The sequence below is a fragment of the Ceratotherium simum genome, chromosome 21 (assembly GCF_057802395.1).
Source record: "Ceratotherium simum simum isolate JZ-2026a chromosome 21, ASM5780239v1, whole genome shotgun sequence".
Classification (NCBI taxonomy): Eukaryota; Metazoa; Chordata; class Mammalia; order Perissodactyla; family Rhinocerotidae; genus Ceratotherium; species Ceratotherium simum.
The window spans coordinates 32,948,652-33,020,740 of record NC_141920.1 but is presented as its reverse complement, the minus strand read 5'-3'; the positions used below and the strand labels follow the sequence as shown (position 1 = coordinate 33,020,740).

At 43.6% G+C, this 72,089-nt stretch overlaps 1 protein-coding gene and 1 long non-coding RNA gene across 6 annotated transcripts; one reads left to right on the top strand and one right to left on the bottom strand.

Annotated features, from left to right (window-relative positions):
* Window positions 1-42,915: 42,915 nt before the first annotated feature.
* Window positions 42,916-59,301, bottom strand: LOC147914278 (uncharacterized). The gene is made up of 6 exons (XR_015555641.1): window positions 58,641-59,301; window positions 55,374-55,503; window positions 54,291-54,363; window positions 50,283-50,360; window positions 48,293-50,016; window positions 42,916-45,082 (listed from the first exon to the last, which is right to left on the bottom strand). It is a non-coding gene; the product is annotated as an uncharacterized LOC147914278 (long non-coding RNA).
* Window positions 59,067-71,375, top strand: PROKR2 (prokineticin receptor 2). 5 transcript variants are annotated; one of them, XM_087445578.1, is made up of 3 exons: window positions 59,067-59,124; window positions 61,420-61,999; window positions 68,211-71,375. In XM_087445578.1, the coding sequence occupies exons 2-3, from the start codon at window positions 61,542-61,544 to the stop codon at window positions 68,905-68,907; spliced, it is 1,155 nt and encodes a 384-aa protein (XP_087301704.1). In that variant the 5' UTR covers window positions 59,067-59,124; window positions 61,420-61,541; the 3' UTR covers window positions 68,908-71,375. The 5 variants fall into 5 exon arrangements, with proteins under 5 accessions (XP_087301704.1, XP_014645580.1, XP_087301703.1 ...); XM_014790094.2 differs by having other exon boundaries at window positions 59,092-59,225; XM_087445577.1 differs by lacking the exon at window positions 59,067-59,124 and adding an exon at window positions 59,375-59,443.
* Window positions 71,376-72,089: the final 714 nt, after the last annotated feature.

Sequence of the window (72,089 nt, the reverse complement as noted above, 5' to 3'; positions counted from 1 at the left end):
CAGCTTTTGAGAAAAGAATATAGCTTTATTGTGAGATCAATGTGCAAGGAGGCAAGAGGCATAAGCTCTCAGATCTGACTCCTCAATCCAGGGCTTGGGGCAAAATTTACGGGATGAAGGGCAGGGCGGTCTGAAGTGTGGAGATAGATGATTAGAGGTGAGGAGGAGTGAGGTAATTGATGATCTGTGCAAGTGTAGTCAAGCTTCATGGCTCTTCATAGGACATATGTTCACAAAATGGTGGTGTTAGTATGATCTGAGGTGGAGTTTTCTGCCCCTAGATATCAAAAGGGTCACTTACGGGGCACTTGTGCAGGACCAGTTGATGGGTTGGTGGTCTCAATCAGCCTGAACTGGACAAGGAGTTGTTTCTCAGTTTCTGAAAAACTACTCTTAATTACTCTTTTGATAAGATGGGGTCGGTTGAACTGGTCCTAGAGGGCCCATGGTTACAACTGTACACTTCCAGTGTATACCTTATGTATGCTATTCTTCAAGAGAATTAAAACAAAAATTCCAGTGTAGTAGATGCTATTGTCTTTACCCCTTTTATAAACGAGAAGACCGAGGCCTGGAGCTTGCTTGTGATCACATAGCTGAACATGGTACCCCCGGAATTGGAAGCCAGCTGGTCTGACGCTGGACTCCAGGCTCTTACCCAGGCCTCATGCTGCCCCTCGGGGAGGGCTGTGGCTGAGAGAGAAGAAAAAGAATTACCTGTCCTCCCTCACTGCTGCATCAGAAGACAGCCTATAGTGAAGAAGGCCTCCTTTGCCTGCTCATTGTTGACGGCTTGTTCTCTGAAGAAATAAGTTTCAACCCAGGAACCTGAGAAAACGGCACTGGCTTTGCCCAGGTGAAGCTGCCAAACCAGTGAGCCTGGAAAGATGAGAAGGACATCATGAGGAATGCAGGCAGTGCAGGGAGCCAGTCAAGAGGATGGAAGGGGACTCAGGGTAGAGATGTGATAGCTCACCAGGAAGCACGTAATACACTAGCCAGGAGCGGCCCCCAGGGAGGGCAGCAGATATCAGGTGACTGGAATCCCCACACTGAAGCCTTCGACTTACCAGATCCTTCCCCCTCCTTTCTGCAAGATGAATTTTGGTAAAATGAGACAAATGACAGATTAAGTGACCTAGAGAGTGTTTAGGCAGACATCCACACTGACGACTCTACCCCTTCCCCACCAGATCAGAAAAACCCCCACAAGGGAAGGAAATACCAGCAAACAAAACTTCCAAGGCACACGCTGAGACGACTGAGAGCTCAGTGTGGCTTCTTCTACCTCTCTGGCTGCCTCTTCAGATACAGATCGTACATTCCTAGTATGATCTTTATCTTCACCACCATCTTTAGTCTTTATCACCATGTCATCTTCACCACCAACCAACAGCAATGACATTGGATCCCTGCTATGTGCCAGCAATTTCACTCATGTTAAAACAAACAAACAACGACAAAAAAAACCCCTGAAAGCTGAGTATTTCCTTAACAATGTGGTTAGGGGCTGAAGTACAAGCAGACAGCAGTTACAGCACTGCGAGGTACGTTCTTATAGCGTCCATGATGCCATCTGAGCAGGGACGCGCCTGGTAGACAAAGAAGGCTCTGAAGCCACAATACACTGGACTCCTATGTAGGAGCTTCACCTCTTCTGCTGATCCAGAGATAAAGATTCAAGTACAAATAGTTCTTTTGGGAGGTGAGCCCAGGAAGTGCTGGTAAGGGAGTGGGGAAGTGAGACAGAGGAGGGAAAAGAGCCAGCACAGGGAGCGTGAAGATGTCCGCTGTGGGCTACTGGAGCTCAGTCCTGCTGGGGGCCTCTGAGAGACTGCACAACCCGTCATTGTTGTCCATCATTTCACTGAGGACCAATTGTCACCACTTGTGACCGGCCCTGCCCACGTGCCGAGCATGCTCTAGTAGGTGGAGAGCCAGGGGTTTGCAGGAGGAAGCCTGTGGAGCAAAGCAATGGCGAGAGCTGATGGGCTGTGGACAGCCACTGACAGCCTTGGCTGCATCCTTAAACCCTGAAGGCGACCTAGACAGGTTTAGCATAATGCATCAGCCACCTGAGTCTTGTTTAATGATCTAGACATGATGTGACTCCCTCTGCTACTTCCTGTTCTGGGTGGGCCCAACTCTCCAGGTGAGACAAGCACCAGCGAGCCGGCCCAGCAGGAGCTAACTGGAGTGCTCTGAACCCCACTTGCTCAGGGCACCAGGGTAGCGACAGGTCTGCGTTCCTGATTTCCAAAATTTTCTTTAAAGCACAGGGCTAGACTAGATCAGTCTCTACAAAGTAGATTCAGATGTATGAATTTCTTCTAAGAACAAATTCAACTAGAAAAGCAAAAAGTCAGCATTCCTTTGAGCATGCTGAGCAAGGCAACCCTTTTGTACATAACACATATTCTTCCTGTTAGTTTTATGTCCTTTCCTGAAGTATACCCCTCCCCATTCCTTCCTAGACCTTCCTCAGGTGAGAGTTCACTGTTTACTTCATTTGCATGTTATTTGCCTCCTCACCATAACATTGCCATAAAGGAGAGAGGGCTTATGGTCAAAGCAACTGGGTCGGACAGCTGCAACCAAGATCTGCCTCAAAAAATATTCTGATTAACCTGAAAATTTAAAGAACAGGAACACCGCTCAGTGCTAAGATTAAGGTTGTCCCTCAACTCGGGGGGAGAAATAAACTGTGGTATACCCATACTATGGGGTACTGATACACTGCAGCAGCGATGAACCACAGATGTTTCTGCTACATGAAAGGAGCCAGGCTACAACAGTTATATACTGTGTGGTTCCATTTATGTTGCATTCTTGAAAAGGCAAAACTATAGGGACAGAGAACAGATCAATGATTGCCAGAGGCTAAAGGTAGAGGGAGGTTTGACTACAAATAGGGCCAGCTTCAGGATGGAGTAGCCTGAGGGCTGTGTACCCAGAAAAGCCCTGGGTTTAGTTTAATGTTCTGTTGTTACTGTCTTGAAACTTTTAAACATTTTATCTTTGAACTTGCCTTTTGTAAGCGAAGTCTGATGGATCAATGGAGTATGCCCCTGAGCAGACAAGATACATACAATACTCTTACCCACCGCTGTCCCTTGCTGCCCCATTCGGGTAGAATGTTCACGACACCTCATGAGCACAGAACTTCGGATCCCCAACATTACGGGAGTACCGTGAGAACCAAGGCAAGTACAAGGAAAGCCTGTTACAGAACCTGCCGGCTCCATAAGGTGTTGGCAGGAAGTGTGCGTATCAAGAAGCAAAATAAAAACTATCAAGTTAGTTTCGCACAGCTTCCTGTCATTCTAGTCTAGTAAGAACGAAATACATGTGCATGTACGAGCTACAAAACACTAATTGTATAATTTCACTGATGCCGCATACCAGTTTGCTCTTATATTTATTTGCATTTCAAACGAGCGTTACAGGGTGTAAAAATGAATGATAAAATTTATGCTAATAATGTAAAATTTTAATTTTTTTTTACTTAGAACCTTAAATAGCAAATTAAAAAACACCATGGCAAGTCAAAAGAAACTGCAGAAGAAATAAAAAAGTCTTGTACCTTACTATCTTTACTGGCCCTTTTTTGCTGTGTTTTGAACAGGGCCCTGAAAATTCTAGAGCTAGCCCTGGCTACAAAGGAGCAGCACTGGGGAAGTTGGGGATGTGATGGAATCACTTAATATCTTGACTGTGGTGGTGATTATACTCACATGAAAAAAGGTAAGTTTTACCTTATGTAAAGTATACCTTAAATTTTTTTTTTTTTTGGTGAGGAAGATTGGCCCTGATCTAACATCTGCCAATCCTCCTCTTTTTTTTTTTTTTTTTTTTTGCTGAGGAAGACTGGCCCTGGGCCAACATCCACGCCCATCTTCCTCTACTTTATATATGAGACGCCGCCACAGCATGGCTTCCCAAGCAGTGCGTTGGTGCGTGCCCAGGATCCAAATTGGCGAACCCCGGGCTGCCGCAGCGGAGTGCGTGCACTTAACCGCTTGCGCCACCAGGCTGGCCCCTACCTTAATTTTTAAAATGGGCTGATTGTGTATGCCTTTTATGGCTTTTACTGATAACTAAAGTTAAATCCAGCAAGCCTGCTTTTGAGTCTGAAATCTGTAGAAAGTGCTGTCCAATACTATAAAATAATGAGTTCTGAATGACCTCTCATTCCTTAAACTTTCAGAGAATCATGCTAACCAAAATCTCCTGCCTTCTCAGAATCTCTGCCCGGCTTTGCTAGTTTTCCCTCAGACAGAGTTGGCTGGTAAAGACCACCTTCTCCCAACAGCAGAGCATCCCTGGGACAGGGGACACAGGTGGAAGCTCGTTGAAGTGGGGACAGGCTGCTCGAAGCCTGACATTGGGAAGCCTCATGGGACATGGCTCCTCCTGCAAGGGAGGCCAGTGTTCTCTTGAGACCATGTTGAGGGCCTCTCAAGGGGCCCACCTGCTCTCCCAAGAGCTCCCTCCAGGCTCAACTCTGGCCCCCACGTCTCCCGTTACACACATTTGAACCTGAAGAGTGGGGCTCAATCTGTTCGTTGCCCTGCAGGGCGGAGTAGAGACTGAAGGCTAGAGCCTCCTGCCTCAGTTTCCCACTGTCCTCAAGCCCAGAGTTGCATCTCTTTCCAGGCACCTTTAAAGACTCTCAACTGGCTAGTGAATCTCTCCAACACGATGAATTCTTGGTAACGTTTGTCCAAAGAGTAGATGAATAACCATGAACAACCTCAGACACAGAGGCTCTCAACAGTTAAGTCTTCACCGCATTTCCTTCCTTCTACACTGGAGGATCCCGGGCTCTCAAGAACAGAAGCAATTTGCCAAACATCAAACACTTGCCAAAGAGTGAGCCCAGAATTTGAACCAAGGCCTGAGTGACACCCTAACCCCAGTGCACACACATGCCCACCCTAGCAGTAGCTGAGGCCGCAGCACATCATCCATATGTTCATTGGTCCCTTCTTCATTTTCCCTCTGCAAGTTTCACCCAACTGATAAAAGACTCAGAATGTCTGGGAGAAAGTCCCAGCTCTATGAAGAGAGAGAGGCACTTAACTTGGAAAGTCTTGGAGTTGAACAATTACCGTCATGGGAGGGCTGGGCTGGCATCATCTGCTTGGCTGTTTGGCTCCCGCAGAAGCAAGTGCAGCTCGATGTGGGCTCTGAGGAAACCCAGGTATGCCTGAGGTCTCGGGCACCTTGCTTGGAGAGTGAGCTCCCTGTAGGTGGGCTACACAGATGGGAGGGGAGGGATAGGGAGGAAGCAGAAGGCCGCCCATGAATTCCAGGTGGATGTACAGGCCACACGTTTCTTTTCCTTTAAAGAGCTTCCCTATTCCGACCCTGCCCAGTTCCCACCAACTGTGGGCATATTTCTTTCCACTGGATGCCATGGTTGAGAACTCAGACTCCTGTGTCTTCCGGTTTGGGGAAAATGTTTTTGCCCATGATATTCATGAGCAACTGGAAGATAAAAAAGCAAAATGGAAAAGCCAAATCAAATGCCAGTTTGGGCCAGAAGAGTTGACTCTCTCCCTCCCCTCCATGCCTCTGCTCAGGGTGTCCTACCTCGAAGGCAACCCTCCAAAGCCAGGCTTCCTGAAGCCAGTGGAGCTCTTTGGCCATGGGGAGAAGGGTACAGAGCTTCCACACCAGGAAGGTAGCCAGTCTACCACATGGGTGTGGAGCACTCACTTGGTGTGGGCCCTGGGTACTCAGAGAAGAGATGGGCCCAGCAGCTGAGTGGTGGCTTGGAATGTCCAATAGATATTAGGAAACAGGTTAGAAAGCCAGGCTGGGGCCAGGTAATGAATGCCAGGATACTTCCTAAAAATGAGTGTTCTCCATCCAACTCCAGCCATCTTGTATGAATAAACATAACAGTATGGTTCAGGATCTGGGTTATCCTGGGCTGGGAGCTTTATATACACCCTCGTTTAGGTCTCTATTGGTGCTCCACCCACATACCTCCTCAGATCCCTTCTAGGGTATCTGAGCACCCCTCCCCTAGCTTCAGGTGCTTTTGCTTCCCATTGCTTGCACTTCTTTGACAGACTGCCCTAAGGCTATGGTAGCTACTTTGCCTCAAGCTCAGAGAGCTGGAAGTTCCTGGAAGTTTATGAACCCCTGAGGTGGCTCTTGACCAGTGACTGACAAGAGCAGAAAGTATGAATGAATGCCCAAACTCCTTACCTCAGGGTGGGGGGACGGGGGGTGGGGACGTGGGGGTGGGGAATGAGGTGTCAACACTGAAGCTGGGGCTTGGCTTAAATCCCACTCTTGCTTGGTGCCTTCCACTTCCCTGTCCTGCACCCCCTCCTTCCATTCTGGCCTCTGCAGGAGAACTTCCTCAATGAATTACCTGCATGGGAACCTTCATCTCAAGGTCTGCTTCTGGGGACCAGCACTCTGAGAAACTGAGAAATCAAGAAAACCCATCTAAAGTGTCATTATCCCCATTTTTCTGATTTAACAAACTTTTCTTCCTTGTCTGATGCATACGCAATAGCCTGGGATGGAAGATGTGTGAGACCACGCTGCTGCATTCTAGGAGCTCTGGTGGGGAGACCATTCATAGGTGATTTTGAAAGAAGACTAATTAATTAAATTAATTAGTGCTAGAAGAACCATCCAAAATGCTATAGAGGAACAGAGGTGAAGAGATGGATTCTGGCTGGTGTGATGGGGACCTGAAGGCTGCTCAAAGGAGAGAGGGCTGGAGTTGAGACTTTGCAAATAAGCAAGGTTCTGCAGGTGGAGAAGGTGGGGAGGTCCCTCGGGCCTAAGGAGGAGGGGTGACCAATGGGAATGTATTTGGACCTCAGTGATTGGAGTGATGGGCACTGGGGAGCGCAGTAAGAGGTGTGAGTGCAGCGAGGGAGTCTGGAACACACCAAAAATGCTGAAGAAAAGAGAAAGAAGACGGCAGGCCTGTCCCAAGAAGCCATGTCTGGATAATACAACCGTTAAGAGTATGAATTTACAGGGGCCAGCCCGGTGGCACAAGCGGTTAAGTGTGCGGGCTCCACTGTGGCAGCCTGGGGTTCACAGGTTCGGATCCTGGGCGTGCACTGACGCACCGCTTGGCAAGCCATGCTGTGGCGGCTTCTCATATAAAGTAGAGGAAGGTGGGCACGGATGTTAGCCTAGGGCCAGTCTTCCTCAGCAAAAAAAGAGGAGGATTGGCAGATGTTAGCACAGGGCAGATCTCCTCACCAAAAAACAAAACAAAAAAAAGAACATGAATTTATGACTTGCAAGACTCAGTGACTTTGACCATTAGAAATAGTGACCTATTTTATTCAAATTCTAATGGGAGGAGACTAAAAAATAGTAAATATAAAAAAATAAGTGAATTATATAGTACTTTAGAATGTCATAGATGCTTTAAAAATAGATCAGGAGGGGGTCAGAGTGCCATTTAGGGAGTGGGATTGCAATTTTAAATGGTGCGGTCAGGATGGCCCTTACTGAAAAGGCAAATGTATTTGGAGGAATGTATTTGTATTTGCTTGAGCAAAGACTTGAAGGAGGTGAGGAAGTTGGTCACGTGGATATCTGGGGTAAGGGTTTTCCAGGTGTAGGGAACTGCTAGTTCAAAGGCCCTAGAGCAGAGTGTGGCATAAATAAGGAGCCACAGGGAGGCCAGAGCAGCCAGGAGCAGAGTGAGCAAGAGAGAGAGAAGTTGGGGAGGTAATAGGCCACTGAAGGACTTTGGGTCTTACTCTGAGTGAAAGGGGGGACTTTGAAGGGTTTTTAGAAAAGTGACATTTATGTTTTGACAGAATCACTTTGGATGCTGTGCTGAAGATGCTGTGCTGAAGTAGAAGCAAGGAGACCAGCTCTGAGGCTAATACCATAATCCAAGTGAGGGATGATGATGGCTCTGAGCAGAGTGGTAGCTGTGGAGGTGATGGGAGGTGGTCAATTCTGCATATATTTTAAATGAGGACCCAAAAGGATTTACTTACCAATAGGAAGTGGAATGTAAAAGAAAGTCATTAGTAGGCTCCAATTTGGGGGACCTGAGGAATGGGAAGGATGGAGTTGGAAAGGATTATAGGGGAAGCAGGCTTTTGGGGGGAAGATCAGGAGTTCGGTTTGGGACATTCTGAACTTATGTTACCGTACCAGGTCCATTTTTGCCTGCCACCGGGAAAGCCAATCACCGAGACGAAGAGATTGCAGAGAGAGAGGGTTTAATCACAAGGCAGCCAAGTGAGGAAAACGGGAGAACAAGTCTCAAATCCACCTCCTTGAAAATAGGGACTCAAGGGTATTCATGGGGAAGGCGACAAGGTGGTCTGAAATGATTGGAGGTAAGGAGAGGTGAGGTAATTGATGATCTGCGCAAGCGTAGTCAGCCTCCATGCCTCTTCATAAGACACATGTTCACAGAATGGCGGCATTAGCATGCCCTGAGGGTGGAGTTCCAACCTCTTGCCGTTAAAAGGGCCCAGTTGATGAGTTGGTGGTCTCAGTCCAGCCTGAAGTGGACAAGGGGTTCAGTTCCTGAAAAAAAATAGCTCAAACACCCATTACCATGGTAACCCAGGCTCCAGGGAGATGTTATCTGTAGGAACCTAGTGGGAGTCAGGTAGCATATTGCCCAAACAGCACAGTTAACAATGAATAAGTTTATCATGCAGATGTAAGTCCTTGCCTTCCATTCTGATAAGTTTCTAGGTAAGGCCATTCCCCCCTTCTTCCTGGTCCAGCGAAGAAGATACCTTTACAGATGGAGATTTTCTTTACAAATGTAAATGTCTCTCATAAAGGGTAACCAGAACTAAGAATGCGCTTAGCACGACCCACCCAGGTACCCAGAGATATCTATAGTAGTGGCCTTTTCTGGGGGCCGGCCTCCCATCCCAAACTCCTTTGGTCAGTTAGTGGGGGTGGGGACCAAAATGTCATTCAGGCAGAGACATATTTTGAGTTTGCAAATTCCAACCCCCCATAGTTACTAGCTGCTTAATCATCAATGGCTGTTTGCTGGTTTCATTGAGATACCCATGAAACATCCAAATGGAGATGTCAAGTTGGCAGCTGGGTATTTCAGTTGAGAGAGAGTTCTGTCTGGAGATAAGCAAATGGAGATGCTAGAGCCATGTCTTGAGGGAGGAAAAGGGATGTGTCTAGCTTACAAGTGGAGGATTCAGGGTTGCTGGCCAGTTCATCTGTAGTAACAAGAGGGAAGAGAGAGTATGAGCACAGGTTGGGGGAGGGGGACCTGCTGGTGGAAATCTGTGGATTATGTCCGACTGCTTCAGTTTTCTCAGTGAGTAGGAAGCAGGTGGTGAGCTGGGAGTGAGGACGGGGTGGAGGTGATGGAGGTTTGACAATGCTATAAGTATTTTCTTCCCGTCTCACTCTTGTATTTTAACTCTTTTTGATGTCTTCTCCTATGCAGAAGTTTTTCATTTTTATGAAGTCACTTCTGTTAATAATTTCCTTTATGGTTTCAGGATTTTAGCCTTATTTAGGAAGTCCTTCCCCAAACAAAGATTATAAAATGATTCTCCTATATTTTCTTCTGGTACTCTTTAAAGATCATCTAGATTTAATTCCTGTAATTTAATTTTGTGCATAAGATATGGTAGAAACCTAACTCTTTTTTCTTTACCTGTGTGAAAGCACTTTTCCATAACTCGGTTCTCAAATAAGAGATACTTTGTGAGTGGGGCTCAGGGGTCAGTTACATTTTAATGCAGGATTCTGACAGATGAAATTGGTTTGTTTTCTTCCTAGTTTAATGAACAATCTCACTTCACAGTGAATATAGGACCAGATTCTTGGGATGTGCTGCTGTGTGTGTGGGGGTGGGGTGGGGGGTTGTGACCAGTCAGTTTGCAAGCGAACTGCTGTGCTGCCCAGGTGAGGGGCCCCATTACTACAACCTCTGTGTCTATCCCTCACATTTAAAAATTCAGCTTATTTCACCACCCAGAGAATGTGTTTGCTGTTCTTTGTAGGAAGGATGGCTCCTGTTCCAGTTTGTGAATGGACCCCACAAGCATATTTATTCAGACTCAGCCAAGAGCTTTAAAGAACAGCCCCTGGGAAGGACAACAGGCTGAAGCCAAGGCCTGGGTGGGAATGCAGCCCCCAGCCTCTCATGCTATACCTACCCTTCATCAATGGGGACCCCCCCATATCCTCCACCCCTCTTTGCTTGACCTCCCACCCCCAACTTGCTCTGACGTAGATGGAAAGTTCCTTGCTACACTTCGGCACCTAAGAGAGAAGAAGTGTGCCTCCCAGGTGTGTAAATGCACTTTGCATCTATAAAGTCTGCCTCTTCTTCCCTTGTTTTCTGTACATCTTAATGTCCCGATTAGACTGAAATCACCAAGGACAGATTAGTCCATCTCTTTCTTTAGTATTTCTCCAAACCATTCCTTCTCCACTCCTGTGGGCTGAGTGTCTAGCATAGAGCAGGTAAGAAGAAAAACAAGTTTTACCTACTCCACATCTACCCCCGCCAACATTTCTCCCGTAACTAAATTATTGGTGAGGAATGAGCACCTCAGATTTCACTGCATTCATGACATCAAATCCCTATGGAGCAAATTGGTACAACCTTTCTGAAAGGCAATTTGGTGGCAGGTATCAAAAGCCTTGCAAAAGTGCAAGTTTTGGCTCAGCAAGTCTTCTTTTATGAATTTATCCTAAGAAAATAATTATGAGATTATATGAGTTACACAAGAAATGCAGATACAGGGATTTCCTCTATAGTGAAAAAAGAAAATGGAACTAGCATTGAAAACCTACATCCAGTGACGTCAGCAACATAGTGGAGTGAGCTATTTCCTTTGTCTCTCCCCCATCAAACTACAACTAAAAGGACATTTATTGATCAGCAGAGGATACCTGCACAGCACAACAGGATGCCTGAGAGACCTGCGCAGCTATCCATCTGAAGGTGGGCGGACTACCCCTCAAGGATGTGGTGGAGATAGGTGAGCACCCTCTGCACCCCAGGCAGCCCAGTTCATGCATGCAACTGCTTTCCTGGCTGGAGCAATCATAGCACCCCTGCGGCCCCAAGGGCAGGAGCATGCCTCAGCGCCACTGTGGAAACAGGTGACAGCAGCCCTGAGCCCTAGTGTGATCACTTTCCCATCTGGTGGGAGAGTCCTCAGGGCCACGCAGCCCACAGAGAGCAGCACAGGCTTGGACCCAGTGGGGAAGCCCCACCCACCAAGCACAAAAGCTGGTACAACCTAGGAGTAGAGGGTGGCTGAGCTGCCGCCCAGGCGAACAAGCTCCTGGCTGCCCTGAATGCCTATAGTACTGCTCCAGCCCTGAAGAGGGGAAGCATGTCTCAGCAGGACTGTGGGAGCAGGCAGCAGTAACCCTGAGCCCCCATGTAATCTCTCTCTCATCCAGTGGGAGACTCTACAGTCCCACTGTGGTCCCAGGGAGTGGCTTTGGCTCATTCCCAGAGGGGAGGTCCTGCCCACCAAGCACAACAGCTGATGCGACCTAGGAGCAGATGGCAACGTGATCTGAATGAACTCCCAGCTGCTGTGAATGCTGATAGTACCACTGCAGCCCCAAAACAGGGAGCACAACTTGGCAGGACTGTGGCAGCAGGGAGCTGCAGCCCTAAGCCCGCTGCATGACTACTTTCCCATTTGCTGGGAGACCCCACAGGCCTGCTGTGATCCCAAGGAGTGGCCCAGGCCCAGACAGGCACAACTGAGAGGGATCACAGCAGCAGGCTCAGATTACACAGCTCCTGCCCCTCCCGCCCCAAGTGGCGGCAGGTGGAATCTGCATCCAGCAACTATCACCATGCACTAGCACAAATCCACACCATCAAATGGTATAAAGAAACATATTAATACTCCAGACCAGAAGGAACAAGACAAACACGCAGAAATCAACCCTGAAGGCATGGAAATCTGCAATCCAAATGACAGAGAATTCAAGACAGCCATCATAAGAAAACTCAACAAATTACAAGAGAATTCTGAAAGACAGTTCAATGAAATCAGGAACCAAATTACTGAACAGAGGGAATTCTTCACAAAAGAGATACAAACTGTAAAGAAAAACCAATCAGAATCGTTGGAGATCAAAAACACAATGGATGAGATAAAGAAAAATCCGGAGTCCTTAAACAACAGAGCTGACAATATGGAGGATAGAATTAGCAATCTAGAGGATAGGAATACAGAAATGCTTCAGATGGAGGAGGAGAGAGAATTTAGACTAAAAAGAAATGAAGAAATTCTCCAAGAAATATCTGACTCAATTAGGAAATGCAACATAAGGATTATAGGTATTCCAGAGGGAGAAGAGAGGGAAAAAGGAGCAGAGAGCTTTTTCAAAGAAATAATAACTGAGAATTTCCCAAACCTGGGGAAGGAGCTGGAATTCCATGTAAAAGAAGGCAACAGAACTCCTAATTAGGTCAATGTAAAAAGACCTTCCCCAGGGCATATATTAGTAAAGCTGGCAAAAGTCAATGACAAAGAGAAAATAGTAAAGGCAGCAAGATAAAAGAAAACAACCTATAAAGGAACCCCTATCGGGCTTTCAGCGGATTTTTCAGCAGAAACCCTACAGGCTAGGCATGAGTGGAATGATATATTCAAAATTTTGAAAGACAAAAACTTTCAGCCAAGAGTACTATATCCACTGAAAATATCCTTCAGATATGATGGAAAAATAAAAACTTTCCCAGATAAACAAAAGCTGAGGGAGTTCATTGCCACAAGACCACCCCCCTACAAGATTTGATCAAGAAGACACTCATACCTGAAAACAAAAGAAGAAAGTGTTTAAAAAGCCTTGAGCAAGGAGATAAATAGGCAGACAAAATCAGAAAATTGCAACTCTCTATCAGAACAGATTAGCAAACAGTTAATTATAACTCTAAAGATAAAGGGAAGGAAAACACCGAAAATAAATATCACTTCATTTTAAGCATAAATTCACAATACATAACGGAATAAGTTATGACAAAAACAACTTAGAAAGGGAAGAGGAAAGGGATGAAACCTGCTGAAACTAGGGGAACAAGAAGCTATCAGGGAACGGACTATCTCATCTATGAGATCTTTTATACAAACCTCACGGTAACCACTAAACAAAAAATCAGAACAAAGACACAAATGATAAATAAAGAGAAAACCAAGAAAACCATCACAGAGAACCAAAAAATTGAATTGGCAGTCCGAAATACATGGGACGAGAAACAAGGGAAATACATAACAACTGAAAAACAAGAAATAAAATGGCAGCATTAAGCCCTCATATGGCAATAATCACTCTAAATGTAAATGGATTGAATTCCCCAATCAAAAGACAAAGAGTGGCTGGTTGGATTAAAAAACAAGACAGAACAATTTGCTGCCTCTGGGAAAGACATCTCAGCTCTAAAGACAAACACAGGCTTGGAGTGAAGGAATGGAAGACAATACTCCAAGCTAACAGCAAACAAGAGAAACAAGGTGTTGCCATACTTATATCAGACAAAGTAGACTTCAAGATAAAACAGATAATGAGAGACAAAGAAGGACAATATATAATGATAAAAGGGACATTCCACCAAGAATACATGTCACATAAATATATATGCGCCCAACACAGGAGCACCAAAGTACAGAAAGCAACTATTAACAAACGTAAAAGGAGATATTAACAACAACACAATAATAGTAGGGGACCCTAACACCCCACTTACATCAATGGCTAGATCATCCAGACAGAAAGTCAATAAGGAAATAGTGGACTTAAATGAAAAACTAGACCAAATGGACTTAATAGATATATACAGAACACTCCATCCAAACACAGCAAAATACACATTCTTCTCAAGCACACATGGAACATTCTCAAGGATAGACCATATGTTGGGAAACAAGGCAAGCCTCTATAAGTTTAAGAAGATTGAAATTATAATAAGCATCTTTTCCAACCATAATGCTATGAAACTAGAAATCAACTACAAGAAAAAAACTGAGAAAGTGACAAAGATGTGGAGACTAAACAACATGCTACTGAACAACAAATGGATCACTGAAGAAATTAAAGGAGAAATCAAAGAATATCTGGCAACAAATGAAAATGAAAATACACCATACCAACTCATATGGGATGCAGCAAAAGCGGTCCTGAGAGGGAAATTCATAGCAATACAGGCCCACCTTAACAAACAAGAAAAATTCCAAATAAGGAATCTTAAACTACACCTAACAGAATTAAAAAAAGAAGAACAAACAAAGCCCCAAGTCAGCGGTAGGAGGGAAATAATAAAAATTAGAGCAGAAATAAATGAAATTGAACCAAAAAAACAGTAGAAAGGATCAGTGAAACAAAGAGCTGGTTCTTTGAGAGGATAAACACAATTGACAAACCCTTAGCCAGACTCACCAAGAAAAAAAGAGAGAAGGCTCAAATAAATAAAATTAGAAATGAAAGAGGAGAAATTATAACAGATACCACAGAAATACAAAGGATTATAAGAGAATACTATGAAAAACTATATGCCAACAAATTGGACAATCTAGAAGAAATGGATAAATTCTTAGACTCATACAACTCCCAAAACTGAATCAAGAAGAAATAGAGAATCTGAATAGGCCAATCACAAGTAAAGAGATTGAAACAGTAATCAAAAATCTCCCAAAAAATAAAAATCCAGGACCAGATGGCTTCTCTGGAGAATTTTACCAAACCTTCAAAGAAGATTTAATACCTATCCTTCTCAAACTATTCCCGAAAATAGAGGAAGATGGAACACTTCCTAACACATTCTATGAGGCCAACATCACCCTGATACCAAAGCCAGACAAGGACACTATAAAGAAGGAAAACTACAGGCCAATATCACTGATGAACATAGATGCCAAAATCCTCAACAAAATATTGGCAAATCGAATACAGCAATACATTAAAAAGATCATACACCATGATCAAGTGGGATTTATAGCCGGGACACAGGGATGGTTCAACATCTGTAAATCGATCAATGTGATACAACCACATTAACAAAATGAGAAAGAAAAACCACATTATCATCTCAATAGATGCAGAGAAAGCATTTCACAAGATCCAACATCCATTATGATAAAAAAAAAAACTCTCAACAAAATGGGTATAGAAGGAAAGTACCTCAACATAATAAAGGCCATATATGACAAACCCACAGCCAACATCATACTCAACAGGGAAAACTGAAAGCCTTCCCTCTGAGAACAGGAACAAAACAAGGGTGCCCACTGTCATCACTTTTATTCAACATAGTACTGGAGGTTTTGACCAGGGCGATTAGGCAAGAAAAAGGAGTAAAAGGAATCCAAATAGGCAATGAATAAGTGAAACTCTCACTGTTTGCAGACAACATGATTTTATATGTAGAAAACCCTAAAGAATCTGTCAGAAAACTATTAGAAATAATTAACAACTACAGCAAAGTTGCAAGGTACAAAATCAACTCACAAAAATCAGTTGCATTTCTATACTCAAATAATGAACTAACAGAAAGAGAACTCAAGAATACAATCCCATTTACAATTGCAGCAAAAAGAATAAAATATCTAGGAATAAATTTAACCAAGGAGGGGAAAGACCTATACAATGAAACTATAAGACATTATTGAAAGAAATCAATGATGATATAAACAAATCCCATGCACATGGATTGGAAGAATAAACATAGTTAAAATGTCCATACTACCTAAAGCAATCTACAGATTCAATGCAATCCCAATCAGAATCACAATGACATTCTTCACAGAAATAGAACAAAGAATCCTAAAATTCATGTGGGGCAACAAAAGACCCTGAATACCTAAAGCAATCCTGAGAAAAAAAACAAAGCTGGAAGCATCACAATCCCACACTTCAAAATATACTACCAAGCTATAATAATCAAAACAGCATGGTATGGGTACAAAAACAGACACACAGGTCAATGGAACAGAATTGAAAGCCCAGAAATAAAACCACACATCTATGGACAGCTAATCTTTGACAAAGGAGCCAAGAACATACAAAAGAGAAAGGAAAGTCTCTTCAATAAATGGTGCTGGGAAAACTGGACAGCCATATGCAAAAGAATGAAAGTAGACCATTATCATTTGCCATACACAAAAATTAACTCAAAATGGATCAAAGACTTGAAGGTAAGACCTGAAACTATAAAACTCCTAGAAGAAAATATAGGCAGTATGCTCTTTGACATTGGTCTTAGAGGGATCTTTTCGAATTCTATGTCTACTCAGACAAGAGAAACGAAAGAAAAAGTAAACAAGCGAGACTTCATCAGACTAAAGAGCTTCTGCAAGGCAAAGGAAACCAGGGTCAAAACGAAAAGACAACCCACCAGCTGGGAGAAAATATTTGCAAATCATATATCCAACAAGGGGTTAATCTCCATAATACATAAAGAACTCACACAACTGAACAACAAAAAAACAAACAACCCAATAAAAAAATGGGCAGAGGATATGAACAGACATTTTTCCAAGGAAGATATACAGATGGCCAACAGGCACATGAAAAGATGTTCAATATCACTAATCATCAGGGAAATGCAAATCAAAACTACACTAAGATATCACCTTACACCTGTTAGAATAGCAATAATCTCCAAGACAAAAAGTAACAAATGTTGGAGAGGTTGTGGAGAAAAGGTACTGGTGGGAATGCAAACTGGTGCAGCCTCTAAGGAAAACCGTATGGAGATTCCTCAAAAAATTAAAAATAGAAATACCTTATGATCCAGCTATCCCACTACTGGGTATTTATCCAAAGAACTTGAAATCAACAATCCAAAGAGGCTTATGCACCCCTATGTTCATTGCAGTATTATTCACTATAGCCAAGAATTGGAAGCAACCCAAGTGTCCGTGGACAGATGATTGGATAAAGAAGATGTGGTATATATAATGTTCAATGGAATACTACTCAGCCATAAAAAAATACAAAATCGTCTCCTTTGCAACAACATGGATGGACCTTGATGGCATTATGTTAAGCGAAATAAGCTGGACAAAGACAAACACCATATGATTGCACTCATATGTGGAAGATAAACTAACACACGGACAGAGAGAACAGTTTGGTGGTTACCAGAGGGAAGCGGGTGGGGAAGTGAGCACAAGGGGTGAAGGGATGCATTTATATGGTGACTGACAAATAATAATATAAACTGAAATTTCACAATATTATAAACTATTGTGACATCAATTAAAAAAAAACCTACATCCATATACGTATATGCAGAAGAAAAAAAGACTGTAAAGGTGTACACACAAAAATATTAATCCTGTTAGCTCAAGGTGGACTAATTTTAATTGTTCTCTTTTCATTTATCAGTATTTCCTAAATTTTCTATAATAGACTGATATATCTTTTATTATGTATAGATTTCTTTTTTAATCTATTATGGGGGGTCAGAATTGGCCACCCCAAAATGTGTCTTTGCTTTGCCTTGATTATTTCTAAGAACAAAAGACTCTGAAATAAGCTTTGACCTTCCCTCCTAACTGCCTAAAATAATTTAAGATAAAAGCCCTGTCCCTAGGACGGGCCATCACCATAGATAACTCTGGGTATTGGTAGACTGGGATGGTTCCTGCTAAACCCATTCTTATCAAAGTTCTATTTACCAAAAATTTGCTTTTCCATTTCCATGTGAATTGCCTTCCTCCCCGTTGAAGTTCCAAGACACTACCCCCAATATCCCTCTTTGTCTTTAGCTGAAGATGATATTTAAGGTGGCAGCTTTCGCCATTCTGGCAAGTTACTCAGCTTTCCTGGGTTTCTCCCATGTGTACATGTTATCAAGCTTTGTTTGATTTTCTCCTGTTATTGTCTCATGTCAATTTAATTTGTAGCCCAGTCAGAAGGACCTAAAGGGTAGAGGAATTGTCTTCCTCCCCTACACTATAATTCCTGGAGTATGAATTTTCCTGTTTGTTTAATCTGATGATTCATTCCCAGCAGTTTATATCCAAACCACCTGATTTCTGTCCACTCTGTCCATTCAATCCACAAATACCTGTAGACTGCCCACTGCTAGAGCTAGAAGCTCTTCTGGGGGAGTTGGCAAGGGCAAGGAACTGAAATTTTAATTTCATCTAATTTAAATTCATTGAATTTAAAAACTAATACTATATTCAGTTGTTAGAAACCTTTAAGTACCTTTAGAACAACTTTTTCAACTTTAAGTTTTATGAACTCTAAACACAGATTAAATACCGTCAATGAAAATCAAACATCCAAATGAAAATGCACAGTAAATATAAGATACACACTGGATCTCAAAGACTTTTACAGAAACAAACAATGAAAAATATGTCAGTAATAAATTTTATACTGACTGCATGTTGAAATGATATGTCAGATATACTGGATTAAATAAAATCTACTCTTAAAATTAATCTTACTTTTTATTTTTTCAAGTGGTTACTGGAAAATTTAGAATCACATACGTGATTCCCATTATGTTTCCATTGGACAATGCTGCTCTAGAGAACTGTGGGAAGATCAAGTGGTATAACATTAAGAGTCAGTAAATTTAAGAGGATAAATCTCATGTTATATGATTTTTACCACAATAAAAAAAAGTCAGGTACCTGCTTTTTTAATCTATGGATAACCCATTCTTTTATTAGCAATATGTTTTTATAGAACAAAACTTGTAATGTAAGGGAAGTTTCACAGGGTTTTGGAGAAGATACCAGGGACTTGGCTCTGCTGCTTACCAGTTGTGTGTCCTCTGGCAAGTTTTTGTGTTTTTTTGTGAGGAAGACTAGCCCTGAGCTAACATCTGTTGCCAATCCTCCTTTTTGCTGAGGAAGGTTGGCCCTGGGCTAACATCTGTGCCCATCTTTCTCTACTTTATATGTGAGATGCCTGCCACAGCATGGCTTGGTAAGCGGTGTGTATGTCTGCGCCTGGGATCTGAACCCTCAAACCCCAGGCCACCGAGGTGGAGCTTGCAAACTTAACCACTATGCCACAAGGCCAGCCCCCTCTGGCAAGTTTTTTAGTGACTCTGTGCTCAATTCCCTCATCTATAAAATGGAGATCAAAGAACGTCCCTCACAGAGCTATAAGTGAGGATGAGGTAGGTAAAATGCTGGTATACAGGTAAATGTTCATTATCATTTCAGTTATCTTGAAACTCTCTGAAAATAAGTTCTTAATTGTATTTTTATTATTTCCATCCTGAGTTTTATTCTCATGTGAAATTCTCAGCCTAATGTTTGTTTGAATTAATAAGCACTCTCAAGAATTCTTTCTATTCTCTTGAATTCTTCCATTAAGCCTCACAACCACAAAATTTACCATAATTGTTAATTAGCTCTAATTTATTATGTCTACATGAACGCAAATTCTGAACAATAATTTTATGTTTGACTTCTGTTTCTCTGGGCAGACTCGAGTGCCTTGGTGCCAACTGAGAGTCAGGACTTCACAGGAGAACAGGAAAGCATCTTCAAGAACCTATCGGTGAGCTCAAATAGCGTCTGGTTCAGGGTTACTGAGGGCTGTCCAGACAAGCAACTGCAACTGGTATCAGGAAACCAACTCTCCCCTCACCTTCTGCCAAAAAAGGAACCACAAAAGTAGAGTATTGTTCAGTGGGCATGGTGGAAACACTATGTTGAATAGCCATGGTTAGGTGCGTATTATTATAATACATGACAGTCTGGGGTTGCTTATTCCCTTCCTTCAGATTGACCTCCATCCCTGATGGGAACAGGTCTTCGACATAATAAAGCACCAAAGTTCTACACCCTTCTGTGAAGGATCGAGGATCTACTAGGCTGGAATCAGGAACCACCTGACCATCTCCACCTCTCTGACACCTAGGTGCCACTGGATGGAGCCAGGACCCGTGGAGGAGGGAGACCAGAGGCAGAAGGTACTATAAGCACCAGCTGAGGCTCACAAATCTGGGATCAAAAGGAAACCCAATGGGAAGAAGCAAGAAATGTCTGCTGCTGTCCTCGGTACTGTCTGTGTGTTCACAACTGATGACCAATAGGATGAGTGTTTTATTTCTGGTAATGAAATCTATCAGCACACCAGGCATTCAAGGCATAACAATAGGATAATGATACTAACAGCCATCACTTACTGTGTGCTTTCTCTGCCCAGACTCTAGGCTATGTCCTCTACATTCCTACACTGTCTAATCCTACATTCCTACACTGTCTAATCCATTAGATAATATATTAGTTATCTGTTGCTACATAACAAATTACTCTAATACTTAGCAGATTAAAACAATAAACATTTATTATCTCACATAGTTTCTATAGGTCAGCAATCCGAGAATGGCTTGGCTGGTGGCTCTGGCTCAGGGTCTCTTATGAGGCTGTAGTAACCTGAAGGCTTGACCAGGGTTGGAGGATCCTCACTTGCATGCCTGGCAAGATAGTGCTGGCTGTTGGCAGGAGCACCCAGTTCCTTGCCTCATGGACTGCTTGAGGGTGCGGCTGCTTGAGTGTCCTCACAACATGGAAGCTGGCTTCCCCCAGAGCAAGAGATCTAAGGGAAAGCAAGCTGCTATATGTCTTACGACCTGGCCTCAAAAGTCACATTCTGTCCTTTCCACAATATCCTATTGATTATACAGGTCAGCCCTATTCTGTGTAGGAGGAGTCTATAGAAGGGCATGAATACCAGGAGAGGGGATCAGTGGGGAACATCTTGGTGTGTGGTGACCTCAGGAGAGTATGATTATCCCCATTTCACAGTAGAGAAAACTGAGGCACAGAAAGGTAAGTCAATTTTCCCAAAGACACACAGCTGGTGTGTGGTGGGGCTGGGATTTGACCCCTGGTCTTCTTGATTCTAACACCACTCAAGAGACAATGTTGAAGCCTGAACCGTGATTAGGTGAAAAGGTGGGTGGGGTCTATAGCAGTACTTCAGGGCACAATGCACTTATGCGTTTTCTGTCTTATGTCTCATGGCCTGGCAATCCAACCTCCACTACAACATAGATTCCATGGCACATTATCTTCTAAATTCCAGATATTCAATCTGCACATTTTGGAACCCAACCTGCTAATAAAATGAGAATTGCCTGCATCGTGAAATTCTAGGCAGCCACCTGCAGTGAGTAATAATAATGTGACTTAATGTAGAGCAAGAGCCTCACTGATTTATATCCACCAAACTGCCAATGGGTCAATTACAAATGCTGTATTTTGGAGGAATAACTATGCCCAGCATTCTTTTCCTATATATCAATAACTTCTAAAGCTTCTTCCAACTCTAAAATTTCCTGATTCTTTGATTATAGAAAATTAAACTACTTTATTTATTCACCACTTCTTTGTTTTCTATGATACACAAAGTTACTCATTACTGAGAGAACTATTTGAGAACATTAAAACTGGAACTGTGAAAGCCAGAGAGAAGCCCATTTTATTCATTAAAAATCAAAACCTTATGAAATGCTCTTTGATTTTGATGTAAATACTTTATGTAATAGTTTGTATGCCTTTTGTTGCTTCTGCCAGCCTTTTCCACTCTTCATTATGAGTACAAAAAAACATGAATTTTTCCACCATTGTATTCATCTGGATGAACATTTTTGCACATCTGTAAGACAATGATAATTAGCATTCATAAGAAAGGTCCCAAAGCATGCAGAATCCTAAAGTGTCTGCTGATTTGCCAAAGGAAAAGTAATTATGTGACAATATCAAGTGTACTTTGATGTGTTTTGAAAACTAATATATATGTATGATAATAATTACTTAGTAACTGTTTAACTAATCCAAATGCTCCCTTCTTTACCTAGGCAAGATAATGGGAAATTTACTGTTTAAGAAGAGAATTGAGGTTATATTAATAGGGATTGAAGTCAAAATGGTGGCACAGGCAGACTCTGAACTCACCTCCTCCCACAGACACAACAGACCTACAACTACTCTTAGAACAATTGCTGCTGAGAGAGAACTGAAAACTGGATAAGAGGAACCCCTGCAGCAAATGACAGTACTGACTGAGGTGGAAAAGGCAGAAATTCCCTTCTGGAGAGAAAAAAAAGCCACCTTCACAACCTGCAGCATTTCATCACCACCTGGGAGCAACCCAAAGGTACACAGCATTCCCTGGAGGAGTGGGGGACCTGAGCCAGGGAGCAATGCTGCTATAAGCAGTTTTCGGACCCAACACAACCGAGATGAGTGGCATAATATCTGGCTTTGCCAACTACTAACAACAACAGGGAATACTCCCAGAAAAGCTGAGACATAAGGAAATTAAAGCCAGCTCTTAAAGGGCCCATGCACAAATTCACCTGTTTCAGAAAGCAACCTAAAATCACCAGAAAGAAAGGTGCACAGTCCTCTGGTGAAAAGAGACTCACCTGATAGGCTCTGGGTGTATCTCGGTGAGAGGTGAGACCTCTCCAGGGACTGAGACAACAGCGGCAGCCATTGTTGAGACCTGGTGTAGGCGTGCTGACACAGACACCAGCAGATGCCATTGGAGTTCTCCCCCTGGCCTTTTAGCCCAGGGTCTGCCCACCCACTAGAGCACCGATTTAATCCAGCTCAGCCAAGGCAAGCAGCCCACCCTAGGGACTGGCCCCATTCAACATCAAGTCCTTGGGCAACTTGTGGGCCTGCATAGGCTAGGTACCTGGATTCTCTGAAGCCTGGCAAGTGGGCCCATCTCTGTGGGGCAGGGCATGCGAGAGGAGTGAGTGAAGTGTGTGGGGCGATGGTAGAGTGTGTGGCACCTCTGCTGTGAGGTGACTGGGTCCACTTCAGGGGGTCAGGGCGTGCGCATGGGGCAGGACTATGTTGATAGGTGTGTGGTATGTGTGGCCCTGTGGGCAGTGGGGCTTGTCAGCTGCAGAAGACTTGTACTTCTCAAACAACCACATAGGAGATCGGCCCCACCTTCCAAAGCCTGAAACAATTGGGTGCTCTCGTGCCTGGGGCCAGCTCCACCCAGCTGCAATCCTGAGAGAGCTGACAAGAGCCTTATAGGCTGGAGGCCTATAGCAATTGTAAGCCCCTGAGCCTAGCAACCAGCCACGCTGGGGGCCTAATCACTTAATAGAAAAACTGCAACAGGAATGTGCTATTAGACCTTGCAGCCAGCTGTGCTGGGGCTCCCCACACCCCATAAAGAGACTGAAGGGTCCACAACAACCACACTCAGCTGAGCATTACAACCAGACAGCCAGGGGGACAGCTCAGCCTCCCTGGGCACCTATAGCAAAAGCAACCCTGCCACAACAGAAGGACACATGTAGCCCACACGAGGGTCACTGCAGGAACATTTGGAACTGGTGATGAGGGAAGCACACTGCTTGGCCTCATAAGGCATCGCTTACATAAGGTCACTTCTCCAAGATCAGGAGACGTAGCTGACCTACCTAATACATAGATACAAGCACAGAGAAAGAGGCAAAATGAGGAGGCAAAGGAATATGTTCCAAGTAAGGGAACAGGACAAAACCCCAGAAAAAGAACTAAATGAAACAGAAATCAGCAATCTACCTGACAAAGAGTTCAAACAAAGAGCCATAAGGATGTTCGCTGATCTGGGAGAAGATGGGATGAACTCAACAAAGAAATGGAAAATATAAAAAAGAACCAATCAGAAATGAAGAATACAATACTGGAAATGAAAAATTCACTAGAGGGACTCAAAAACAGAGTAGATGATACAAAAGAACAGATCGCGAGCTGGATAAAAGACTAGAGAAAATCACCCAAGCTGAACAGATAAAAGAAAAAAGAGCTAAAAAGAGTGAGGACAGTCTAAGGGACCTCTGGGACAGCATCAAGCACACTAACATCCATGTTATAGGTGTCCCAGAAGGAGAAGAGAGAGACAAAGGGGCAGAGAATCTATTTGAAGAAATGATAGCTGAAAACTTTCCTAACCTAAGGAAGGAAACAGCCATCCAGGTACAGGAAGCACAGAGGGCACCGAAAAAGGTAAACCCAAAGAGGCCCACACCAAAACACATCATAATTAAAATGTCCGGAATTAAAGATAAAGAGAGAATCCTAAAAGCCACAAGAGAAAGGCAACAAGTTACATACAAAGGAAACCCCGTAAAGCTATCAGCTAACTTCTCAGCAGAAACTTTACAGGCTAGAAGATAGTGGCATGATATATTTAAAGTGCTAAAAGGAAAAAACCTGCAGGCAAGAATACTCTACCCGGCAAGATTATCATTCAAAATGGAAGGAGAGGTAAAGAGTTTCCCAGAGGAGCAAAAACTAAAGGAGTTTATCACCAAGAAACCAGTCTTACAAGAAATGCTAAATGGACTTATTTAAGGGGGAAAGAGAAGACTGCAAATAGAAAAAAATTGTCTATTTCCATGATAAGAGGGTAACAGATACAAACGCACAAAAAAGAGGTTAGATATGATGTCAAGAACATAAAAGGTGGGAGGAGGGGAGTAAAAGAGTAGAGTTTTTAGAAAGAGATAAAACTAAAGAGACCATCAACTTAATATAGATTGCTATATACCTGGGTTATTATATATGAACCTCAGGGTAATCACAAACCGGAAACCTATAATAAATACACAAAAACTAGAGAAAGGAACCCAAACATAATACTAAAGAAAGCCATCAAACCACAAGGGAAGAGAACAGGAGAAGGAAGGAACAGAGAAGAACTACTGAAAGACCCAGAAAAAAGTTTAAAAATGGCAGTAAGTACATACTCATCAATAGCTACTTTAAACGTCAGTGGACTAAATGCTCCAAACAAAAGGCATAGGGTGACTGATTGCATAAAAAAACCAGACCCATATATATGCTGCATACAAAAGACACACTTTGGACAAAAGACACTCACAAACTGAAAGTGAAGGGATGGAAAAAGATACTCCATGCAAATGGCAATGAAAAGAAAGCAATACTTATATCAGACAAAGTAGACTTTAAAACAATAACTGTAACACGAGATAAAGGGCACTATATAACAATCAAGGGAACAATCCAAAAAGAGAATATAACACTTGTAAATATCTATGCACCCAACACAGGAGCACCTAAATGCATAAAGCAATTATTAACAGACATAAAAGGAGAAATAGACAGTAACATAATAATAGTAGGGGAATTTAACACTCCACTTACACCAATGGATAGATCATCCAAACAGATCAATGAGGAAACATTGGCCATAAAAACACACTAGACCAGATGGACTTAGTAGATATATACAGAACATTCCATCCAAAAACTGAAGAATACACATTCTTTTCAAATGTACACGGAACATTCTCCAGGATTGATCACATATTAGGCCACAAAACAAGTCTCCACAAATTTAAGAAGATTGAAATAATGCCAAGCATCTTTTCTGACCACAATGGTATGAAACTAGAAATCAACTATAGGAAGAAAATCAGAAAAGCCACAAATATGTGGAGATTAAACAAAATGCTACTGAACAATGATTGGGTCAATGAAGAAATCAAAGGAGAAATCAAAAAATATCTGGAGGCAAGTGAAAATGAAAATATGACATGCCAGAATTTATGAAATACAGCAAAAGCGGTTCTAAGAGAGAAGTTTATAGCAATACAGGTCTATCACAACAAACAGGAAAAATCTCGAATAAACAATCTAACAGTGCACCTAAAGGAACTGGAAAAAGAAGAACAAACAAAGCCCAAAAGAAGGAGGGCAATAATCAAAATCAAAGCAGAAATAAATGAAATAGAGACTTAAAAAACAACAGAAAAGAAATCAATGAAATCAAGAGCTAGTTCTTTGAAAAGATAAACAAAATTGACAAACCTTTAGCTAGACTCACCAAGAAAAAAAGAGAAGTCTCAAATAAATAAAATCGGAAATGAAAGAGAAGAAATTATAACAGACACCTCAGAAATACAAAAGATTACAAGAGAATACGACGAAAAGCTATATGCCAACAAATTGGATAATCTAGAAGAAATGGATAAATTCTTAGAATCATAAACTTTCCAAAACTGAATCAAGAAGAAATAGAGAATCTGAATGACCAATCACCAGTAAGGAGGTCGAAACAGTAACCAAAAACCTCCCAAAAAACAAAAGTCCAGGACCAGACGGCTTCCCTGGGGAATTCTACCAAACATTCAAAGAAGACTTAATACCTATCCTTCCCAAACTCTTCCAAAAAATCCAAGAGGAAGGGAAGCTTCCTAACTCATTCTATGAGCCAACATTACCCTGATACCAAAACCAGACAAGGACAACACAAAAAAAGAAAATTACAGGGCCGGCTCCGTGGCTTAGCGGTTAAGTGCGCGCGCTCTGATGCTGGCGGCCCGGGTTCGGATCCCGGGCGCGCCCCAAGGCACCACTTCTCCATCCAACCCGAGGCCGAGTTCCACATACAGCAACTAGAAGGATGCGAACCTATGACATACAACTATCTACTGGGGCTTTGGGGGGAAAAAACTGAATAAATAAAATCTTTAAAAAAAAAAAAAAAAAAAAAGAAAATTACAGGCCAATATCACTGATGAACATCGATGCAAAAATCCACAACAAAATACTAGCAAATCAAATACAATACATTAAAAAGATCATACACCATGATTAAGTGGGATTTATTCCAGGGATGCAGGGATGGTTCAACATCCACAAATCAATCAACATGATATACTACATTGACAAAATGAAGAATAAAAATCACATGATCATCTCAATAGATGCAGAGAAAGAATTTGACAAGATACAGCATCCATTTACGATAAAAAGTCTGAATCAAATGAGTATAGAAGGAAAGTACCTCAACATAATAAAGGCCATATATGAGAAACCCACAGCTAATATCATTCCCAATGGTGAAAACCTGAAAGCTATCCCTCTAAGAACAAGAACCAGACAAGGATGCCCACTTTTACCACTCCTATTTAACATAGTATTGGAAGTCCTAGCCACACCAATCAGGCAAGGAAAAGAAATAAAAGGGATCCAAATTAGAAAGGAAGAAGTGAAACTGTCACTATTTGCAGATGACATGATTTTATATAGAGAAAACCCTAAAGAATCCACCAAAAAAAAATTAGAAATAATAAATGAATATGGTAAAGTTGCAGGATAAAAAATCAATATACAAAATCAGTTGCATTTCTATACACTAATAACGAAGTAGCAGAAAGAGAAATTAAGAACACAATCCCATTTACAATTGCAACAAAGAGAATAAAATACCTAGGAATAAACTTAACCAAAGAGGTGAAAGATCTGTACACTGAAAACTATAAAACATTGTTGAAAGAAACTGAAGAAGACACAGAGAAATGGAAAGATATTCTGTGCCCTTGGACTGGAAGAATTAACATACTTAAAATGTCCACACTCCCTAAAGCAATCTATAGGTTCAATGCAATCCCTCTCAAAGTCCCTACAACATTTTTCACAGAAATAGAACAAAGAATCCTAAAGTAACCAAAACAGCATGGTACTGGCACAAAAACAGACACACAGATCAATGAAATAGAATCAAGAGCCCAGAAATAAACCCACACATCTATGGACAGCTACTTTTCGACAAGGGAGCCAAGAACATACAATGGAGAAAGGAAAATCTCTTCAATAAATGGTGTTGGGAAAACTGGACAGCCACATGCAAAAGAATGAAAATAGACCATTACCTTACACCATACACAAAAATTAACTCAAAATAGATTAAAGACTTGAATGTAAGAACTGAAACCATAAAACTTCTAGAAGAAAACATAGGCAGTATGCTCTTCGGCATCGGTCTTAGCAACATATTTGCAAGTACCATGTCTGACCAGGCAAGGGAAACAATACAAAAAATAAACAAATGGGACTACTAAACTAAAAAGCTTCTGCACAGCAAAGGAAACCATCAACAAAGTGAAAAGACAACCTAACAACTGGGAGAAGATATTTGCAAACCATATATCTGATAAGGGGTTAATCTCCAAAATATATAAAGAACTCATACATCTCAACAACAAAAAACCTAACAACCCAATTAAAAAATGGGCAAAAGACCGGACAGACATTTCTCCAAAGCAGATATACAGAGGGCCAACAGGCACATGAAAAGATGTTCAACATCATTAACTATCAGGGAAATGCAAATCAAAACTACAATGAGATATCACCTCACTCCCGTCAGAACGGCTATAATTAACAAGACAGGAAACAACAATTGTTGGAGAGGATGTGGAGAGAGGGGAATTCTCATACACTGCTGGTGGGAGTGCAAACTGGTGGAAAACAGTATGGAGATTCCTCAAAAAATTAAGAATAGAACTACTGTACGATCCAGCTATTCCACAGCTGGGTGTTTATCCAAAGAACACGAAAACACCAATGCGTAAGGATAGATGCATCCCTGTGTTCATTGCAGCATTATTCACAATAGGCAAGACTTGGAAGCAACCTAAGTGCCCATCAAAGGACAAATGGATAAAGAAGATGAGGTATATTTACATAATGGAATACTACTCAGCCATAAGAAACGATGAAATCCAGCCATTTGTGACAACATGGATGGACATCGAGAGTATTATGTTAAGGAAAATAAGTCAGAGGGAGGTCAAGTGCCATTAGATCTCTCTCATAAGTAGAAGATAAAAACAACAAAAAACAAACACATAGAGACAGAGATTGGATGGTGGTTACTAGAGGGGAGGGAGGAGGGCAAAAGGGATGATTAGGCACATGTGCATGGTGAAGGAATGTAATTAGTCATTGGGTGGTGAACATGATGTAATCTATGCAGAAATAGAGGTATAATGACGTACACCTGAAATTTATATGTTATAAACCAATGTAACTGCAATAAAAAAAATATTGTATTAATAAACAGTAAAACTTAAAAGTGACTCTTTCATCCCCAAGCCACTTTCTCAAAGAACAATTTTAAATGCTAAATTTAGGGGCCTGCTCCATGGCTTAGCGGTTAAGTGCACACACTCCACTGCTGGTGGCCTGGGGTTCGGATCCCGGCCGCGCACCGACGCACCACCTCTCCGCGCACTGACACACCACTTCTCCGGCCATGCTGAGGCCGCGTCCCACATACAGCAACTAGAAGGATGTGCAGCTATGACATACCACTATCTACTGGGGCTTTGGGGGGAAAAAAATAAATAAATAAATAAAATTATAAATAAATAAATGCCAAGTTTATTATGCTTTCCATTGTTTTTTTTACTATATACCTCCTAACATTTGGCCTTTTCATCTGTGATTTAATTTTTTTTAAAAAAGGTAGATTTATAAGAACAATTGCCCACTAGAGAGTGATGAGTCAGAAAATGAGGACAGCTGAGTTATCAACCAATTTGATAAACTCTGGAAGTTACAATAAAATATGTGATGAGTGAGAAAGTGAACTTGTCCATCAGTCAAAAACATCTGTGATACACTCACCATGTGCCAGACCCTACATACACCCTTCCGGCATTCCCAGGGCCTGGAAGCCCAGTGGAGTTTGGTGGGGCCTCATCCACCACCACCCCTGCATTCTAGAACACTATTAGGCCAATGGTCTTCAAACTTTTTTATTGTAAACTTATAGACGAATTTTGAAAAACTTTGTCTCTCCCCCACCCAGATGTTAAGCTGATATCTAAATATTTTCATCATAACTTTAAATAGTTGAAAACAAGGTAATGTCTGGCATATTGAAAAAACTGATAAATAAAAATGTTACCTTTCTTTGTAGCCAATAACCATCTGTTCCTTAATCCATCCAGGACACCATTGCCTTTTCTGCTTCCTCCTCCCAGTCTGTCCTTTGATTAAAACACCACTTGCCACCCAAAAAAGAGTTCACCTCTCTCTACAGAGATAACTCCCAAGAGATAACTAAACACATGGATAAATATTTATTTATTCTGTCTTTACCTGCAGCCAAACTTTGTGTTTGTAACTGATACATTGATCTTGACTTCATTCAGTAAAAAGCCTGGCAATGTATTGTACACATGGATAATGTATTCACATTGATGCTAACCCATAACTATGTAGATGAATCTCTAACACAAGACCTGGCATTGGTCATCTTAGGTACCCTCTGTTGTGAAGTGCCCATTCAATTCTTTGCCCACTCTTCTGTTTGAGTGTGCAACTTCTTCTTATCAATTTGTAGAACCTACCCTATGCTTTGCCTTTTTACTCTTTAAATAATCTTTTGGTGGACAGATATTCTGGATTTTGATGTAGTTTGACTTTTCAATGTATCACTCGTTTAAGAAGGCTTTTCTAATCCCAAGGATATAAAGATATTCTCCTATGTTTTCTTTTAAAAACTGTATTGCTTTACCCTGAACACTTAGATCAATAATCCACCTGAAATTGATTTTTTTGTAAGATAGGGAAGGGAAATGTAATTTCCTGGCACCCAAGTGTGGTGGCTGTAAATCAATACCTACTGCTACATAAGATTACTATCAATAGACTGGGGTGGACACAGCCTTCTGCTCCTCCCTGACTCATCAGTGCACACTGGGTACTTCAGAGCCAGAATAAGCTATAAATGAACTCTATGAGTTTTTCTTTATTTGCCAGTTTCTTAGAGGAGAACTGATATTTTGAAACTGATTTTTTTTCTTCATCTGCCAACTTCTTAGAAGAAAAACTGAGTGTTATGTGCACATAAGATCCAGAAAAGGAAAACCCCTTTATAGCAAAACTCACCCTCTCCTCAACTTGTTGCCCCCATTCTGTGAAATATAAGCTTTGAGGTTAATAAGAGCAGTCCCCTTCAGGAGGCAGTCTGGGACCATCAGTGACTAGTGCAGCCAAAATGGCCAAACCTCTACCCTAAGTTATTTATATGCAGACAGGACAATGCACGCAGCACCATTCTCCCTCCTTCCTCACCACTGCACTGGCGTGGACTGGAGGGGTGCGCCTCTTGGCTATTCTTAAGAGAAACTATAGACTTATAAATAGGACAGAATAAAGGAGTTGATGAGGGAGTAAAAGGACCTCTGGCTTGTGAATCAGGAGACCTCAGTTCTAGTCCTGCTAGGTCAGTACCCAGTCCCAAGACCCTGAGTAAGCCACTTCACCACTCTGAGCCGTGGTTTTCCTAATCGTGAAATGAGGAGTTGGAAGGGACAATCTCAATGGCCCCTTCAGTGTATGATTCTGTGAGATTCAAAACACACTGAAGTCAAGTATGATGAAAAATATTTCTAAAGTAGACATTAGGCTTTGGGGGACATCCTCAATGGTTGTGTGTTTTAATGATGACTGTTTCTCAAACCAGCAGTAAACTTCCTATATACAATTAAAATAATAAAATCTGAGAGCCACAAAGGAATGCTGATTTCAGCTTTTCTTTTTGAGGATGAAGAAACCCAGACCCAGGGAAGTCATGAGCTAATTCGTGGTTGAATCTAAGTCCTTTGACTCTCCATCTGGTGCTCTTAGAATGAACCCAGCTGGCTTTATTAAACTGCGTTTTTCAAATGGATAAATTGGATGATGAAAATGTCACATTTATAGTTCTCTAACTGTGCTTTGGCATTTAATAAAAGGAAAGGATGATGTGAACTATGGTGTTTTTTGGCCGTTTTTTTCCTTTTGTGCCCACATTATTCCTGGAATGCCAGGGGGAATTTGCTTTGCAGTCCTCCCTAGCCCTCCCTAGAAGGAACCGAGGAAAATAACCCACCAGTAAGTTGTAGACCCCATTCCCAGCCCAGACTCGGAGCCCACCAAAGGGTTGGAGACCATTTCCCTAAAGGTAGACTCAGAGTGGAAAGATTCACCTTGTCAACCTTTACTGGGAAAGCTTTGGTAGGATACTGAGGTCTGTGCTAGAAAATTTTCCTTCAGCTGTACCCCAGGGGAGCGGAGGATGATGTGCAGAAGTTGTCCACATATGCCTCTGAATTTCCCAGACTGAAGATGAGTGGTCTTATTAAAGGGAACATTGATTTCCACCTAAAACAATCAAGGCAACAAATTTTGTCAATTCACTGAGCAGAGCCACCGTATTAGTTTCCTATTGTTTCCATAACAAATTACCAAGTGGCTTAAAACAACGCAAATTTATTCTTTTACAGTTCTGGAGGTCAGAAGTCTGAAACGAGTCTTATAAGGCTAAAATCAAGGTGTTGGCAGGGCTGCGTTCCTTCTGGAGACTTCAGGGAAAGATGTTTCCTTGCCTCTTCCAGCTTCTAGAGGCTTCCTGAATTCCTCGATTCATGGCCTCTTCCTCCATCTCCAAAGTACGTCACTCCAACCTTTGCTTCCATCATCCCATCTCCTTCTTCCGGCTTTTGACCCCCTCCTTCTTATAAGGACGCTTGTGATTACATTGCGCCCACCTGGATTATCCAGCATACTCGCCCAATCTCAAAATCTTTTAACTTAATCACACCATCCAATTCCCTTTTGCCGTGTAAGATAACATATCCATAGGTTCCATGGATAGGGTGTGGGCATCTTTGGAAGGGAGGGCATTATTCTGTCTACCACATTCACTGTATAGTCTTAGCATTTGGAACAGAAGGAAATGTACCATGGAAAGTCAATACAACTACTCATGTGCTTTGGAAAGTTACTCACTTCTCTCGGCTTCCATTTACCCATCTGTACAATGAAGTGGTGGTAGAAGCTGCTTCTAAAGTCTCTTCTAGTTCCAACACTCTATGGTTCTAGATTCATGCTGTTCAGTACAGTAGCCATTAGCCACATGTGGCTATTGAACACTTGAAATGTGGCTAGTGTCACATGTTGAAATGATAATATTTTAGATATATTGGATTAAATAAAAGATTATTAAAATTAGCTTCATTGTTTCTTTTTCTTTTTTAATATGGCTACTAGAAAAATTTAAATCACATGCATAGCCCACTTTGCATTTCCATTGAACAGCACTATTGTGAGCCAGCTGGCCCATTCTTTATGATAGGAATTTGGACTATGATGTCATGAGAAATGAGCATCTGGCCTGAGGATGGAAACACATGGCACACATGACACCACTCCTCTTCCCATTCCTGTGACAGACAACATTCACCAACCTTAATCTTTCCATTGTATCAGGATTTGGCCTCAGGATCCTCCTCAACACAGTGCTGTAAGTGGTCACTAGCAATTGATCAGAGTTGGCACTTGTATCATTTGAGACTCATTCTGTTGCAACTAACAGAAAAACCAACCCAAGGAAAAATTTTGGCTCATGTTTTAGGAATTCATAGTGGATCTAGCTTCAAGCACACATAGATCAGGACTTCCTTCTTCCTCTCAGTTCTGTCTTCTTCCATGTCAACTTCATTTTCAAGCTTCACATGGGGGCCTCTGGCTACTCTAGGCCTTCATCATCATGACACCAAATCACTTCAAAGAGAGAGTCAGCTTCCCCCAAGGCTCAAATAAAAGTCCTGGGTTGGATCCAGTTGGCTCTGCTTGACTTAATCTGGGTTACATACCTCTATTTGAACTTAGTCACTGTGGCCAGGGGGATGGAATTTACCAATTAGATTTGCCTCTGGATTTGGAAATGGAGTGAACTTTCCAGAAAACACATGGCCTGAGAGTGGGGGAAGGAAGCTCCAAACAAAAGTTTGTGGGGGCTATTATCACAGGAAGCGATAATGGATGTCCATGTTGAAATCCCATTGCCACCTCCAAACTCAGAAACTTACTATTCATGAGATAGACTATAATGCTGTTTGACAACTCTGGTTGTTAAAGAAATCTTCCTTATATTGAGCCCAAATCCACATCTCTATAAAAAATGACACATTCATTCTTGTCTCTGCATGGAGCAATGTGGAATATATTTACATCCCGTGAATGTTCATTCATTAATACATTCCACAAGTATCTGTTGATTGTCTATTATTGAAGGCTTAGAGATCCAGCAGTGGACAACAGTGGATAGTTGTTGAAGAGGTTATACTTCAGGGGCAAGAGACAGAAAATAAATAAGACACAAATAAACAAGAAATGAACACTGTTGGCTGTATACCCAATTTGGATGTTCCCAATATTGTGCAGTATTGGTATAAGGGCCTTTCCCAGCGCCAGCCTCCCTCTGCCTCCACCTGGGTTCCGCAGCATAAAAGGGGTCCAGCACTAGACTTAAGTTCAGCCAGTCAGATGCTTTCTTGCTATAGGACTAGGCGAGTGCCACAAAGGTAGAGGGGATATTTGGATCTATTGGCAGCATTCGCACCAGTCATTTCCTATGTTCTGACCAGGGCTGCTCTTCTCTTAGTTTCTGCCCAATCTCCAACCCTACTCCCTGTTTATGTAAGCCCCAAACCTCTTTTAACTAATATCAATTTGGCTTAAGATAGCCAATGGTAGTTTCTGTTGGTTGAAACCAAGTTCCCTGACTGGTACAATGAAAATTATTTCCTACCTGAATCACCTCTTCTGTAGACTGTCATACGTTAGTATCTTCAGCCTTTCCTTGAATCAGTTGGTTTCCAGATCATTCTCCATCTGGACCTCTGCCCATTGTAACATGGATATAACTCATAAATAGTCCCCACACTTTCCATCTTTAGTAGTGGGGGTGAGGGAAGGATATGAACACAGAATTCTACGTATATTTGACTTTCCTACTATTTGTTCCAGAACATCTTATAGGATAGATCACAGAGAGCAAGCAATAGGTATGTCTTTATATTTTAATACTACTTTTAAAAATTGAATACTTTAATCAAGGGACACCCAGAGATTCTGTTATATGACTAAAGGAGCATGCAGAAGTGGGGACAAAGCTTCTCTGAGGACAGTAACAATTTTTAAAATTTCCCTTGTGTTTTTCTGAAAGGAAATCACTATGTAAATAATTGTGTTTTAGCTTTACATATCTCCTAAAGTGCATTTAAAATGGTTTGAAGAAATTTAGATGTAAAAAAGTTTATTGGAAGCCAGAAAGAGAAAGACAAACACTGTATGATCTCACTCATATGTGGAATATAAACCAACACATGGACAGAGAAAACTGTACTGTGGTTACCAGGGGCAATGGGGGTAGGGGGTGGGCACAAGTGGTGAAGGGAGACATATATATGGTGACGGACAAACAAAAATGTACAACCCAAAATTTCACGGTGTTAAAAACCATTAAAACATCAATAGAAAATAAAAAAATAAAATGAAATAAAAAAGATATCATGAAAAAAAAAAAAGTTTATTGGCTCACAGTCCTGGGAGTCGAGCAGTTCAGACCTTGAGGGACAGAGACTCAGAGGTCTCCTTGGTGGTAACATTGTGTCTCTTGAATCCAGGCTTTGCTCATAGTGCTCCATGTGCCTGGGACAGCGTCCCCAGCCCATCCTGTCCCCTGGTCTTCCCTGTCTAAAGCCAACTCATCCTGCCATTCCTGGCTTAGAGGGACCTTCTCAGGAGCCTTTCTCTGTCACCCTGGACTAGCTTCAATATCCTGTCATATACCTCTCAACACCCTGCATTTCCTCCTCATTATGATGTATTTAATATCTCTCCTTGCTCAACACCATGATGGAAGAGACAGCTTTGTTCACTGCCAAATCCCCAACACCTAACTAAGTCCCTGGCACATAGTCCTCAAAAACTCATGCCCTGAATTGAATTAGTAGAGAAAAATGGAAAGAGGAAGAAAGTCCACAGGACACTGAAGGGACCAGTCTGAATATGCTCCAGGAAAAACAGTCAAGGAGGCAGGATTGGAACGGGCCTGTCCTCCATCGTGAGCACGTCCCAGCTCTGAGAGTGGCTCACGTCTGCTTTAGGCCCTTGGGGTTCCCAACATGTCCCCTCCGCCAGGACCAGCTCCCTGCTGAGCTTTGTGCATGTCCATAGGAGAAGCCCAGGTGGACAAGTTCACAGGCTGAGTCCAGCCAAGCTCTTACACTAGCTGGGTGTATGGCCTGGGGGAGGCCACTCAGCCCCTGTGGGCTTCATTTTACTTATCTGCCAAAGAAGCAGATTACACAAAAGGACCTCGAATGTTCCCTCCACCTCGAAACCCCAGGAATCTGATTTTGATAGAGTTGTGGCAGGATTTTCCATTAAACCTCAATCTGTGTAATAGAAATAAAACCAAGCCCTGCAACTCTCGAAAGGGAACATTATTCTTTCTTCAACTACCATTCTTTCTTCAACTATAATGGCAGAGGGGCTGCACCATGCCATTTTGTGTTTGAATAAACGGTGATTAAATGTGTTTCGGTTTCTCCCTCTTTTCTGATTACTTATCTAAAATGCAGGTTAGGCTGTGCATATGTAATAAGTATTTGTGCTTTTTGGAGAGAAGCTGTAATGATCTGTAAATGTCTTCATTATGAGCTTATAACATCTCCTAGATGTTCATCTTACTCAATAAAATTACTTCCTTAAAAAGCTCTACCCACGTGTTTACTGAGTGGGCTTATGGGGAACAAACAGTCACACAGGCATTTTTCTCTTCCACAGAATTCCAAAGGTGATTTAAGAGGGCCCCCTGGGAAAAAAAGATGGTAAAACCGCTATTTCAGAAAAAACAATCCAGCAAAATCGTTCACAGATCAAAAAAATAAATTGTTTCGCAAAACTTTACTCAGAAACATTAGCAAGATATATTTTAAGACATTTTACAAACTCCTAATCATTTTCAAGTGTCAACACCCTGTTCCAAGTGAGGTTTTGGAGATTAATTCACACAACCATGTGGGTCACTAAATTCCTGATCCCACACACTGAAAACAAGAGATTGGACCCAAACCCCAAATTATAGGCTATAAAAAAATATGCTGTAGGAAAATCACATCAAGACTCAAACATTTAACAATACCACCAGTATGTTTTAAAATTTTTATGGAAGTATAATAATATAGATACAGAAAAGTGCACTAATGGTAAATGTACAGCTTGATACATTTTTTACAAAATGAACACACCGGTGTCATGAGCACCCAGAGCAAGAAATAGAACATTACCAGTCCCCTCCAGAAGCCCTCCTTGTGCCTCCTTCCAGGCCTTTTTCCCTCCAAGGTGACTTCTGAAGGAGGAGACAGAGAAAGACACCTGAAAACGTACATCTAAGCTAAGAATGGCAGGATGAATAGGATTTACACAGGAGACATACAGGGAAGAGTTGGGGGGCACAGTGGGGGCGCGGAGGGACACAGTGTCCCAGGAAGGTGGAGCACCAAAGCCTGACTTCTCCCAACATAGATTACTTTTGCTTACGTTTGTATTTTATATAAATGGAATCATAGAGGCCAGCCTGGTGGCATAGTGGTTGAGTTCACGCTCTCTGCTTTGGCGGCCCTGGGTTCGCAGGTTCGGATCCCAGGCACCAACTTACACACCGCTGATGAGGCCGTACTGTGGCAGCGTCCCACATACAAAAAATAGAGGAAGATCGACACAGATGTTAGCTTAGGGACGATCTTCCTCAAGCAAAAAAAAAAGAGGAAGATCGGCAACAGATGTTAGCTCAGGGCCAATCTTCCTCACCAAAAAAAAAAAAAAAAGGGAATCATATAATATGTACTCTTTTGTACCAGGGGCTTCTTTCATTCAACATTTTGTTTGTGGCTGTAAATCATTCATTCTAATTACTATATTCCAGTGTGTAAATGTACCTCAATTTGTTTATCCATTTGCTGTTGTGCGCATTTAGGTTCTTTTCAGTCTGCAATTATCACAGAGTTCTCCTACCAGTATTTTTATCAAAGGATTAGACGTGACATCCCTAGGTCATTTGCCCAGTAATTCTGAAGATGAGTGGTACAAAACCAATGAACTAGAGCAACGGTCCTCATGTGCTGGTGTGCACCAGCATCCTCTGGAGGCGTTCTTAGAGCACAGGTGGCTGGACCCCAGCCCCAGAGTGTCTGATTCAGTAGGTCTGTGATGAGGTCTGAAAATTTGCATTTCTAACACATTCCTGGGTGATGCTGCAGCTGCTGGTCCAGGGACCTCACATTGAGAACCACTAACCTAGAGATATTCGTACAGCTTTGCCTTTGTAGGACCAGCTATTATCGAAAGTGCCAGACGAAGGGCACAGGCAGTCTGCAGCAATCCCTGATGCCCACACTCATTTTCAAAATCTCTCCCACTTTATACAGCTCTTGCACAGAAAATAATTTCTTCTGTGGGGGAAGGAGATCTTTCAGGTTGCAAGAAACAGAGACCCACTCAGGTTCCTTCAGGTGATTTGGTTTTTAAAAGGAGAAACAGGGAGTAAGGAAGCCCAGGAAATAACAGCAGGAGCCACTCATCCGGGCCTCAGATAGCTGTGCTTGACAAACTTGTTGAGCAAATGAATCACCTGGGATTTTGCGAAAATGCAGATCCTGAGTCAGGAGGTCAAGGGGAGGGCCAATATCCTGCATTTCTAATGAGCTTCCAGGTGATGCTGATGCTGCTGGTCCACAGACCACACAGAGTTACAAGATTATGGAGACTGGAGCATCCTTCACCCCCGTCGCAGACACTGCAGCAGCACTGGTTATCCACTAGCAGCTCTGAGGACCCAGCTCAAGAAGTCTTCCAAGCTGAGACTCAACACCTCCATTTCTGCTTTTCTCTATAGCCCTCCCCCACTCGCCCGCTGCTGACCTTCTGCCCCACACCTCCCACTTACTCATGTCATCTGCCTACTTGTGGCTTCTCCTGCTTTGACCTTGTGCTCACTGCCTTCTTTCCACTTCTGTGCCTCTCGACTATCTGCTGATATTGTTTCTATATCTTACATTCAAATTCCCCAAGAGGGAAAATCTGATTGGGTATATTTCCTGTATAGGATGCTCCTGTTGGGCAGAGTTCTTGCATTTCAAAGGCCAGAGCATACCTACCTGTGAGTCAGAGGTGCCAATCATTGGCATCATTAGTAGTAGCCTGAGAAACATGGGCATGGGGTACAAAGAATGATGGCCGTATCAGTGGTTCTCAGCCTTGGCTGCACATTAGAATTACCTACCAGGGAGGAATAGGCATTTAAAAAGATACCCAGGGGCCCGGCCCAGTGGCACAAGCAGTTGAGTGAGCGCGCTCCGCTGCAGCGGCCCATGGTTCGCCGGTTCGGATCCTGGGCGCGCACAAATGCACAGCTTGTCAAGCCGTGCTGTGGTGGCATCCCATATAAAGTGGAGGAAGATGGGCATAGATGTTAGCCCAGGGCCAGTCTTCCTCAGCAAAAAGAGGAGGATTGGCAGATGTTAGCTCAGGGCCGATCTTCCTCACAAAAAATAAAAAAAATAAAAAGAACCCAGGCCAAAGCTATAACCATGGAAATTCTATTGGTCTAAGGTAAGGGGCCCAGGCACTAGTGTTGTCTGCAAGCTTCCCAGGTATTTCTAAATACCAGCCAGTGTGGAGAGTTGCTGACTATATTATGCTCCCAGGGCAGCTATAACAAAGTACCACAAACTGCCTTAAAACAACAGACATTTGTTCTCTCACAGTTCTGGAGGCTAGAAGTCCAAAATCAAAGTATTGACAAGGCCATGTTCCATCTGAAACCTCTAGGTGAGGATCATTCCTTGCCTCTTCCAGCTTCTGGTAGCCCCAGGCATTCCTTGGCTTGTGGCATCGTAACTTTAATCTCTGTCTCCATCTTTACACAGCCGCCTACTCTCTGTGTGTTTGTATCCAAATTTCCCCCTTCTTGTAAGACTACCAGTTATACTGGATGAGGGCCCACCCTAATGACCTCATCTTAACTTGATTACATCTGTAGAGTCTATTTCCAAATAAGCTTACATTCACCGGTATCAGGGTTAGGACTTCAACATATCTTTTTGGGGTACACAATCAACCCATAAGACTGTCCTTTATACAGACACATTCCAGAAGTGGGTTACAGCTTAGGCAGGCATGCTAAGAGTGTTCTGAAGGGGGTAATATAGGTGACTGTCACCTTGCATGAGCTGTCCTTCCCACCCACCCAAAAATAAAGCTGCCTTGGAAACTGGTTGTCTCAATTTTCCCACCCAGTTTTGAGAAGGCTGCTCATTCTGCCCACCCCAATCTCAACACTCAAGAAAACTAAACCCATACCCTTGGTGTCTACATTTGGAAGGTGGATACCCCCACCATCCTAATTTATTCTCAGACTTATTTACAAAATTGTGAAAAGAGAGCATTTTGCTATAGTGTAATTAGCATCACATACTTTGTAAGAAAATCACAACTTTTCAAAATACCAAAGTAGATCAAGCCAAAACAAAATTTGTACGTCCAGAAAAATCTGGCAGGTTTGCCGGGTTTATTCCATAAATGATGGGGTTTTATAGTTTTGCAGGAATTATGGGCTTTCCCCATTAATATAAAGACATAAACATGAAGAGAGTCTTCATATGTCACTGACTTTTTTGCATATTGACATTTAAGACATTTGCAAATTATCTGAGAATTGTAAGAATGTTCCAATATTCCCTGAGGACTGTGTGAATAATACTTCAAATGTAAATAGAATTACTACTTCCCACTCTTAAGTCATCAGTTATATAAGTGGTGGCCCAGAGCTGATTCCAAAAGTGTAAGTGATTTTGGTCTAGAGTTGGCCAGACCACAAGACTACCCAGTTGCCACAGAAATCACATTTTCAGGACAAAAGCAAGTTTCAGCTGTGGCATTGGCCAAACACACTCAAAATGTTTAATGGTCACTAAGCGACCTGGTCCTGAGTATGCCACCACCGCCTTTCAGGAGAACTTGGAATATGGTGGTTATTCAAGCACACCCTGGAGTCAACCAGACCTGGGCTCCTGCCCCAGCTTAGCTGCTCACCAGCTGTGTGCTCTCGGGCACATCACCCACTGCTCTCAGCCTCGGTGTCCTCAGCTAGAAAACGAAAATCATACTGCCTCCCTCATCATATTGTTTTAGCATGAACTGAAACAACAAATTAAAGTGCTTAGCACAATGACTGCCACACAACAGAGACTCAGTAAATATTAGCTATTAATAGCTATCATTATTTCTGAGATAGCAGTCACCATTTGCCTTACATAATTTATGTCTGCATATGTGTAGTGTATTATCCGAGAAGAATGCCCCATGTTCCCCATCCTTTCCCCTTGAATCAGAGTTCTATTTTCCTTTGCTACGGTGGCCTTCCAACACTTTTTCATGTATCAAAATCAACAACCAACATGCCACAAATTACCTGTGTCCTGCACTGTGCTGGGACCTTAAGAAATACAAAGAAACAGAAGACACCATCCTGGCCTCAGGGGGTTTACAACATCGTATGATCAGAGAACAAGGTACATCCAGTTGGAGATTAAAAGAGCTTTCATACAAGAGGAGTTATTTGAGTTGAATCTTGGAGGAAAGGGGGAAAGGGTTTGGTGAGAAAGGCATTCTAGAGAATGGCTGAGAATTTCTCAGCATTGAATAAAGACAGGAGTCCACAGATTAAAACATCTTGACAAGTGCTCAGTAAAATATGCCTAGTTTTTGCTTGTTTGTTCACTTGCTTGCTTGTTTCAGTGAGGAAGATTGGCCCTGAGCTAACATCCATTGCCAATCTTCCTCTTTTTGCTTGAGGAAGATTGTCCCTGAGCTAACATCTGTGCCAATCTTCCTCCATTTTGTATATGGGATGCTGCCACAGCATGGCTTGATGAGCAGTGTGTAGGTGCATGCCCAGGATCCGAACCCGTGAACTATGCCACCCGGCTGGCCCCTGTTTGTTTTGTTTTTAATTCACACATACACATATCATAGTGAAATTTCAAAACAAAAAGATACCTTAGTGGTGGATCACTCGGCTCATGTGCCAATGAAGGCTGAAGAACAAGCCAGCTACGAAAATTAATATTCATTGCAGTTGATCATAGACACTTTGAAGGCACTTGCAGCCCTGGGCTCCTCACAGGGCTTATTAAAAATAAAAATAAAGAAGGATAAAGATAAAGCCCAAAAGCAATCAGAGTGGAAAGCGGCTTAGCTACAAAGGACCAAGAATCAGATTGACTCATGTTTGTCTTTAACAACTTGGCTGCCGAAGTCACATGAGTAATAAATATGTTCCGAGTGCTGAAAAGAAATGACTTTGAAACAAATTGAAATGTACAAATGGCTGAATTCTTGAGCATTTGAGGCTTTGCCAATTCTTGATGATTTTCTTTTCTTTTCAGAAAAAGAAATCAATAGCATACTATTATTCGTATTTTAAAACCACATCCAAATGTTAAAGTGGAATATGAACAATACTCTGGAACTGAATTCAACCAAAGAGTGGATTCGAATCCATTCACAGCTCCCTCCCAGGTTGAAACACTTGACTCTCCAGCCTTTGAGCGTGGTTTTCCTGTTGACTTTGCATCTGACAAAGTGCTGAATGTGGTCTTCCGGGAGAATCCTCCGTAATTTCTGTATCTGTTCAGTTGAAATATGCAGATCCATCTGAAAGAGCAGCCAAATATTGGCTGCCATTTCCAGTATATATTGTGAGTTAGGAATTTCTAATGTTAGAAAGACTAAGAAGAAATTGATGGGATACAAGGGACGAATGGATAAAGAAGCTGTGGTATATATACACAATGGAATACTACTCAGCCATAAGAAACGATGAAATCCAGCCATTTGTGACAACGTGGATGGACATTGAGGGTATAATGCAAAGTGAAATAAGTCAGAGGGAGAAGGCCAAATACCGTATGATTTCCTTCATTAAGTAGTAGATAATAACAACAATAAACAAACACATAGGGACAGAGATTGGCTTGGTGGTTACCAGAGGGGAAGGGGGGAGGGAGGAGGGTGAAAGGGATAATTCGGTACATGTGTGTGGTGATGGGTTGTAATTAGTATTTTGGTGGTGAACATGATGTAGTCCATGCAGAAATAGAAGTACAATGATGTACACCTGAAATTTTTGCAATGTTATAAACCAATGTTACTGCAATAAACAAAAAATTAAAAAAAAAAAAAAAAAAAAGAAATTGATGGGATAGAACAGCACAACTTTTCTATCCTTGAGCTTTGATAAAAGTGCAGAAAATACCATCTCACTGATAGGAAACAATTATTTTCATTTCTTTTTAAAAAACATATACTTCAGTGTACTATTTTAAGATTATGTTGAATCATTTCTTCTTAATTTACCTATAATCAGTGATCCTTTTCAGTAACAGCATCCAACAAATGATTTACAAATGACAAAAACGGAAAACTATTGACCAAAAGAATGAAGTCTAAACTTCTTAATGTACCAGGAAGTGAGACTGCCTGTGTTCTGTCCCTTGGCCACCTCTTCAGGGTTATCTTTCACTGTGACCCTCTGCCTCACTCTACTCTCCAGCCTCACGAGGTGGCCCGTGGTTTCCAGAATGCTCCATGCTGCCTCACACTTCCACACCAATGGTCACCAGCCTGAAATGTCTTCCCCTCTCCTACCCATTTCTTTACGTTCCTTAGGCTACCAGCTTGTCACCTAAAACCAGTTCAGAGTCACCTCCCCTACCTAGTTTTGCTAACATGCAAAGCCTGATGATTACCTTTTCTTGTCAGAGAAAGAAATCAATAGCATACTATTATTTGTATTTTAAAACCACACCCAAATGTTACTCTGGATATGAATACTCTGGAACTGAATTCAGAAGTGAATTCAGACCAGAAGCTGCTGGGTTGAGCAGTGGGCACAAACAGGTAATAGCTGTCCAGCTTTGGAAAGTCACCATGAGATCCTAGAATGTACAGGGAGAGGAAAACTTCACCATCCAGGGCTCAGAGGCCCAGCTGGGTTTTCCCTTGGAAGGAACCATAGGAGAGAGGAAAATTTTTCATTCTAAATTTTAGGTCTTGCTTAGGAATAATTTTTAAAAGTAATGCGTGGGCCAACATGGGATACAGGAGCCTGGAGTCTATCCAATGCGGAGCTGCCCAAAGTTTCATAGAACAGTATCTGTTTCCTGTTTCCCAACTGAATTTAGGATGAGTAGTTTGGGAAGCAGCGGGATTGATGAGTGATAATGACAGTTCCGTGTTCCCTGTGGCTTCCCAGGGGAACACACAAAGCACCACAGCAGCGTGACACCAAGGCATTCCCAGAAAGGACAGTAAAAAGAAGAGTGGGGCACTTTCTGTGGCAAACTGATTTCAAAAGCCAAAGTGAGCTCTCAGACCTGGTGGTCTGCACGTGGCAGAGAAGTCCCTACTTGAAGTGGAAAGATTCCCCTGAAGGACAGGCAAGTTTCCTGGGCCTCTCCCTACCCTAGCCTCCTGGGGGACTTGTGCCCAAAGACTCCCTGGCATGTAGTATGAGAAAACTTCTGAGGTTTTTGCTCTTGTTTTTGTTTCTTGCCTAAAAGCAAATTCAGAAAATTCAGACCACGATAAAGAATGAAAGTTTGTCATTTCAGTTTTAGCACAAATATCCAAAACATTTTCTCCAACTTTTTATCTTGAAAGTTCAAACCTATTAGAATTTGAAAGAATAGAACAATGAACATCCATACACCGTTTGCCCAGAATTACCATCTTGTTGCATTTGTTTGTTTTTTATCGAAACTAATTGAAAGTAAGTTGCAGACATCATGACAGTTAACCCTGAAATATTCGTGTGCATTTCCTAAGAGACTTCTCCTACACAGCCGTAATACCATTAGCACATCTTAGAAAGTTAATATTAATCTAGTAATATCAGATATACAGTCTGTATTCAGATTTTCTCAGATCTTCCCAACAATATCCTTATCAGGTTCCATTCTAGGATCATATACTGCATTTGATTTCATGTCTCTTTAATCTTCTTTCATCTAGAATGTTCTCCTACCACTTTTGTCTTACATGATATGGGCATTTGGAAGTGTCCAAAGCAGTTATTTTGCACAATATACCTCAATATTTGTGTGGCTGTTTTCCTCATAACAAGATTCAGCATATGCATTTTTGGCAGGAATATCACAGAAATAAGGTTGTGCCCATCTCAGTGCATCACATCAAAGGTCACATGATGTCACTTTGTCCCATGGTTAGGAATCTTAAGTTTGACTCCTTGGCTAAAGTGATGCCCTCTAGGTAACTCCGTTGTAAAGCTACCTTTCCTCCTTTATAATTAAAGGAAATCTGAGGGCTGATGCTTCAGTGCTGAAGTCTGGAAGGAGAAGAGCAATTACTGGAAGTGGGATGAAAACCATGATCCATCAACAATTCTGTGAAAGAAGAAAATTAATGCAAGAATATTGAGGAGGAAAGTAAGTGCTCCCCTCCTGGACCACTTCCCTTACACACACACACACACACACACACACACAAACACACATACACACTCCAAGGATCCTTGGAGATGGTAGGAAAAGGACTAATGGGATACCCAAGGTTTATGGGATGAGGGTTTGAGCCATTCTATTTTCAAATTAAAGGAAAAGGTAACGCAGAATGCTGGAAGAATTGGTGGAATTGAGGTGGCAGGTACCCTAGTGGATTATTTGCAGTAATTAACCCAGTTTGTTGAAGGTCCCTTATATCCATGCCCTTCTGGAGTGCCCTCTCACATGGGCTCTGAACTTGGCCATATGACTTGCTTTGGCCAATGGGACAGGAGCAAACCACACAAGCAGAGACTAAAAGTGCTTGCTTGCACATTGGGACTTGCCCTCTTGCTGCTCTTGGAACCTTGGGGCTTCCATGTGAGGGAGACCAGCCTGGCCAGCTGGAGGGTGAGAGATCACATGACCCAATCACTCCAGTCACCCCAGTCTACAGCTAGAAAACCAGCAGACATATGAGTGAAGTCATCTGAGACCAACTAGCTCACATCCAGCTCACAAGCTGACCTCAGACACATGAACAAGTCCAGCTAACATCAGCCAAGCCTGGCCCAGATCAGTAGAACTCCCAGCTGACCCATAGACACATGAGAAAAAATAAATAGTTCTTATGTTAAGCCACTAAATTTTGGGACAATTTTTTATGCAGCAAAAGCTAATGATACACTTAGGAATGACTCTAACTCACAAATTGGTTCAAGGTATAAATTACTTGTTTTTTAAAAAATCAGATCTCTTTTCAGAGATTATAACCTTTTTCAAAACAAAATTTACACTGAACCCTTTTCAGAGTTCTCCAAAAAAAACTTAAAATGGTTTCAGCAAATTCTAAATTCAATATCTAAAGTCAATATCTTGTGAATGTCTACACACATACTTATTTTTGCACAAGATAGACATGTGCAGTTGAAGAATACATTGGAACTATTGAAACATTCTTTAGTTGGGTTCTTAATATAAATATACTGTTCAGTAGAAGCGGCAAGCCTCAATGAAAGCCAATCAATCCAATCTCAAGGAGTAAATTTGTTAAAAAATGTTTCAAATAATAAGAAAATCCCACAGAGTGCTCAGACTTTGCTGCATATTAGAATCATCTGGAGAAGCTTTTAAAATTCCCAATACCCAAGCCACACTCCAGACCACTTAAGTCAGAATCTCTGGGAGTGGGCCCCAGGTATCGGTATTTTCTTACAGCTCCTTGGGTGATTCCAATGTACAGCCAAGTCTGAGAGCCAGGCCCACTGAATGCGCCTGTTAATAACTGTATCAACAGATGTAAGTCATCCTGCAGTCTGGGTAACTGAGAAGCAAGAATACAGCACGTGATCCACTCACCAATGCATGTTCTACAACTCCCTTTACAAAAGCATCAGAAGATTTTACAAAATTTATAAGATTTACAAAAGCATCATTCATCTCCAATTTCTAATCATAACAATTTCATATTCTAGGCAGGGTAATGTAAAATGAGTGATCTGATGACCAAACTTCACAATTATCCAATAATTCTCAATTAAATTTTTTTCTCTTCCAGAGTGTGGAAGAACTCCGAAAATTTCCCTGAACTCTGGAAAGTTACCAGAACACCCCAGAAGATGTCCAGCTGTTTAATTAGAGGGTTAAATAATGTAATAATTTTCTCAGTAGCCTGCTCCACTCAAGATTCCCTATTCTATCTCTGCCTGGCTGGCAGAAAACACTTTTAAATCTCTTTTGAAGATTATTCTTGGCTTGCTATTCTGAGTTCCTTGGCCCCTACATCCTAACAATTTTATGACTCAACCAGAGGACTCCTAAACCACGTGCAAGAAAAGTCATTGCATCTACATTGTGACTTTCCCGTAAGGGTCTTTTGTTGCTCAGGGATTTTGTCTACATTTTACAACCTGGCTCCTACAAATCTGCAGCGTTTTTAGCCAAAGACCTCTAAAATGAGCCAAGCTGCTTTTCTCCCCAGACTTTTAAAACCTTCCAAGGTACCACTGAACAGTGAGTTGCCTAAGTCACGTCACTCCTACAGCATAAGACATGATGGGGTTAGAAGAGATTCAGAGACTTCACAAAATCTCTGCCCCTGGCAGGGCTAATTCAACCAATTACGCCCAAGTTGCTAATGTGACCATCAGCATCTCCTGCCATGATTGCCCCATCCAGCCCGGAGTTGGTATGAAACGTTTTGAATTGAATCAAGTTGGGGTTATTTTGTGGCATAAAATAAACAGTAAAATCTGAAACAGAAAACCTAGGAATAGTCCCAATGTATCAAAGAATATTCTAAGGTCAATTATAAGTATGTTGACCTCCAACGACAAGAGGAGAAAATGCCTTGTCATTTCACAAAGGCAATTGGAATGACATTTTGAAATGTGTGCCCAGCTATATTGGGTCTAAAAGGATGGTGAGGAGCTGGAGAAGGGCCATCAGTGAAAACTAGAGCCAAAGGAAATTTGGAAATTCCATGTCACCAGAAGGACAGAGAAGTGAAGCCAGAGTGAAGGATGACCCATCAGGAGAGCCTGCTCTGCAGGGAGAAAAGGGAACCAGGGGACTCCTGACACAGCCTGGAGTCTCGAACTGGAGAGAGTAGAGAGTGGGGAAGGAAAACAGATGCAGAGACCAGCAGCTTTCCCAAAATACAGACGGGGTTTTATGTCTGATATGGGAACACGGTTGACAATTACAAACAGATCCAGAAAACTATGAGCCAGTTTACAGGGAGTGGGTTCAAAGAGAGTTCACAAAGGAAAAACCTGATTGCTTTCTCTGAGCAACCAGGTATCTTGGTTCAGCAGGGGCTGGAGAAGCCCCCTAGACCCTGCCTCACCCCTGCTCCCTCTCCTGGCAGACACAATCCGGGCCATCCCAGGAGCTTCAAAGTTTCTAGAATGAAAATCTTCCTGAAAGAGAACTTCTATTCCTTTCTTTAGTAAACCACTTGGTTTTTATTGGTAAATCTCAAAAAATTATCTTGCATTTCACTCCGTTATTTGATGGTACAAATTGAGACTAAGTGATCTCTATTTTTTTTTCCTTGGCTATAAGTAGCAACACATTTATTAACTTCAATTTAATCATGTTCTCCATACTTACAAAGGTTACAGTTTCTTCATGGAATATGCCAGCACAAGTACCTCCTCCAGCCGCAATGTAGCATGATCTGTCTGAAAGAGGTAGGGTGGAAAGTGCTAGAGCTCTTTTGTTCCTGGGGTAGGGGGGTAAAGGGGAAGAGTGCTGTCTCCCCACACACCTGCTTGGGGAGATCATGTGATTCTGTCTGCCCCCACCCCAGCCACAGCTGGCTGGACCAGAGGTAGACAAGGGCTGCCATGTACTGTTGTCTGGGTTGTGCCCTGCACAAGAAAAGGAGCAGGTGGGTGCAAGTAAAGCCTGAGTATATGCCCTGGCTCAGGGCTACATCTGCCTGGAGGAAGGATGCCTTTTCCAAACAACACAAATGCACCCTGCGGGCTAGTGGCCCCATGGGCAGATGCCTGACCCAAGCTGGTCCAGTTAAATTCTCTCTCTCTCTCTCTCTCTCTCTCTCTCTCGTAGGCATGTAGGATTCCTGGGCTTTAAAACTGAGACATCAGAGGGAGCTGGGACTGGGACAAGGAGAGAGAACAGACAGAAAACCAGGCTGAGCCCCCAGGATGTGAAGACACAAGCCGCTGTGAGGACCCTCCAGCTGTGATTCTGGCTCCCAGGAGTTCCGACTTGGGTTCCACGAGACATGCCTGGCTCTCTCCTCCAGACTCCCCTCCTCAGCAAGGGCTGGTTCCAGGGCATTTCTGGTGGTTGCAACCAGAGCTGCTTGACTGAGGCAAAGGCCTTGTGAAATCTACTCCCCAGGTGCCTTTGAGATGGATCATCTGAGTCCTGTGCCCGGTCAGTATAACCTCCCCTAATGTTTCTCTCCTGATGGAGCCCCAGGACGTAAAGAAGGTTCACCAACGTGTTTAACTTTCCCCTAGGGAAGCCTTTACACTGGTTAACTATTTGACCAGATGGTTCTTAACCAGTTGTTTGGCTATTAGAAAACATTTGTGCAAAACTATCTGATTGGTTTAATTCATTCCCCAATTAGCGTTTCAAAAACTTTGACAGGATCAAAATAAATTGCTGTTTACATGGTACCAAATATCTGGATAATTTTTGTTTTTGTTTTGTACGTGTGTATTCTTTGTTAGACAAGTAATCCATGTCTTCTGTGCATCAATTTAAAAATAGACAAGTTAAAAATTCATTCATAATTCTCCACCTAGAGATAATCACTGCTAACACGGTATAGCTTCTCTGTCCAAGATTTTTTTCACATGTATAAAGATCTGGATTATAACCAGCTTTCTATTACAAAACATTGACTTCTTGGAGGGCCAGCCTGGCTTCGTGTGCCATTTTCATTAATAATGGTTTTTAAAATAAGGCTAAAAAAGCTTAGGGGGAAAAAAATCCTAACTGGGGTAACGTATTTGAGTGACCATCAGGCATAGTGAAGGTACTGCTTTGGCGTTCGGAGTAGATGCAAAGATGATAGACTCTAGTCCAAATCATAGACACAGAAAGTAAAAAGGTGAGCCAGCCCTGATGGCCTAGTGGTTCAAGTTTGGTGCTCTCACCGCTTCGGCAGCCTGGGTTTATTTCCAGGTCGCAGAACCACACCACCCGTCTGTCAGTTGCCATGCTGTGGTGGCAGCTCACATAGAAGAAATAGAAGGACTTACAACTAGGATATACAACCATGCGCTGGGGCTTTAGGGAGGGGAAAAAAAAAGAGGAAGAGTGGCAACAGATGTTAGCTTGGGGCGAATCTTTCCCTGCAAAAAAAAAAAAAAAAAGAAAGTAAAAAGGTGGTTGCCAAGGGCTGGGGAGAGAAGGAGGGGGAATTAGAGTCTAATGGGTATAGGGTTTCAGTTTTGCAAGATGGAAAAGTTCTAGAGATCTGTTGCACAACAATGTAAATATACTTAACACTACTGAACTGTACACTTAAAAATGGTTACGATGGCAAATTTAATGTGATATGTTTTTCACTACAATAAAAAATACATATTTATATAAAAGATGATAGACTATCATTTACCAGTTCTGGGAGTTGTCAGGCTTTTGTCTAAACCAGTCCAATTGCAAAATGACTCTCCCTTAGAGTGGTAAGTGCTGCCTGCAAAAGAAAAAGCAGAAAATAGTAGTTGTCCCATCAAGAACACTTTTCACTTTAAGAAAAACAGCAACGATCACTATCTACAGACAGAAAGTAGAAGCCAGCCCCTAGCTCTGAGAAACTAGAGCCCACCAGATAGGCCTTAGAAAGGTGTTAACTGGCTTTGGAAGGTGCATGGAAGTAAACGGGGAGAGGGTGACTTGAGAACTCCATGCAATTCAATATCCAGTGACCCAGACTGAATTTGCCAGCCTTAAATAACAGAAAAGTTGGAGTCTGAACTCCAGCTTTGCAGGTTACAAAGCAAACAGCATTTTACGGGAATGGACACACCACGGGGAAGGCAATGAATATCAAGTAGGGCCTTTGCCATTAAGGAAAGTGGGTGGGGGAGATGCAAGAGCACGGCACCTGCTGGGGCTTCAGACACGGACCATGTCAAAGGGGGGCTCCGTCCTTCACTTCTCACCTTTCAAAGTAAGTATAAACATGAACATTTACAATCTCGCATCTCAGCTATCCCTGTCTCTTTCTTTCACTCCAGCCTCCTCTCCAGCTGGGGGTCTCTCGGTTGGGAGGCTGGGTCTCAGCAAATACAGACTGCATGTCTGCACGGGGCCCCATCAGCCCCTACCTCGCTTTGCCATGTGGAAGCCTAATGGCCCCTGCTGGTCCTGTCCACACCCTAATCCTCCTCATTCCTTATAAAGCGTCCCTAGAGGGGCAGGGACAGCATCGTGTGGCAAAGAGAGCGCAGGTGTCCTAAGACGGGGCTGGAAGCAGGTGGGCGATTCGGACTAGCACAGCCTCCCCCCAACTCTCTCCCACCATTCCCTCCAAGTCAAGGGCAGCAGCGTCAATGTTCTGTGCCCTCCGATGTCTTTGTTCAGGGGCATCTTTTATCTCCTCTACTGAGATTGTTTGCGATGGGCGCACTACGATGTAAGAGCTACAGACGTGTCTACTGCCAGCTCAGTTCTAAAGGGATACAAATGCCAAAAATGTGCCACCAGCTGGACTTTGGGGACTCCTGAGGCTGCAGGCCACTCCAGCACCTCACAGCTCTCATCCCTATGAAAGCCTTTCTGGACTTAAATGTTTGTTGCCTTCTGTTTATAAAGAGATGTGTGCATGATGCAGGCTATTTATTGGGTATATAGTTTCTCAAAATCTACTTCCAGTTCCCTGAACAAGCTGTGCCTTTGGATAAGCTGACATCTCTCACTTCTCCATCTTTGCCCTGGCTTGGCTGCACACAAGCCACACCTTTCAAAGCCTCACACTGCCCAGCAAAGTGTGTTACACTGAGCTGTACTCAAAAAAGCATGTTGAATTTGTCACAATTTTAACTTTTTCTTCCTGGCTCCAGTGTCGTTTTTTGTTTCTTGTGTGTGTGTGTGTGGTTTTTGTTTTTTTTTTTTTTTGGTGAGGAAGACTAGCCCTGAGCTAACTTTCACTGCCAATCCTCCTCTTTTTGCTGAGGAAGATTGGCCCTGGGCTAACATCCATGCCAATCTTCCTCTACTTTATATGGGACACCACTACAGCATGGCTTGATGAGCAGTGTGTAGGTCCACACCCAGGATCTGAACCTGTGAACCCCAGGCCGCAGAAGCGGAGTGCCTGAACTTAACCACTACACGACCGGGCTGACCCATCCTGTGTGTTTTTTTTTTTTTTTTCAAGGAAGATCAGTCCTGACATTGGCTAACATCCGATGCCAATCCTCCTCTTTTTTTGCTGAGGAAGACTGGCCCTGGGCTAACATCTGTGCCCATCTTCCTCTACTTTATATGGGACGCCGCCACAGCATGGCCTGACAAGCAGTGCATTGGTGCGCGCCCAGGATCCGAACCAGCGAACCCTGGGCCACCGCAGCAGAGCGTGCACACTTAATCGCTGCGCCACCAGGCCGGCTCCTCCTGTGTGTTTTTTAAGTAGCATTTTCAACTAGTAGAGGATGGAAAAATGTCCAAACTGAATTAAATATCGAGAAAAAGCCCAAAATGGAATTATTTTTTAATTTAAAAAAAAGAAAGGAAAGTATTGACACAATCTTGGCTGATGTGAGAGATTACAAGAAAACATAGTGTCATTCTGCTAGGAAGATGCTCTGCTGTTTTGCAGCAGAGTACATTAAGGTCCACTTCTTATAGTCAATGATTTCCATAGGGGTATTTTTAGTTTCCGTGCTGTTTTGTGTGGAAAGTCTGGTAAAGAAAGGATACTTGGAGAAGCCAGGAAAATCTTATTGATCTGTGGAGTAAGAGTCTAGCAGCACGGGGCCCAGGTGTGTGTGTTCTGAGAAAGGTCTTGATACACACTGTAATTAGAGAACTCCATCATGGCCCGTCTGGGCTGGAACGCTCATATGCCCCAGAGTCAAATACAGGTCTTGGGGATCTCGTTCATTCTCCTGGTTTGTTCAGCTCTTGCTTCAATACCACACTCTCCCTGAGGCAGGCAGAGTTCACTAGAGCAAGAGCATGTGTGATGAACCCTGACCTCAGCATCTCTCTCCCTTGCACTAGGGAAACCACAGTACTCAAGTTAGTGCGATGGAAAAAGTCTGGAATTTGGAGCCTGATTTGAATCTCAACTCTGCCACCTACTAGCTGTGTGACCTTTGAACTTAACATCTCTGAGCCTATTCTCTCCTGCATGAAAATACCTGCATCTGTTAGGATTCTTTGATAGCAAGCAACAGAATCCAACTCTGGGAAAATTAAGCCAGAAAGGGAAATTATTGAGGCAATGAGGTGGCTCACGGAGTCAGAGCAGCAGCTGACGGGGCAGGGCAGGCAGCTCTGGGATCCAAGACACAGGACTAATTGTGGTGGATTGCACTGCTGCCCCAATTCTTCACTCCTCCTGCATCCGTGCCCTTTGCCTGTTAACTTTGCAATGAACACCCTCACATAGTGGCGGGGTGGGAGTAACCTTCTCCAACCCCTGACTCTGGACTCAGCCATGTGACTTGCTTCAGCCAATGGGATGTTAGCAGATGTGATGCAAAGAGAGGCTTGCAGTGGTTTTGTATATTGGGACTTTCTTGCCCTTGTACCTGTGCCATCACCATGAGAAGGACATGCTCAGATGAACTTGCTGGAGAATGAGAGACATGAAGAACAGGGCCAGCCAAGAATTATAGTACAACCATGCAAAGTAATGCCCATGTGGCAAATGTTTTGGGTGCTCCACACATACATACACACACGCACACCCACACACACAATCCCACTATTTCAGTGCCTGAAGACTGTGCCAGAGATTCTGCTCTGCCCATGGGAGGGGCAGACTGGACAGACTGGGGAATGAACACCCCTCAGGAACAGTTCCCAGCAGATGACTGGGAACTCCCTCACCCCCTCTGCTGGCAGAATGGTGGGGTGCTTGGTCCACACTGTGTCCCAGAGTTCCCTAGTGGAGTTAAGTTCCATTTGCCCACAGTGGTACTTGCACGATTCCTCACTCTTTATCGGCTGCCTTCCCTTCCCTGTCTCACTTCTCTACTCCCTAACATTACTCCTTGGGATCACCTCCCCAGTAAGCTCGGGGCACTCAAATCTTTGTTTCAGGATCTGCTTTTAGGGGAACCCAAACTAAGATAGCCTACTTCACCTTGGGGCACACACTAAGGTCACATCCCTTCTAATATCCTAGTTAAATAACTCAGAGCCCAGCCACTACGTCATCCATAGTGAAAATGGCTTTCCTCCCTCCCCTGACTCCTCCCATAGTGAGCCCAAGCGTCCCCAAAGCCAGTCTGGTTTGCGTTTGAATGTGTGTAATAAAGTCCAGGTAACAAGGGTCACCTCTAAGGGACTGGATTGTGGAGAGGCGGCAGAGGAAGAATTTAACTTTTGACTTTCTACATCAAGTGAATTTTTTCCACATGTTTGTATCCAAATCCCGCCTCAGGTGACATACCCGAGGGAGCGTTGTGTCCTTTCCTGAGCTCAGGTAGAGACAGCATGTGAGCACCTGGATACAGGGCCTTCACCTGTAAGAGGAAGCACCAGAGAAACTGAGGGTCAATGTAAATCCATACCCAAGTACCTCCTTACAAAACTAAACCCTTTCCAAGCCCAACTAAATGTGGCTCCTGACTTGAAAGTCTTCAGTCTTTCTTATTAGCTACAGCATAATCCTCTCATTCACCTGTCCTTCCAGAGAACAACGTCATTACCACCAAGGGGATTTCATTAACCGACTTCTCCATTATGGAGTCCAGCTTTGAATCCATGATGACCTGCTTCTCGCAAGGACTTTGCTCACTCAACCCACCCTTTCCCTACCACTGCCTCCTCCTCAAGGCTCTGAAACTTTCTAAAACTGTTTAAAAAGCAAACACAAATTTCTGACCAAAAATCTAGCTTTAATGTAAGCTACATGTTCTTGTGTCTTCCTCTATAGACAGAGAGCGTGGCTGGTGAGCACAGATCCTGCCTCATCTCACTCCCGACTAGCATCTTCCTGGCACTGCCCTGGAAGCAGGTGGGAACCAGAGAAGGGAAAATGCTCTACCTGGGTCAGGCGAGTCAACCAGCGTGTCTTACAGAACCATCCTTCCAGAACCCTGTGAAAGCCAGGTGGCTTGAATGAAAAGTAGAAGCCAGTGCCATTGCACCTTGAACCATTAACCATGCTCCTCCTTTTCCAACTATAATTCATAGAGCTTAATTACATTTACTTTCAAAGTAACTAAAGAGTTTACCTAACAGTTTGTCTATAGTCAAAAACAAGGGCACGTTCTTAATTTGAGTATTAATTATTCCATGAGAGACACGCAGATACACAGAAAAATAACTTGAGGTAATTTTCTCAGGAAGAGTGCCCCTCCTACCACATTGACTGAGAGAACACCCTGGATTGGGAACTGAGGACTGGCGTGAGAGAACAGCATTACTGAGAAATCATGCTTTTGAATATTGCCTTCTTCAGCCTCAACAGATGTTTGATTATTGATTCAGGACAAGCCCCCAGCACTCACCTCTACCAAAGACTGCTTACCGGGAAAGTGCAACATGATGAGACCCCTGCGGAGTTCAATGTGGCAATATCTACCGAAATTACAAATGCTTTTTACGCTTTGATTCAGCAATATCACTTCTAGGAATTTATCATCCAAATATATTTGCATCTATACAAAAAGATGTTATGTACAAAGTTATTCATTGAAGCACTACAAATATCATTATGTATAGCACTATAATAGCTAAAAATTGAAAAATAATCCAATTCGTAATTTAACAGGCATATTTTGAATATATTAAACTCTCGTGTCTAGCAATGGGAATTTTAAAACAAAAATCTGTAGTGTATCCACAAAATGGACTACTCTATAATTGTAAAAGAAAGAATGAAGATGTGCTCCATATTTTAATATGGAAACAGCTTAAAGGAGAATAAATGAGATGTATCATTGTATTTGCAAAAGAAACATTCAAAGAATGTAAAGGAAACAAATACAAGGGGGCAAGGAGGACAAAATAGATGGGGAAGGATGAGAGCAATATTTCTCAATGTATAATTTTGTGTATGTTTGATTTTTGAATCATGTGAATTTATTATTGATTCAAAAAAATTTTAATGGTTACATGGTATTTCATACAGGACATTTTAATCAAGTTGTGGGAAATTCAGGTTGTTTCCAATTCCTTATTATACCAAACAATGCTGCTATCAACATCTTTGTAGTGAAATCTTTACCTGCTTCATTCATTAGTTTCATAGGATAAACTTATAAAAATATCATTTCTTCATTAAAGGATGTAAAATTGTCAAGGCTTTTGTATGCATTGATATCAAGTTCCAGAAAATCTGTACCCATTTTTTTAATAGACTTTTTTTTTTTTTTTCACTGAGGAAGATTCTCCCTGAGCTAACATTTGTTGCCATTCTTCCTCTATTTTGTATGTGAGCCACCATCACAGCATGGCCACTGATAGACGAGTGGTATAGGTCCATGCCTGGAAAGTGAACCCCAGGCCGCCAAAGTGGAGTGCGCTGAACTTAACCACTAGGCAACCAGGCCTGGCCCAATAGACTTTATTTTTTAGAGTAGTCTTAGGTTCACCGTAAAATTGAGTGGAATGTACAGAGATTTCTTATATACTCCCTGCCCCTACACATGCATAGCCTCTCCCATTATCAACATCCCTCATCAGAGTGGTACATTTGTTACAACTGATGAACCTATATTGACACATCATTGTCACCCAAAGTTCATAGTTTATGCTAGGGTTCACTCCTGGTGTTGCACATTCTATGGGTTTGGACAAATGTATAATGACATGTATCCACCATTATGGTATCATACAGAATAGTTTCACTGCCCTAAAAATCCTCTGTGCTCCATGTATTCATCCCTCCCTCCCCACTAACCTCTGGCAACCATTGATCTTTTTACTGTCTCCATAGTTTTGCCTGTTCCATAACGTCATGTAGTAGGAATCCTGCAATAGCTTTTTCAGATTGGCTTCTTTCCCTTAAAAAGAGGACCTGAACAGACATTTTTCCAAAGAAGACATACAAATGGCCAAAAGGTACATGAAAAGATGCTCAACATCATTAACCATCAAGGAAACGCAAATGAAAACCACAGTGAACTATCACCTCACACCTCTTAGAATGTTTATTATCAAAAAGACAAGTGATAACAAGTGTTGGTGAGGATGTGGAGAAAAGAGAACTCTAGTGCACTACTGGTGAGACTGTAAATTGACACATCCATTATGAAAAACAGTATGAAGTTTCCTCAAAAAATTAAAAATTGAACTACCATATGATCCAGCAACCCCACATCTGGGTATATATCCAAAGAAAATAAAACCATTATCTTGAAGAGATATCCTCACACCCATGTTCATTGCAGGATTATTCACAATAGCAAGACATGGAAACAACTTAAGTGTCCATTGACAGACGAATGGTGGTATACAATGGTGTGTATACACCCACACACACACACACACAGACACACTGGAATATTATTCAGCCACAAAAAGGAGGACATCCTGCCATTTGGGACAACGTGGATGGAACTCAAGGGCATTATGGTGAGTAAAATAAGTCAGAGAGAAAAAGACAGATACTGTATGAGCTCACTTACATGTGGCATCTAAAAAAAATGCCAAACTCATAGAAGCACAGAGTAGAATTGGTTGCCAGGAGGTGGGGGATGGGGGAAATGGAGAGATGTTGGCCAAAGGGTACAAACTTCCAGATACAGAATTAATAAGTGCTGAGAATCTAATGTACAACATGGTGACTATAGTTAACAATACTATATTGTATACTTGAAAGTTGCTAAGAGACCAGATCTTAAAAGTTCTCGCCATACACACACGCACAAAAATGTTTGGTGATGAATGTGTTAACTAACTTTATTCTGGTAATCATGTCACAATATATATGTGTATCAAATCATCACACTGTATACCTCAAGCTTACACAATGTTATATGTCAATTATATCTCAATAAAGCTGGAAAAAATAAAATATTTAAAAAGGGGAGAAGGAGGGTGGGAAAAGCAGAATCACAGAATGTCACCACCCAAAGATTTTCTTAATCATCTATTCAGGAATTTTAAGTTAGGATCCCAGTGGACGGTATTCATTCTGAGATATGTTCTCTTTGGGCAACAGAGGGGTTTTGTTTTGTTTTACATAACCCAACGGAGTATTTATAAAGTTCTGAAATCCCAGACTCTCCGGAAAAATGGGAAGATCTGACAAAGCAACGTCTGTATTCTAAGCTATCCACAATCGTCTGGGATTTAACAGTGAGGACCCTTTAGACCCTCAGTCTCATGCCACAGCTTCCAGTTCCAATTCTGTAAACCCAGAGCTTCCCTCTGTGCTTTCCAGCTATCAGTCATTAGAATTAGCGGGTCCTGAGAGTTTAATCCTCTCGCTCAATATACATATAAGGAAACCAAGGACCAAAGAGGTAATGGAAATTGCCTAAAATCAGAGCCTGTTGGAAGCAAAGTGGGGAGTCCGGAGTCTCCCGACAGACAGGCAGAGGCCCAACCGGGATGGTCTTGGAATGGCCCAAGAACTTGGCAGTGGTGTGCATCACAGGTTCGTGGACAGGACTTCAGGGTCGGAGCTTTGAGCAGGGCAAGCTGCCCCCGATGCGCAGCTTCCTCCCGCAGGGCCCCTCCCTCCACCATCACCCATCCCTAGAGGCCCACCCTGCACTCATTGGAGTCTCCCCAGCATCAGCTCTCGGGCACGAAGGAATGCACCTCGGGATCCTCCTGAAGGAGTCACCTTGTAGCGGGAACGGACGCTGGCACTGAGCTCCTGCCGACGACTGGACGCTGGGCTCCCATCATGAGGCGCCACCGCGGGGCGCAGAGGGCCTTGTCAGTTCCTCGGAATCGCACCATCTAAACCCGGCTTCAGCGGTCCCGTTCACACCCGGGTGCGAGGGCACAGAAACCCCAGCGAAGAGCCAACCCCGCGGACCGGGGATCCGCGCCAACTCGGTCAGAGCACCGTGCGCCTCGCTCCCTGGGCGCACCGGGTGCAGGAGCTGAGCGCCCATCCTCTGCCTCGGCGCGGAGGCAGTAGAGTGACCCCGGGGCGGAGTCGAGCGCGGGGCGGGGCGCACCGTGCCAGGTCCGAGGCGCCAGGAAGAGCTGCGGGGGCGGAGCGCCTCCTCCAGCGGGAAGACAGAGACCGAAACGCGCCCGGGAGGCGCCCTGGGGCGAGAAAGAAAGAAGGACACCCCCTACGCAGTGTCTCTGCAAGTGTAAGTCCAGGTCCCCGAGGCGGGACCGGAGCGGCCCGGCCCGTGCCACTCGCTCGGGTCGCCCCGGCGTCGGAGGGCGCGGGGACGTGGCGCCGAGGCAGGTACGTGCTGAGCTCCGCGCAGTCCGGTGACTCCATCGGTGGGGCGGGGGGCGTCGCCCGGGGTGGGAGCTCCGACGCATACTTCTTTCTCCTGGGGATTCGTGCTGCTTTGCCTCCCGCCGCTCTCGGGATGAGCCCAGGCTGGCTCGAAGTAGAGGAGTTGCGGCCGGGAGATTCTGCCCCAACCGCACGGACCCGCGCGGACCCGTCAGGCGACTGTAAGCTGGGACTGGGGTGTGCCGGCGCGGGCGGAGGGAGCCAGCATGCAGCTGGGCTGGCGGGCGAGCGCCAAATTGCAGAGGAGGGCGTGGGTAGGGAGCGCCTTCCCGAAAGGTGAGCAGAAAAGAGGAAGCGTCTCTGGGAAAATTCTCCCCCTACCCCCGGGGGCCCTGTATGGTTTGCTTTTTGAGCCTGAATTTCTGATTCCCGCCTCTGCTAAGGCGGCGCTGCGTGGTTAATAAAAGAGGGGAAGCGAGGAGCCTCCTGGAGCGGGTCAGTCAAGGGCAGGGAGTGCATCCCGCAAAAATGGGGCGGGGACCTGCCCCAGCCTTGGCGCAAGCCCTCTGCTCTCGGGTCCAGGGACTGGAGAGCCCCGAAGCGCAGAAGCCGAGAGAGCGTGACTCCCGCTTCTCCGTCTCGGATTGAGCACTGTTTGCGGGGGTTGGGGCCTCGCGTGAGACGGACAGGCGACCCGGAGGGAAGACACCGCCGGCTGCGGTCTTGACCTCACCTCGGGTACGCAGCAGGCAGGCGCGCCGCAGGTTGGAGTGTCCCTGCCACCCAACGACTGCTGTCCTTTCTGGGGGGCAGTTCCTGTCCGTCACTCTCCCCCTCCTCTCACAGGGCCAGGCCAAACCCACTGCCCGGTTTGGTCCGCTTCATGTTACCCGCATCCCGCGGCCCTACACTTGGAGTCGTTTCCAGGTGTGCTACGAGTTGGGGGAGGGGAAAGGTGCTTGGTGGCTGGACGGCTGGGGCCCCCATTCCGCGCGTGTTGGGGGTCCGGGTTGTGTTTCCAGCCTCTCTGACGCCTTGAACCCAATGGTGCCCTATCCTCTGAGGGCTCAGTACTTAAGAGACTTTATTTCCTCTCCCGTGGGCATCTTGAGGCACCGAAAATATAAAGGACTTAGGCAATGAGGGACAGTTCAGCCCTCAGGCCCTCCTGGGTCCTCACTGACACTCTCCCCTCCCTTTGGGGGCTGTTTTAAGTTAAGCCAGGTCTTGGAGCAGCCACCACTTTCAGAGAACACAGAGCTTGGTGACAGAACGTGGTGCATCTCAGTCAGGGCTGATTCTGGGAGGGGAACTAGGGGCCTGGTGAAGGGGACAAGGGAGCAGATCAAAAGAGTGGGGCAGGGAGGGAAGCAGACAAAGGATTTCTTCCTAGAGCTGGTTCTCAAAACTCAGGGGAACAGCCAGAGAATTCCGTCCCACCCCCTCCCATTCACACCCAGGTGTGAGAGCGCAGAAGTGCAAGTGCAAGGGAGAACATGGGCCACAACTGGAGAAACCAGATCACTGCAGAATCCTGGTCGGGATCCTCATTCATTCATTCAGCCGATTCCTATCCAGCCCCTAGTATGTGCCCAGCCCTGGGCTGGGCAGCAGGAATTTGGTTTACAGAAACATTGGGATTCAGAGAGCATAAATCACTGGCCCAAGATGACTCAGCTCGTCTAAGTGAAAATAGATTTGGTGATTTCCAAATCTGTGGTTTGTCCAAGACCGAGGGAGCAGTGCCCTGCTTTGAAGGAAAGACCCTGCTGTATCCCATCCTCCAGCTTCACTGTCGCTGGCCAATAGATGGTGCGACATTGTGACTACCATAGAAGCCTGGGCCAGTGGCCTGGAGCAGCCTTGGGAAACCTCCAGAAGACCCCAGTGAGGGTTAATGGGGGCGTGGGGCGTGGGGGGACTGGGCAGTCAAGCTGGTCCTGGTGGCCCCTGGGAACAGGGCAAAGATGCATGTTCTTGGGTGTCTCCGAAGAGTCCAGTCCATCCTATGCCCAGTCCCTCCTGACAGTCAGCCAGCCAGTGGAGGGTTTCCCAATTTCCCCATCTCATGTCTCCTCTCCCCCGTACCTTGGGTAGTACGGGGGAGGCCCTGGGTCTGGGTGGCCTATACCTGGGGCCTCTGGGGGAATACTACCAGGTGTTCTGCGTGTTGTCCACTGGATGTGTCTCCTTCCAGGATCCCGGATGGCGTGTTGATTCCCCAAGGATGTGGGCCGAGTGCTAGACCTTGTGACAGCAGAAGGTCTGGACCCCCAACTCAGAGTGCTCAGACCCCCAAGACTCCCTGCCAGCTTCACCATGGCAGCCCAGAATGGAAACACTAGTTTTGCAGCCAACTTCAATCCACCCCAAGACCATGCTTCTTCCCTCCCCTTCAACTTCAGTTATGGTGATTACGACCTCCCTCTGGATGAGGAGGAGGACATGACCAAGACTCGGACGTTCTTTGCAGCCAAGATTGTCATCGGTGTGGCGCTGGCAGGCATCATGCTGGTTTGTGGCGTTGGCAATTTTGTCTTTATTGCTGCCCTCGCCCGCTATAAGAAGCTGCGCAACCTCACCAACCTGCTCATTGCTAACCTGGCCATTTCCGACTTCCTGGTAGCCATCATCTGCTGCCCCTTTGAGATGGACTACTATGTGGTACGCCAGCTCTCTTGGGAGCACGGCCACGTGCTCTGTGCCTCCATCAACTACCTGCGTACTGTCTCACTCTATGTCTCCACCAATGCCCTACTGGCCATCGCCATCGACAGGTAGGGATGTTGGGCAAGGGTAAAGGTGGAGGGCAGGACTGTGCTGCCTCTTTCCTCACTTGAGCTCTGGCAGGTTGGCATTCCTCCAGATTTGAATGCTTGCTGATCTGTCTCAGGGCAAGAGGAGATCTGGTTTCTCCAGTTGTGGCTCATGTTCTTCCAAATATGGGCAAGAGTCAGGCTCCTGAGCCCCCCAGCTCTGGGCCATGCCCCCAAATACTACATCTGTTTCAGATATAGGCATTTCATATGACCGTGAGTGGCATCAAACACAAAGGCAAAAGCAGTAAGATCAGGGAGCACTATTTAGAAGCCACGTTAGAGTTAACCAGGGCAGGTTCCAGCCAAGACAGCATGTGCCAACTTTTCCTGTAACCACTACCCAGATCAAGATACAGAACATTTCCATCACCTGGAAAACTTCCTTGGGCCCCTTACCAGTCCTCCACCCCAGGCAACCACTCATCTGATTTCTATCATCATAGCTTAGTTTTGCCTGTTCTTCAACTTCATAAAAATGGAATTGTACAGTATGTACTTTTGTTTCTAGTGATTTTGTTGCACAGCTGATTTTAAAATAAGACAGCAGGGCTTGTTTGCAGGAAACAGGGAAGGACATGCTTGCCTTTCCTTTTTCACATACATCCATGTGCTCATTTACATACATTTACATGAGAAGTTCTGGAAGTCCTTGCTCTATTATAGATTTATAAAGTAAAATCTCTAATAGCAGCTTATGACAAATCTGACACATGTTTTATTTATGTAAACAGTGGTAGGCCAGCATCAGACCACCAGTGGCTCAGTTTGAGGGAGGAAATTGGTGTCACATCCTCCTGGTCCACCATTGTGAGCTGTGCTGAAACTCATTTTGATGAGGTGTTTTTTAATCATCTTTTTTCCCTTTTGTCTCCTTTCGTCTCTTCCGTTTTTCCCTTGTTCTCAGTGCTATTTAGGTTTGTTGTCCTTTTTAATCAACCAGCTGATTATTTTTCATTTATGATAATAAAATACACATACAGGTATAAGAGGCATCTTCCTTTTAATAACATAATTCCTGCAGGAAAAGAAATTTTGTTATTACAACTCTGAGGCTCTCAAGACCTGAAACCAGTGTTTATGAAATGTACCTATCAACCAACTGCACAAAATTCCCCAGGGGAAATGATACAAAGTCAGATTTCTGGGCCCCACCCCAGCCCTACGGAATGAGACTCCCTTGGGCTAGGTCCCAGGAATCCCTGCATTTTTATCCAATTCCCTGAGTGATTCTGGTGCTCACTCAAGTGAGAGTCATCACTGTTTTCATCCCCTTTGTCCCGTTGAAACCTTTGTCTTTATAATGTAGGGGTTTTTTTGATAACACAAGAGTTTCTTAGGAAGCAACCATCCTGTTACAACAGGTAACAATGAGTGGTTCCTTTTCACTCCAAACCAGCTCTGCCCCCATCAGCTTCCCAGCTCCATCAGCAGTTCCACCATTCCTCCAGGGACCCAAGCAGGAAAATCACCATCATTCTTTGCCTTTCTCCCTGTTCCACCACCACCCACCCACCCTTTGTGTTCAGCCCTCCACCAAATCCTGGCAGTTGTCCCTCCAACCTCATCTCTTGGCAAGCCATGGCTGGGCCATTATAATGCTCCTCTAACGTGTCTCTTCACCCCCTCAGAGGCTCCTGACTGTCCCCTGAAATCCATACTCATCCATATTAAGCATCAGAGTATCACCCATTGATGAGTCTTCCTAAAATATTCCATTGCTTACAAAACCTCTAAAAGTTCCAGTACCTACAGAATACATGCCAAATCCTGAATCTAGTATCACAGAGCCTTTACAATCTGATGCCAACCTATCTTTCCAATCTCATGCTATGTATGGAGATACAGATATCTTTTCCAAAGGATATTATATTTTAAGCACAATAACCATGTCTTCTATCTTTCTGTCTTCACAGTGGCTAGCACAGAGCCTTATACCTGTGTCTTAATTTGGTTTACTCCCAAAATAGACTCTGAGACAAGGATTCATGTGCAAGTAGCAGCCAGGGAGCACCTATGGGGCTGGGAATTGAGGCAGGCAAAGGAAGGCAGTCAATATGGGTGTGTTACTGAGCAAGTCTCCACTGTGGGCAACTAGAGCTCATTTCTGCTGAGGAATGCTTGCAGCAGATGTAGATCAGACCTCAGTATTCATCCAGGAGTGGGAGGTGGGAGGGAGCTGGGGTATTTATACACCTGCTCTCACAAGTCATTGGTGAGGGCTAGTCTGAAAATGCTGTGCAGGTCCAAGAGGACTCTAGAAGCCAGAGAAGGCCTTCAGACAAAGAAGTGCAGGTGTTGGCAGCTGAGAGTGGACAGGTGTGCACTGAAGTGATAAGAGCAAAGGGATATGAGAGGGGCACCAGCAGTGTCTGCTACAACCTCGTAAAGCCACAGATGCTGCTGATCCTTCTGTGTGCCCAACCTGTGTATATGGAAACATAAAGTAGAAGATATAGTCTTTGCCCTCAAGAAGCTTTTCTTCCAATAAAAACTAGATTAATCAAGTGATAAGAGTAACTTGAAGGAAGACGTGATCATTATGTTACTGACGTAGTCTGGGAATGCTTCATGAAGATGTTGAAATTCAAGTGTGCTATTCCGACCACCTCCTATTTATGCCATTGCCGAAGGCAGGATTCTCTTGCCCTAAATAGTACAAGATGACCAAATGCACAACACCTGACACTGGGCAGATGAGACCGACAGCAGTTAATTAGACCCATATACTGACAGCCCAGGGAAGAAGGACATTGTACACCATGCAGGGCCACATGGGAGTTGCACTCAGGAATAGAATGAACCAGCAGGGGCTGTGGGAGGTGGGCTTCATAATGACAAGAGGATGGGGTGACCCTTGACTCCCATAGAGGAGGTGATTGGCTTGTTTGAATAATTTTGCCAACTGGCAGGAAGGTGAAACCCATTAGGTTGAGGATTGGGGGTGCAGCTGGTCTAGCTGATAAAGGAACGAGCAGGACAGAAAGCCTTTCTCGCTGGGTGGAGGGGTGTATCTGGGGAGAACAGAGGAACTCACGGCTAGGCGTTTGGGGCCCTGTGAAGTTCAAAGATGTCAAGGCAGCCCATGGAATTTCAGGCTTTACAATGTAGGAGCCTAACAAACAGCAGCCCCCTTTCTCACTCAGGTTCTAAACTCATTGAAAAATAAGGCAAGATGATAAGAAAGATGGATGACCAAACTCGCTTTTGCCCTGATGACACTGATATTGGATAACTGGGCTTTTCTCTGTGGGCACGGGGACTACTTCGTACTCAGAAGTAGATAGGCGTGTGCACCCTGACACAGGCAGGGTGGGAGAAGCATAGACCTCCCTGTGCGGTTCAGTTTATCCCTTGGTAAAATATGCTTCTCCTACTATGTAAAAATATCAGAAGGGCTACCTACTGCCATTTCTGGATGCCATAGCCAGAAGAAGAGCAAGGTTCATGTGCAGAGGGCCTGGAAGAGATGTTGTTTCAAGTCATAGAAACCCTAGAAGGAGAGTATTGACCTCAGAAATACATCCAAGCAGATAGATGGCAACAAAGATCTTGACAATGACCCTCTAGCCGATGAATGAGTTATGGGAAATGATCAGTTTAAACAAAGTACTATAGCTTCCTACATGCCTTATGTACATTTACCTTCTCAGAACCTGACAAAAAACCTGAAGGGGTGTCGGTAAAGTTATTATTATCCCCATTTCACAAATGAAGAAACTAAGTCCCAGGAGCATAAGTGATTTATCCAGTGCACAGCTTGGATTCACAGGCACAGCTGGAATCCAAGTCTTCTGAATATTGTTTTTTCTGATTTATTTGATGACAACTCTGAATTTTGGAACATGCTACAGAATGAGGAAGATGTTATTAGATGAAAAGAAATTAGAATTTGAGTGTTAACAACAGAGTAAGCAGAAATGTGGAAATTCTTTTTGGCATTGGTTATTGAGCTACTTTTCATGCTGGAACCAGATTGAGAGAGAAAGCTATTAAGTCCTGAAAGAGTTCTGCGTTATCTAGGGACTTTGGACTCAGTATGGTAAGCAGAATAATGCCCCCCTCCCAAGATATCCACATTCTAAACCCCAGAACCTATGAATGTGTTATGTTACATGCCACAGGGGAATTAAGGCAGCAGATGGAATTAAGGTTGCTAATTAGCTGATCTTAGAGAAATTATACTGGATTATCTGGGTGGGCACAATGTTATCACAAAAGTCCTTAAATGTGGAAGAAGGAGGCAGAAGAGTCAATGTCAGAGTGTCAGAGTGATGAGATGTAAGAAAGGCTTGACTGGTCATTGATGGCTTTGAACACAGAAGGGGGCCATGAGCCAAGGAATGCAGGCAGCCCTAGAAAAGGGGGGAAAAAGAAAAGATTCTACTCTCAGAGCCTCCAAAAGGGAACATGCCCTACCAATACCTTGATTTTAGCCCAGTGAAAACCATGTCACACTTCTGACCTCCAAAACTGTAGGATAATAAATTTGTGAAGTTTAAGCCACTAAATTGGTGATAATTTGTTACAGCAGCAACAGGAAGCTAATACACTCAGCCATCACGGAGAGACAGTAATTGTGGGATGTCCCTGCTCCAGTCAAGCATGGGCCAGCCCATTTGCCCCACTCTCCAGCCCTGTGAGCTTTGTGCCACCCAGGCAAGTCATGCAGATTAACTTGTTAAGGCTGGGTCCCATGGATGGGTGAAGAAGTCCAGCAACCACTGCTCATATTAATACATCCAGCTGGGGTGCAGCCAATGGTTGGGATAGGATCCAACCACATCTCAGATGTTCAGAAAGCTGCAAGCTGGGGAGAGCCGTGATGCCATGGGATTTCCTAATTGAATTCTACAGGTCAGAGCCGCCATTGGGCAGGGGGCAGGCAAGAGAAGATAAAACAACCTTATGACAGAAATATTGCTGGGGACAGGCAGAAATAATATGGCAGAAAGCCTTCTTGGTTGAGTCAGAAACTTGGAAAGGTGACCAAAGGGTCTGGTTACAAAGGAAAGGTAAGTTGATTAGGATTTTCAACAGACAGCTTCCTGCTTTTTGGTCACAACTTGACTCAAGATCCAAGTGTGGCACACGTGTACATTTCCAGGGTGGAATTGTTTCTTCTCTGCCCCTCATGCCTCTTCCCTTCCTCCACCTTCTCCTACGACCTCTTCCCCTCCCCCTATTAAATGCACAGAAATGATTCCAGGGCACCAAAGTATCTAAATAAGTGTCATTAGGTCTCTCTGGAAAGTAGGTATTCAGCCTTCACAAATGAGCTCATTTCCCACAAAGGACTCGAACCTCTTTCCAGGCAGTGTTGCTCATTGGAAAGAACAGGAGAAAAGCCTTATGCTGTGTGGTGCTTTATGGTGTCAAGGCGACTTCACACACCTTCTCATCTGAGCTTGAGATAGCCCAGAGAGGTGGGTGTAAAAGCTTTGTATCAGGAGCCTGGATTCTGGTCCCTACGCCAAGTGAGCTTGGGCAAGTCATTTACTTCTCATTAGATTCCTTAGATTCCACCCCAGGCCCACCCCTGCTCTCCTGCTCTGTAATACAGGATGACACCTGCAGGGAGGAGAGAGAAAGCCTTAGTCCACTGCCCTGAGAATGGCCCCCACCTCTCTTTGAGGTCCACAGCCCTTCTTTCACCTCTAAACCAGGAGCTATTTGGAATGAAGAGTTTTGAAAGTATTATTAGTTCTTAGGCAGAAGGGCAATATTGAAAGCCAAGGTGGTATCAGTAGGACTCATAATAATAGGCCACATGTATTTATTGAACACTTACTACATGCCAAGCATTTTACAAAATCATATCTAATGTTCACAGCAGCCCTGCAAGGTAGGTGTCATTTTATCCCCTGCTGCATTGGATGAAATGAATCTCAGAGAGAGTGATTCACTCCAGACCCCAAAGCCAATGAGGAGAAAAGCTGGGATTTATTCCATTTGTTTGACCCAAAGCCTGTGCTGTGTCCACTAAACCACTCCCTTACTCCAGATGCCAAATGATGTCGCTAAAATAAGATGAAGCTTGTTGAAGCTAGGTAATAGGTACATGGGGACTCCTGCCATTTTGTCTGCTTTTGTGTGTGTTTGGGGTTAGTTAAAAACTGATAATGTTTCCCAGCACACACTATTATTATTGATGGCTTCCTTCTCCCACCAGGTATCTCGCTATCGTTCACCCCTTGAAACCACGGATGAATTATCAAACGGCCTCCTTCCTGATCGCTTTGGTCTGGATGGTGTCCATTCTCATCGCCATCCCGTCAGCCTACTTTGCAACAGAAACTGTCCTCTTTATCGTCAAAAGCCAGGAAAAGATCTTCTGCGGTCAGATCTGGCCCGTGGACCAGCAGCTCTACTATAAGTCTTACTCCCTCTTCATCTTCAGCATCGAGTTCGTGGTCCCTGTGGTCACCATGACCCTGTGCTACGCCAGGATCTCGCAGGAGCTGTGGTTCAAGGCGGTCCCTGGTGTCCAGACGGAGCAGATCCGGAAGCGGCTGCGCTGCCGCCGGAAGACGGTGCTGGTGCTCATGGGCATCCTCACGGCCTACGTGCTGTGCTGGGCGCCGTTCTACGGCTTCACCATCGTGCGCGACTTCTTCCCCACCGTGTTCGTGAAGGAGAAGCACTACCTCACCGCCTTCTACGTCGTCGAGTGCATCGCCATGAGCAACAGCATGATCAACACCATTTGCTTCGTGACCGTCAAGAACAACAGCATGAAGTACTTCAAGAAGATGATGCTGCTCCACTGGCGTCCCTCCCACCACGGGAGCAAGTCCAGCGCCGACCTCGACCTCAAAACCAGCGGCATGCCGGCCACAGAAGAGGTGGACTGTATCAGGCTGAAGTGACCCACTGGTGTTTCACAACTGAAAATCCAAAAGCCAGTACTCAGAGCACAATTCACCAATAACCAAGTTCACAGGCTCCACAGGGAAAGGGTGACTGTCTTTACACCTCACTGCCCTCAAGGAGCTGGATGCTTCTTGGTCATAACACGCAATGAGACTAGACGCAAACCGCAGCAGCTAACATTTACTGATATCTGCTCAACACCTACTGTGTGCAAGCCACACCAATGAGGTTAGACAAGGGCAACAGGAGCTGACATTTACTAATGACCTACTGTGTGCAAAAACGTTAAAATAACAAAACAAAATGGTGGAAGCTATGAGAGTCACCAAGCTGTATCCAGATGTGTAGATGGTCAGACAGAAGCCACAAATGGTATCTGGACTCATTCCTCATCTTCCCTCATTCTATATCTTGTCAGTGCAGGGATGGCAAAAGGCCATAGAATAAGGCACTTAGACAGGATGGAATAGTAAGCATAAGTTCATCAGAGTGTAGGGTTTACAGCCTCATGGGAAGAGAGTTCATGCCATCACATTGAGCTTTCCCACCCAGCTCCTACTACCTCCCTAGGACATTCTCTAGGATTCTGGCTGCCAGAAAAGAATTTTTTTTCATACCAGGTCATTGGTTATCTATAATGGTGCAATTTCAAAGGAAAGAACCAAAAAATCTCTTTTCCACTGATGCTTGAAAGCTCATCATTCTTTTGGGTGAAGACAGACAATCCTGAAATGAGGAACACATCCAGTTCCTGACACTTTAATGTAAAGGATTTCAGGGGCTCTAGTGTCAGGGAGGAAGGGGAGAGGGAAAGGGGTGGAGCTTGCCAATGGCAATGAACATAATCTGTTTGGCCATTTTGCTAAGTCCTGGACCACTTTTCTAGAACATGCCCTCTTTTGCAAAGATGAGCTCTACTTGGAATCCAAAGACCTGGGTTTAAGTCCTAACTCTCAGATTCATGTGACCTAGATGTTTACTCCCTCTGCATCTCAGTTTTGCTTCAGTGGAATAGGGATGATGAAAATATCTTCTCTGCCTACGTTACAGGACTGTTGGGAGAGCCCATTGAGGTCACAGTTTATGAAAGTGCTTTTAACTATATAAGTGGTAACAATGGATAAGTGATATTGAACACTTTGGACAAGGTAAACCCCATCCACTGTCTCTTATTCTGGAAAAACACTCCCACTTTTTCATTCCTATTCTTTGGACCAGAGCCCCCTGAACTCTTCACAGTGCAGCCCATCTATACTGGCACAAAAAAGGAATCCCTGTCCTGGGTTATATCAGGAAGACATAACCTAGAGGCTCAGTGATCACCACCCTCCCCCCACTCCCCGACTTTCAGCATCCCTGTGGTCCTAGAAGTACTGACAGTCTTCCCCGCATGTTGCCAAACACACAGCACACCCCAGGCCTGCACACATCTGTTCGTATTAGTGCACATCCGTGCTGATTGTGCATATCTGTCCTCATTTCTTCCTGATTCATTTTGAAGCAGAGACCATACACATGGTACCTGGTTTGGGATTGACCCAAATGACTCACATTTGGACAACTCCTACTTTTCTATGGAGAAGGGATTATTTAATTGTTTGCTTGTGTGTGTTTTAAAGTAATTGTTGGTTTGTTTATCCAACAATGAAGTTTCAACCAACATTTTCTTCCATCACCACCCAGCAGGCTCACTTTCAGCCCAATCATTGTACCCTCAGAAAATGAAAACTCACTTTAATATTAGCCTAAGCCAAATGTTTGTAAATTCTGATTTTACAAAATTACGCAATGCATTCTAAAGCCAAGCAAGTAAGTATTTGGGGTTATCTGCATTTTTACAAATATAATAATAACTATTTTTATTTATTACCCCCATCCTGACTCTTCTTCTAATTAGAAGATTCTTTAAGAGTAGACTGTGTACCAGTTGTGTCCGTCAAAAGAATTCAGCCCCTTTTTCCTTTTTATCCTAAAATGTACCATCCTCCCTTCATTTAAATTTAACTGAAATGACTTTTGTAAATATTAGTGTGTATTTGTGATTTTCTAGTGAATAAAAGTGTTAGGTTGTTATCAAATGAAATAATTAACATATGGAATCTTAACCACAGTGGTCAGGCATTTTTTTCTACTAATCTTTTGTATATGTTAGCGTACGTAGATATAAATGAAGTGATAGCCATCTAAACAGTTCAACACTGAATCAGAAGGAACTTGCTGAAGGCATTTTTAGAACAGGGGCAGCTCATACCAGCAACCAGCCTCATCTTGGTTACATCCCTCAAGCTTACAGCCCAGGAGTGTATCCACGCATGCAAATATGCAAAGAACCACTACTCCACGCCTATGTTACCCTATTCATTTTAAAATCTTCTCGTTTGTTTAATGAAAACTACTGTTTGCATGGAGACTGTTCATTCATCTAACTGGTGTTAAGGTAATAAATTAATTGCACTAGTGTTTACCCTTTTCCTCTCAAGACTAGTTAATGGTAAGCTTAATATACTTTTAATGTGATAAGATATGTAAAAATTTGCACATATTGTTATATACTGAAATTTTAATCACATTTGGCAAAACAGATCCATTTCCTCGGCCAGAATAAGAGAAAAGATCACTTCGTGAGTAAGCTATTAGAGATTTTTCTTTCAGCATCCAACATCTAAAATAAGTTCGCAAATTGAAGAAATCAAAAGATGGATTTTGGCCCTTCAGGCATAATACCCAATTCTAGACTTATGAAGGAAAATGTGACATGTGGGAGGTGATTAGAAAACTTAAAGCAAGTTTTATTTCTAGGGGAAAATGATGGCTTTGAAACATATCTCCTCAATTTAACCATTATCTCTCTCGTGGGCTCAAGATGACACACACCCAATAGGATGCCAGAGCAGGAAAAGGCCTTTTAAAAACATAATTCAACTCACTCCTTTCTTAGGCAAGGAGATCTGAATTCCAAATGAGGAAATGACCTGCTTAAGAACACAGCTAACACTTGCCAGGGCCAAAACATTGCCCAAGGTCCCACTCTGGTCCAGTGAACTGCACTTAATAACTGCCCTCCTGAGTCCAAAGGAGGGGGCCCACACTAAAACTGCTTACAGAGCCATTTAAGTTGGTTTCTGACCTCCCCTGAGAATCTTAAGCTGCACAAAAGACACCTTCCCTTCCTCTGGCA

Excerpts from the sequence above, each read along its gene's own strand:
- PROKR2 (XM_087445578.1), top strand. The coding sequence starts at position 61,542 with ATGGCAGCCCAGAATGGAAACACTAGTTTTGCAGCCAACTTCAATCCA. Across the intron at positions 62,000-68,210 it reads CTGGCCATCGCCATCGACAG|GTATCTCGCTATCGTTCACC; the intron begins GTAGGGATGTTG and ends TTCTCCCACCAG.